The sequence below is a fragment of the Trachymyrmex cornetzi genome, unplaced genomic scaffold (assembly GCF_001594075.2).
Source record: "Trachymyrmex cornetzi isolate Tcor2-1 unplaced genomic scaffold, Tcor1.1 scaffold1051, whole genome shotgun sequence".
NCBI lineage: Eukaryota > Metazoa > Arthropoda > Insecta > Hymenoptera > Formicidae > Trachymyrmex > Trachymyrmex cornetzi.
The window spans coordinates 288,402-360,490 of NW_017295600.1; the positions used below are offsets into that span (position 1 = coordinate 288,402).

Below are 72,089 nucleotides of genomic sequence, written 5' to 3' on the forward strand. Positions count from 1 at the left end.
TATGCGCGGTAATATACCTAATATTGTACTAAAATACTATAGAATACTTCATAATTAGTTTATTATATCACACACAATATTTTTTTTATATGTACATAAACATATATATTTAAACATATATATATAATATAATATAATATAATATATATTTTTTTAAACATATATATTTATGTGTTATTAATAATTATCTTTATTATACAAAAATAAATGTAATTGTAACTATAATAATATTATAACAGTGGCAACATACTTTTTATGATAATTATAACCGAGATACAAAAAATTGAACTGAAATACATAAAAAACAATATTATTGCTTGAAAAACTCAGAAAATGAAAAATAAAGACAATTTAGAGTAATTGTATTTAAAGTAATTGTGTCTAAAATAATAAGATATCTCTGTAATATGTCGAATAACATTTAAGTCTGAGCGTTTCCCAGCAAGGACACAGTGAATCATTATATTTTTGTCAGTGAACGTTAAGGTGATGCTAAAGCCTCCTATGTGGGTTTTACCCACATTTCCATTCGGTGAAAAATCTCTGTATTGGATTGCAAAAGTATTATTACATAAATTAAGGTACACGCAACCAGAACCTCAGCTGCACTGGATTCCACGAGAAAATAAAAAAAAATTTTTAATTCGTTAAAAATTCACTTTTGGCTCGTACAGCTGTTACCTCAGATATATTTGCTTGATATAAGAGTTTTAAAGTCTATATTTTGAAAATAAGCGTGCAGCTGAGGTCACATTATTGAAACGAACGATACCGAGTTTGTAGAACTAAGATTGAAAGTCTAGAAAAAAAGTATTGCCACCGAATAGAAAATACGTGTATACAGGTGCTTTGCGAAGACTGTCAACAGAGCCGAAATTCCGTGTAGCAGTAGTTGCAATAGATATTGCTGGCATATGTTAAATAAGAACAGATGTATGCGTTTGAGTAAGACAGAATGATATATATTATATATAATATAATGTAAAAACTAAATCAAAGATGTCATCACTATTATCGAATTTGGAATTAAAGAAGTCTGTACTATCGACCTTGATTGAGTTCGGTAATCGGTTTAGCATCCCGTTAAACAAGAATTAAATGATTTACTGTGTTATACTGTTCTTGTTGGAAAACATTTTTTGAAAATTTAGAAAAATTTAAGAAAATAGAAAATGACGGAAAGAGAGTAACAGCACTTATGTCTCTAAAATAAAAACAAAATTTTTGTAATATATTGAATAAAATTTAAGCGTAAAAAAACTTTAAGAAAATAAGTGCAATGTGGATTGTATTTATTTATCCAAAATAAAAACAAAATATAATATTTTTTATTTTTATTTCACAATAACTACATGGCTTTATTATTTTGACTCATATTTCATCTCTGACTGTCGACACCACAAGATCTTTATGTCGTGTCGTGAAAAACGCTTACATATAAGTTGATAAAATTAAAATTCAGATAAATGATTTTAATGATTCTCTAATTTTTCGTTTTTTACTTCCTTTTAAATGACTACATAGCAAACCTGACAATCTGATGAGTGATGTGATTCTACTTATTGACGCAATGTATATGACTCCGGTTTTACTTTATGTAAGTTTTTATATTATTATTAAGTAAGTTAGTATTTTTGATAATCATTTGGCTATTTATTACATAGCTAATTCGGCATTTGGATGAAGATGTTAAAATAAAACTTGAATGGCAATCTTATCTTCATGTGTTATGCGTTATGCAAGAATCTGTGCTCTCCGCTATAGGGTATATCCACACAACTTGCATAGCCGCATAAACGTATGCATAAAGAAAATTATCCAATCGCATTTCTTTTATAAAGGCGCACGTAAAATGTGATTGGATAATTTTCTTTATGCATATACGTTTATGTGCGGCTATGTAAGGGCCCAGACACAAGCTTTTGCATAAGTCCGGATCTACAATAGGTGTTTTATGCCTTATGCCGTAAGAAACTGACCAATTACAGTCGAATTCGAGAAGAATAAGCGACTGTGATTCGCCCATTTCTTATGGCTTAAGGCTTAAAACCCTATTGTAGATCCGGGGTAATGCATAAACCCGGATCCTCATACGGGCAACAGCGCTTTGACACCGAACGCTGATTGGTGAAAAACGGGTGATGGGGATAAATTTTACCCCCACAACCGGCTTTTCACCAATCAGAGTTCTGTGTCGAAGCGCTGTTGCCCGTATGAGGATCCGGGCTAATACATAGTGCATAATGGAATCAACCAATCGAAATTCTGCTTTTCCATGGAATGAGAGGAAAGGAAAGCTTCTGATTAGTTGATTCGCTTATGCGTTAGGGTCCGCGCACAAAGATGGTCGCAACTGAGTCGTAGTCATAAGTCGTCGTAGGTCAACGCACAAGGATTTTATGTATGTCGTTTACGTATATCCTATTGCGTCAGTTGACGCAAACAACTGGCGCAATAGGATATACGTAAACGACATACGTAAAATCCTTGTGCGTTGATCTACGACAACGACTTACGACTACGACTCAGTTGCAACCATCTTTGTGCGCGGATCCTTATGCAAAAGCTTGTGTCTGGGCCCTAAGTTTGTGTGGATATACCGGCAGGATCCCGTTTGCCTACAGTTCTGATTGTACACACCACTCATATCAACTGGTGCCTAGTAATTTTTTACTGTTTTGCCAATGAGATTATTGTATTTTTAAATTGGCCAATCAGCGATACGTGTGTGCAATATGCGATGTGTGCAATCGGAGCCCTCCCGATATACCATTAGTGCAAAAGTGCAGAAAGTTCATGCAACGCGAACAAATAAAATTATTAAAACGTACGACAAAGGTTCATGTGGCGGCCGTGATGAGGGCGTTAGATGTCGATCGGGCGCTGTGCAGCGTGGTGCAGCTCCCGGGAAGATAATAAACAAAAGAGACGATGGTTCGTCTCTCTTGAAAGGCATCTTTCCCTTTGTCACGGATGTCTCGCGTCGTGTTCGCGGCCGTTTGAGGTTATTTTCTCGTGAGTGAGACACCGCCATCGGGGGCTGAGTGCCCTCAAAAAGAAACGCGACGCGATCCGCTCGTATCCTTTACCCCTCGCCCTTCCCTTTGCCCGCAATCCGCAATTCAGATTCAGCGGCGCGAACTCCGTTTGATTGCGATTTTGACAGGTTATGTTGACAGGGCGCGTGTAACCTTGGCAGTGCCTCGGGGCGACCTCGATCGCTCGAGAATCTGACTCGCACAATTATCATTCTCCCCTCGTGTAGCGTTACGTAATTAATCTCAGTTTGTTTCACAAAAGCCGCGCAGCGTAGCACCCGCAGGAACCACAGGGTTTCAATTTTCATGCGGCCGCATCTGTCATAACGTGCCGCGATTCCGACCGCTCGCCGCGCCATATTGATAGCGGAGTATTTTCATTTGGTAACTCCTATTTTTTTCGGAACACTTCGCACATGCGGTACGCTTTTATTGTCAAAGCGGTTGCGAAACTAGAATCTTCGATACTCCGGGTCTTCAATAAGGCGAGCTTTGTACATGTAACAAGCTATACTAATTTGGAAATGGTTTCGAAAATTAGTCATTTTTAGACTCTCGCACATTGCTTCAAGACTTAAAAACTCTGACCGATACAATCTGCACATACAATTTTGAAAGGCAAGCAAGATCGCAGTTTCCTTATTCGAACGTTACTAACACCGAAGACATCTGCACGAAAAATAAAACGCACATTTTAATAGCACATTGAATTTTGCGTGTAGGGTTTTCGCTATTGAATTGATTAACTTTCAGTTGCAAAATGACAGAAAGTAGTGTACCCAGAATGAAGTCGCGTAATGGAGCGCGACTCTTTAAGAATCCACCACAGCCGCACATGTGTATACAAGATTTTATACAGGTATTATACCGTTGTGATAACATTGCTATTACTGCAAGAGTTTATTACATAACTTGTACAGAAATCAATGGCGTGAGTATTACGTAAATATCAATTTTCTTGATAGGGTACTACAGCTCCATGTTATGTAAACGTATTGTCTTGGGACAAAATTGCAATGCCTCGCAGACCTTCACTGCCTGTGCCACTCTATGGAGGTATGAGAGTGCCACCCCCTCGCACAAAGACAGAGGCTATAGTGTTTGCTGTAATGGCCAATCCAGAAGTCCTACGAATAAATGGCAAGAATGCTCAGGACGCTAAAGTAAGTAAAACATTTTTAATCTATAGAGATTTCACTAATATTCCTTGTTATATTAACTCTGAAGGAGTATAAAGTCTGTAATATTTTTATCACCTATTGTATCATAACTATTATTTTCTAACAGAAGCGTACAAGTTTTATCGAGTTACTATTAGACTTCATAGAAGCGATGAACGCAGGGATAGTTTTCAATCGTAATTATACGATAATGAAAGATCGAGACATCACGGGTGAGCTGAAGGAGGTTTGGAATGCAGTGCTAGCCATACGCGACAACGAGCAGCGTCCTCCTCAGCAGGAAACTTGGATTGATGTTCAACCTCCCATGTCACAATTCCCACAGTATCCAGAACAACATCAGCAGCAGCAAGAGTATATACCACAACCACCGCAGTATCACTCGAGCGTCACTTATGGTAGGATTATTAACAACGAAAATATGCATTATGAGAACTATGGACATCAGCCTCAGAGTCCGGTAATTTCCAAAAACGAGCCTATCTTCATATCTGGGCATATTGTGGCGCAACACTCCAACAACGTTCGTCAAATTACACTTGATCAACGTACTGACAACTATCGCGAACGCGGCAGAGATAGTCAAGTTGTGCAGAATATTATTGCTGCACAGCATCAATTTCAACCGAGGCAAACGTGGCCACAGTATATGAATACAAAATACATGCATCCAAATTCGAATCTACCATATGGACCACCTGCAAATACCACTCCGGCTATTAATCCTCCGAACCAAATGAAGCCTTTTCAGCCATATAATACTTATCAGCAGCAACAACAGCAGCACCAGCAGCAGCAGCAGCAGCAACAACAACAACAACAACAACAACAACAACAACAACAACAACAACAACAACAGCAACAGCAACAACAACAACAGCAACAACAACAACAACAGCAACAACAACAACAGCCGATACCGCCTCCGCCGCCGCCGCATATGGATAATGCAATGCACGTTAATATTCGCAGGATGCAACCGCAACCACAGCAGCCACAAATACACTTTAATCACGTACAGTCACAATATGTTGAGCAATCTGGATCATTCAATGTACAAAACAATGCGCATAGAGCAAGTAGACCGCATATGGGAGTAGCTCAGAAAAACAACGCTACTAAAAGACAGGCAAATTCACCGACACATATTTCTTGTACAAATTGCCAAAATAGAGAAGACCAATCTTTCACAAAGCCGAAGAGTCCTGTTAAAGTTCTTCAAAGGGAAATGTTGACGGAGCGACAAGATACAATTAATCATGCGGAGAATAAAGCTCTAGCGGAAAAAACAGAGGAACCGAAAACTGTCCCCGTGACAGATTTAGATGAGGATCTAAAAAAGAATGATGAACTTGTGGTTGATACGTATCCAGAAAAACAAGACGTCTGTAATTCAGAACTCGCGCGTGCCGTCGATCAAACGCCGTCATATGAAGAAAAGAATTCTGTAAAACTAGAATCCAATAAAATGCCTTTGATGGAAACGAAAGAGATGGAAGTGCCAGCTATACAATTGACTCTTCAGAAGAATGCCAATAAGTTTGTCAAAGGCAATGCGCGAACGCGAAGAGCGCAAACAACCAAAGATGATAAGCATAACTCTTCGGAGAGTCCAAAACGCTCACAGCCAACGGTGAATAGCATTATCAAGAGTGTATTCAAGATTAACCCAGGCGGGTCCAGTGAGGAATCATCCAGTAAGAAAAAGGCGAATGGCCAAGCAAGGCCGACTAATGGCAAAGCGATGTATGAAAATGAGGAACAGGTACAGCAGGGATATACAATATTGAAAAAGGAGGCTCAGGAGGAGATGGTGAGCGAGATCGCTCAATTATCTATTCAAGACTGCAAGGACGTGACTGAAGTCGCTCCCGTACTCTCGTGATAGCCAGGCCTACAGCTGGTACTCAGCTGTGTTAGCGCGCGACCAAGGGCTTTGTTGTAAATAGATAGAACTTTATTCAATAGAAAGAAGAAACAAAAGACACCGCAGATAGAGGAGAGGAAGAGGGAAATACATCTTTGACAAAATCCAGACCTTTGAATGGAATTGATACGTCCTTGAGACGACTTCGATTATCATTGCGCGAATACCTCACTCAATATCATTTGTAATTTTATGTCTATCACAGTGCTGTCGAATTCTTTGATATTTGAAGCACTGTCATTTATTGAAGACACTTCAATAGTCGATATTTTAATTTTTAATGATCCACAACTGCCCGATATAAAATGTTTTTGTTATTGAAAAGTTTATACTTCTTGACAAATTATGATAAATTCCAAGCCTAAGATAAACAAGATAGCAGTGTAGATCGTTAAGGATTAATCAGCAGCATCAGCAGGCTGTGAGAATTATTGCGAACATCGCAAATGTGATCATACTAAAGTAACGGTACTACGTGTGTGATATCAAGGAACGTATTTATCAGCTTTAGTCGACTATGGAAATGTCAAGAAACTTATTCGCAATCGAAGCTGGGTACAGTTTGAATTCATGTATAGTTTAAGTCATCAATTTTTATGATTATTTTTTAAAAATCGTTTTAAGTAATAGTTTTAGATGTTTCAGTATCTATTATAGTTTTCATATCGCTGTACCTGTAATTACAAAGTTAATTGAGTTTTGAAATATCGAGTTTTTATTGCAGTGGAATTTATAAAATTTTTTTTACCTAGATTAGCCAGATGAATCTAATTCTTTTTATTCTATATTTTGTAAAAAAATAAGCATTTAAATGAAATATTATAACTTGTTAAATGTTAATTCTTATTTTGAATAAGTATATATATAATATGGATATATATCTATATCTACCCTCTAAAAATAAGTATAAATATTATTTGTTTGCTATTTTTTACTGTACCTACTACGGTGACGAATGTGATCACTTGAGAGCATAAATTCACGCTTGCTAATCGAGATCCGTCTATCTAGTAATCAATCTGCTTCCAATATCTCGCAGCAAATGAGGTCAGATAAATAGAGGAGGTAGTATTAAGATATTTTTAAGTGTATGAGATTTTTGAACGCTGCCTCATTGTCTCTACGCACGAAAACAAATTGAAGTTAATTTTAAATTGAACTAAGCTGGGTAAAAATGCCAGCATGTTTCCGAATGTTACTAAACATTGTGTTATCATGCAATGGTTTACATGTCTCTAAATTATCGAAGACTTGTTGAAGCATTATTTAATGTAGTAATAGGTATATACGCGAGATTGGAGATATTCAACATTTTTGTTAGATTAATTGATGGAATGTGCAAATCAGTAATAACCGTGAAATTCACTCCATAATTGAAATGACTGAATCTGTGTTTTGCCCAGCTCCATTAAGTATACAGCGATATTGTCTATAGTTAAGATAAATTCGTAAGTTTAAGCCGGAATAGTATGTCGTTATTAGGCGAACGTTGCTGTAGATTTACGAAGAAAGAAGCATTTCATTATAGAATGTAAAACTGATTATCTCGTACTTATCTTTCCACAAAGCAATCGAAAAATTTCTATTAAAATTTTTCCATGGCAAAACTTTGTTCACATTACATTAAATACGGTAACTGTCCAGTTGCATAGTACTCGAACATTTCGCAAAATTTTAATGGAATTATTTATATTATCGTATAATTAAATAAGTTCATTTAAATTTCAACATAATTTTGCTTAAACAATGATTGCCGCAAAAATATTGGAGCAATATCATACTGTTTTTCAGCATCAATAATGTGAATATCTTATGACTTAATAACGTATTTGAATAGATAGTTTACGATTTATATTTCAAAGATTATGTAATTACAATTTGTTGTAATTACAATTAATAGTTTTACAGTTTAAAATATAGCATTTTATAGTTTAATAAATAATCATTCAAAGATATCAGACAAAATATGAACAAATAATAAATTAAAAAATATATATGAAAAATTTCTTGCGGAAAATACATTGTTTATTAATTAGATAGACAATGCTTGTCCAGATTATGATATTTCGAGGAAAACAAACGCAACTGGATTACTACTGTACCTGAAATATGAATGGAGCGTAAAGCTTCTCTTTTCTCTTTTACAGCCAGTGAGTCATTTTTTATAATAATCTTATCATTATTCTGGATGTTTAAACTTTACAAAAATAATTTAAATTTACATATGTTGTTTTAAATTTATATGTATTACAGAAGCGCTAAAAATACATACATATAATATACATATATTTAATAAGAAAATATATATTAAAAATCGTGATATTTTGTTTAATTCGATGAATTAAACAAACTAAATTAGGAAGAATTAAACGACTCACTGGTGTGTTCGTACAAAATCGCATCTATTTTCTTGATTGCCTGATCTAATTTGTCAATCATATTTTAATTTCTTCAACTATTCATATCATGAATTTTTGTTCCAACGATTGTCCTCCACGCGTTAAATACTCAGAGTCAATTTGCGATTTAGAGGACTAATCTGCCATTACAAACTCGCTGTAATCTCGTAAATAATCGAGAAAACATATAGGGTTATTACATAATAATCGATTTGAGGAAACCTCATTTCTCGGTCGGACATACTTTGTTTAGTCAGCTTAAGAAAGAAGATATGTGCATGATATACAATCTGATCGAGACTAATTGGTCAATTATCGCGCACACAATCGCCCAATTATTTCTTGATTAGTCACGACTAGGTCACACACATTTTCTTATTTAATACGTAATGGAACTGTCTAAACGCACATCATATATCGACGATCTTGTTCCTGAAAACGCTGAACAAAAACAATAGTTTTAGCAAAAAAAATCTAACGTTTAATGCGTTATGTAGTCATCGATGCTCCTAATGCTAACAAACGGTCTTCTAATGTAAGCGTGAAAATAGTGTTTGGCCTCCAACATAAATGATATACTGTCATTGTATTTTAACAGTTTTCAACAATCGCTGCCACAATAAGAGCGGCGGATAAAGCTGCCATTTTTAAATTAAAATAGTTGGAAAGAGTCGATTTTAATCGTGCAGTATCATATGTATGTATGTATGTATGTGTATGTATGTATGTATGTGTGAATGTGTATGTGCGTCCTTGTACAGGTGGTCACAGAAAGGTTGTAACACTTTCAGAATACAGCTTGCTCATTGAGCGATTGGTTCTTATTCATGGATCCATAAATAAGAACCAATCGTTTGATGAGTAAGCTACATTTCGAAACCCATCGAAAAAAAAGTGTTGCAACCTTTCTATGACCGGCTGTATGTATGTATCTAAAATCGATAATTGGCTGTCTTAGACTTCAACGAAGTCGACTTTATCAAAAATATATTTTTGTACTTCGTAATGCAGCTTCTTGGCTGAGAACAGGGCAATTTAGAAATTCGCGAAATTGTCCCTCAAAACTAAGTATTATTTTTTTACAAACAAAAAAGAATATGTTAAATAATCACATCGTTACCATGCTTAGAAATAAATTCTGTATCTTATTTTCATATTTTTTTTTTATTTATATTATAAATATTATATAAGACTGGGACTTGTTTTTTTATTATCTTTAATTAAAAAGCTGGTAAATTATAATATTCGAATGAACAAAATGAACTGCTTATTGCAAATAAAAGGCAAATAAAATGCTTATTGCGTTTTTATAGAAACATAAAAACCTGTATCGTAGGATTTATTTCTTGTAATGGAGTAAAAGTAACTGGAAGAGCGCGCTTTGAATGTTAGCTGCAAAAATTAATATAAGAATGTCTGTAAATGTTCAGAAACGGCATTTTACAGAAAAAAAAAAATCTTCAGTTATGTCGCCATTCTTCTAACATTCTGGATATATATCTATTAATAGTTTTAAGAGACCTTGATTCGGACTACTACAGGGAGACTCTTTGCAACTATTTAAATTTGCGAACCGCACTTTTATCATGATCCCTGTGTCACATGCTTCGACATTTTAGAATGTACTTGCGAGCTTTTCGAAACCGAAGAGAATCGCCTCCTCTCGAATTTTATTCTCGGATATTTAGTCACGTTTGTTCAGTGTATTTGAGGTGCTTCGTTATAATAATGTTACGAGAGAGATCTCATTTCGCGAATAATTACTTGTTTACGTATATTTGCACGGAAAGGACCAATCCGCAAAGAGAGACAGTGCAATTATAAACGCGGAAGAAAAGAAGAGATAAAATAAATGTGCGCCGCATAAAATGTGATGATGCGAAAATACCTCTGTTATTTTTGAAAATCGCGACTTTATGATTTATCGGCTAAATTTTCCTAGAAACAGTATAGGAATAAGGCTGTGTAATCACTATTAGCGACATTATTTTGCAACCTGAGTCCTTTCTACGATGTAGACAATCTATTAAGTACACTAAGCGCCATGACAGCAACGACTCGGTTAAACTGCGTCGTGGCATGTGAATCAATGTATTGTTTATTCGCGTGATTTTTACGTTCGAGAATGAGATGTAGCACGAGCTTGAAGGGAAAACCGCGAATTCAACGATGATACAGCCTCACGAATAATTTATAAGATGCAATGGGCTTTTTATTATTCTGTAGAATCAGCAAACTTTCATGTTTCATGGACACTGAAATTCACGTAAATTATAAATTACTGGATAGATAGTAACTCTGGTAGAAATGTATGCAGTTTTTCTAGACACCTATCCAGTTACTATCTAATATTACTGTATTCTCATTAATTGTGCCAATACTGAGTAGGAAATGGACAAGAATTTAATAGAGTTTTATTCTGTCCATTTCACAAGCAGTTGGCTTGCTTATTAACTAATTTAATTTCCATTATTTCTTGTGTTTCTATTCAGTAAATGGATTCAGATTTTATGCAACTCTTTTGTATGCAGTAACTGCAAAGTGTTACATCCTGATTGGGATCCTAAGTAGTTTTCCTTCTCAGTTACTAGACAGAAGTTGGTGTAACTGTTTAGTAACTGCTCAAAAAATGCATGAAATTTCTACCAGGGAATTTGTCTTTCGCCAGATGCATAAATTTGATAAAAAAGAACAATGTTTTAAACAAATTAGTGTTTAACTTTGCATATGAAATTATTACCGTAGTTATACGATAACAATAATTTCTAATAATTACAAATTCTGATTCTGTCAATACATTTATCTGCGAATAAAGCATACAATTATATATCTTATTTTTTTAATTCTTTTTTTCTTTCAGTTTTCACTCGAATACAGAACATAGCAAATGGCGCTTAGTGCGCATTGACGGACGTTTATTTATAAGTTTATTTAAGGTGAATTAAATTTGTGTATTTTGCAGATCTTTAATAACGATATTGAAATACTGTAATTCTGAGTGCTTCTTTTAAGTCTTCGGAAAACAGCGTATTCGAACGCCGATGAACATTTTGTCAGTTTTATGACTTTATCACGGTGTTTCTCTTTTAATTATAATTTGATAGCGGCTTGGCCCGTTCCTCTGCCAAAATTTTCTCGACGCCGCTCCCTCCTCTCATTATTGTTAATAATATGTATTCAGTATTTGTGTTATTTTAGATTCTTATTATTATTATTATTATTATTATTATTGTCCAAGTATATATATTGCAGTTTATTATATCATTATTACCACGAACATTGTAATCTATTATTCTATAATACATGGTTTTTCCAAAGTCTGCCTAGTATCGTTATATAATCTTGCTTTATCCGTTGAACCGTACGTAGCACTTAAACATTATTAGTTAAATGTCGTACGTAGAATAGTAAGATAAATCAGTAATGTAAGGAAAATGCATAATTGCTTTAAAAAAATATGTAAGCAAAATGGATAATTTTCTGTACACCAATTGATTCATCTCATTATTCCGTTCATGAAAGTATTAAGATACGATTATAAAAAAATTAATAGCTTACAAGATATTTAATTTTTCATGTTAATATATGCCAAAATGAAAATATGTGTTATAATTGGTTTTTTGATATCTCTACTTTAATATTATACAAAATTAAAGAGCATACACCACTTACGCAGGATCTTGGTAGCGAAATTATAGGACTGTTCTTTTTAGCTGAACTATGCTTTTTGCACCAATTCATTTTTCTTCCTTTTCTCTCTAGGACAAAAAAAAGGAAGAAAAATGAACTGGTGCAAAAGTTCAGCTAGAAAGAACAGGGCCTATATTTTATTTTTAACGAATATATAGGTATATAATAAACGTTCCGACCTGAATCAGGCCTTTTTCAGTACACACAATCTAAGATAGAAAATAAAAATAGTTTACTTAAAAAAGAGTCGCGCAGTCGTACATAAAAACGGTTAAATCTAAGTCGAATGTTACATAAAATTTGTTGGTCGCAAAACGCTTATTAATGATAAATTTATTTTGGCGAGAAATTTCCTTTGTTACATCTACGTCAAATTCTTGAACTTCGATTGTTGTTTTATAAAAATTAAAGATTCTTGATTCGTGTTAGACGCAAAATTTCCGGATTCTATTTTATTTAAAAGTCTAATTACTAAATATCATTTTAATCTTTGTTAAAATTATGTAAATTATTCATACCAGCGTCCAGGATCCCATTACCAGAGATGGCCAAATCGTGAGAATGGATATATTCCAAAATTGATTCTATTGAAACTGCCTGTTAATATTCTTTAAGAGATATCACTTATATACACTAGACAAACAAAGAGAATCCAGGAGAGGATGGAAATGACTCTAAGAGAGGTTGTGAATATTTATTATCGACAAATAAGCGTCCGGTAATTTTTCTGTGTCGCTCTGCTTATTAATGCCGTCGATTCGCATCTTTATAAAAATCATTTCCGAAACAGATCTTTTGTAGAAGCGTGATTCTGAATCCACACCCAAAAAAAAATAATGTTAATATTAGCAGAAACCGCTAAATTTTAGAGGATTTTATTCTTATATACGGCCTCAAGAGGAATCTTTTGAAATCGAGAGAAAAATATGCTAAGCCCAATATTCTTACAGTTAGAGTACTTTCGTTTTGCATCTACAGTAAAAATTTTGCTGTTCCTAATATAATTTACTCGTAAGAGGGCACTCCGCTTTCAGTAAATATATTCCTCTTCATACAATAGGAAAATTGTTAGAATAATTTCCAATACATTTTTGATGAATAGTCCAGTGCATTGGAAGAGAAATACTCTTTCTGTAAAAGTTTCTGCTTAGAATATGAGGTTACCGGAAAATTTACTTTACAATTAGATTATCTTTTTTTGAGTGCAGAATCTGGATATTGCTCCAATCCATCTCATGTCCGTGATTCATTCTGTACTGCGGCACTACTGATCAGGAATCAAATGATTTTTTTTTATATCGAACATATTGTAAAATATATCTATTGTAATTTGTAAAGTGTTGTGTCAGGCAAAGCTATAGGGAAATTCGGAAAAGCAATAGTCGTCGTAAATGTCTCGGTTTGAAAGTACTCAGTCAGTTCGTGATAGTTATTAATTATCTTTTATTTGGTACTTGTACATTTTAACAGGTACAACGAGATAGAGCGAGCCGACTACGCGTAAGCGCGATATCCCCGGTGTAGTATACCTCGATTTTAACGTGTTATCCGCGGCTCGGCTGCTCGAAATCTGGAGCTACCGCTTGGTATGCTCGCTTGCTTCGGTGCGGCTTTCTTAATTATCGGCGCTATCACCGAGCGCTATATGCGCACGCAGGATCGAGAGTTCGATCTGTCTGACGTAGCGGTGATTGATCTCGCGTTATGTCGTATTCGCCGAATTAAGGCCGCAGCATACATTCTTGCATAACGCATAATGCATAGTGCATAAAGGAATCAACCAATTAAAATTCTTCTTTTCCATGGAATGGGAGGAAAGGAAAGATTCTGATTAGTTGATTCGCTTATACACTATACGTTATACGTTATGCAAAAGTGTGTGCTGCGGCCTTTACCTTGCTCAAATCTTACAATATGTTTTATTCTCGTTTTTAATTTTCTCTTCGTCTGTTCCACATAAGTGGAATCACACTCTATGTAGACAGCTTATTTTATATATTACATCCTTTCAGTCCATCTTATCTAGATTATCTTTATCTATTTTTATAACACCATTCAGAGAATTCATAGGTTTAAACGACGCTTCAAAACCGATTTTTTTGCAACATTTTTAAATTTGTCTGATATCTCGCTCATGTATGGAATTGTGAAAAATTTTTGATTTTTCTAGAGTTATTATTGTGATCTTTGTCATGTCCATATAAGTTATCCTTCCTTGATAATGTTTTAATTGTATTGTTAACAGTCAAAAAATCAAATCTCGAGGGTAACAATTTTTGAGTAAATCCTTAATCATGAGTTCTATAATTTTTCGATAATGGTCTGAATGTAAGAGAAACAGGATTCTATCTAATTGTCCAATTATGACTCCTCTCTTCCCACACAGCAAATGTATCAAAAATACATCTTAGAGATATCTTAAAGATATGTTTGGGATATGTGATATCTTTAGAATATCTGTCTGATGTATTTCGGAAATTTTTGCTGTGTGTGTGGGTTGTGTTTTAATGAGTTTGATTTATAATTCAGATACATCTTCCTGAATTAGTTTTTTTATAGATATTAAATTTAATGAATATATCCATTCTCCTCAACTTAACATCCAAGAAATTTATTCAACTATTCACATTCTGTTCAGCCGTGAAATTTATTCTATCATAATACTCATTAAGTTTTTCCAAGATAGAACTCATTGATCTTTTGGGAGAGCAAGTAAGATATTATCCACGTATTTATAATAAACCGGAATGTCAATGTGAATGTATGCAAAAATCTCCATCTCTAAGTCCTGAATAACTAAATCTGCAAGAATCGGAGACAAAGGAGAACCCATCGGCATGCCAATGAACCCCTCACAAATTATACGGAAAAGTGCTTTCGGTCGAATTGGTTGAATTTTTGATATGTCATAGTTCTCGTCATTCTGAACAAATGTCTCAATGGGCACAACTTGATCCTATAGTTAGTTTCGAAGATATAAGCGGTTAAAATGTCCTCTGCCGAAAATGCGATGGCGATGTGTACTACGCATTATTATCGACTCCTTAGGGCTTTGTTTCTAATATACATATATGAATTAAATAGCTATAATGATGGTAATTACGATAAATATAATAATTATTATAATATACAGGGTGTCCCGACCTTTTTTGCCAATCACTTTTGTGTAGATAGAGCGGACTAAACTGAGTCAAAAAGTCCTCTACCATTTTGCAATTTTCGCAATAGTTAACAAGATATTAATTACTAAAAATTGCAAAATATTGATCTTGAATAATTTTTTATTCAAATACTATCAACTTTACAGAAAAACTGCAAGAGACAAAAATTATTTATTTTTTTCTCATAAAGTTCTGAGAATTTTTTCAGAATTTTTTATCTACTTTTTAGTACTGCATTTTCTTATTTTTATCAACGAGAAAATACGGTATTAAAAAATTCTGAAAAAATTCTGAAAAAATTCTGAGAACTTTATATAAGAAGAAAATAAAGAATTTTTGTCTCTTGCAGATTGCTATCTGATCTGCTACACGGAATAGATCTCACCGCAAAATTTGCTTAATCTCTAATTACTAATTTGTTTTAAATATGGACTGTAATGATTTTGGACAATACTTTTTTATTTTATGTTACTGCGTACTACTTTATAAGAATCTGGAATTTTGACTTGCGATATATTTGTACAACTGCTTGTTTGTTTGCTTCATTAACCGGACTCTTATAATTTATCTTTCTGCACCATGATATACGAAATACTTTCAGAATATGATTCTCGGTGTGTTGGACACGCAGCTTAAAATTTGGATCTAATATCGGCATTATTGTCAATTATATGCGACTTATGATGTGACCTAGACAGCGAAGTACTATTTATAATTATTATTTTTCGACTTTTATACATTATGTTAATTTTTATTTTCCGCTATTTATATACTTCTATGTGAACTTTGAAAATGACCCGCGATTGCGGTTGAAACGTTAGTTTTTAGTCTTTAATAAATACAATTTGTTTCTCTTTCTAATTTTATGTCTATTTTAAAGCCTTTATTTCACATGTTACTTTTTATTTAATTGGCTCGTAGCTATTCTTAAATTTATTCTACTTTTTAATTCTTTTGAGCCGTTCTTTATTATATATATATATATATATATATATATATATATTGATATTATCTAAAAAAAAATGTGTACCAAGCTAAATTTTTAGGTACTTCAACGAACCCATCTTCTTCGTGTATCAAAAGACTAAATCGAGACGTTATATTTAACGTCCTAATAGCGATGTGAACAAAGAAGTATCGCGGACAGAAAAATGTGTCCATTTAGTCCGTGACAGAATGTAAATAAAAATTTGACTAATAAAATATTTAAAGAATGCTTATGGGAAAAAGAGAAGAACAGAAAATAAGTTTACGTATAGACAGAGACAGAAATATATGTTTTTGTAAGAATCGGAAATGAAGACATTTAGAAAGAAAAAAGTTGAGATCAAGTGTAAGCTAGTTAAGATTTCTGAATAGTCATAGCGTATGTACATTGACGTCATAAGCGAGAAAAGATACGTTAACATTTCTTGCATATTATTTGTAAATAAAGATAAAGCGAATAAAACAAAACAATCAGATTGCTTTAAAACACTTGTAAAAATGGATTTAAAAAAGCTGTTCTTGCCTGTCGTGATAGTTAATAAATAGTAAAATGCACGTGAAGAGAAAATAGGCTATATGCATATGCATTGAATAAATACACTTTACATGCCTTTTATTACGCCTTATGACAATTTATTGACAGTCGGGGTAGGTAAGGATAACTTTCGTCCATTTTTATAAGTAAGGCAATCTCGTTATTTTATTTTATCCACATTTTCTTTATTTACAAATGGCATTCAAGAAATTTTAACATGTCATTTCTTACTTAAAACGTCGGATCGTTTTAATATGTATTATTTCAAATCAGATCTATCAACTTTATTTCAAATTACCGAAGCACTTAAGATTTAGCTTGGCTATCAAATTCTTTATTCCCTTCTTGTTGTGTAATCCACATTTACGTCTTAAGAATTACGGTCTTAAGAAATTTCTCGTTTAATGCTGTCCAATTTCAACTCCAGAGCAAAAATGTAAAGTTATCAACACAAAAAAATTCAGTGAGGATAAGTATAAGATTTTGGAGATTGTGAAGTATTGATACGCGTCAGACGTCTATCAATACTTTACAATTTCCAAAATTTGACCTATATTGAATTTTTTTGTGTCGATAATCTTGCGTTTCGATTCCGGAACTGAAATTGGACAGACCTGTTTTAAATTTAATTAAATAACTGTGATTTGTGCGTCACTTACCGCGCTGTAACTCTTATATTGCTAATCATTACATTTATATGAAAATTATATAATTATTTTAGACTAATTTGCACTATTTGTTTAAATGAATTTTCCTGCAGAATATCTAAATTGGATAGAAAATGTCGACTATTTTGGTTTAATTTAACATGTATTTACAATAAATGTTATGAACATTTATCAAAATGTTATGTTAGAGAAGTACAAAATTCCTTTGAATGATGATTTGAGAATGAATTTATTAATACTTCTCTCTATAATAGAGAGATACATATTTTGTAAGGGAGCTGTTACATTCTGCTTCGAATTGAAGAATCTCCACAAAATATTCCAAAGCGGTTTTCCACTCTCAACAAATAAAAAATTTTGTTTATATAATATATCCGATTTTTATGCTACAATTTCCTTCCAGGAATGATGTCTTGTTCATTATTTAATAAATAAATATTTGGCAATAAATTCTTCATGTAGTGATAGAGTAAGGTCGTACTAATAGAAAAATACGGGATATGTTGAATTGTTTAATTACAGAAGTTAGATTTGATGATCGTAAAACATAAGGCGTGGAGATCGTAATATGAGATATATAAGGTATTCCTAATATGAAATAACCCATGCTCCTATGTTATAGTGAAAATCGTTGCTAAAGTATAAATGTTATTGTACAATAATAAAAAAGACAGCCGGAATGAACGTCGAGTGCCTATATCTGCGATGCTTGATTCCAATTACTTGAAAACGAATTTTGAGTATAATCTATATATATATTGGGTATATTGCTGCAGCAATCAATCTTTCCTTCAGTCTACTTGTGCTTTTATTTTACTTCTTTTTCAGTGCCATTCGCTGTCACCAACGCGTAGACGTCTTTCTCTCATAGACCTGTGCGCGCACCTTAATTGTACACAAGGCATATGGGGATTTAGAGTTTAAACGCCGATTCCAAAAATGTTATGCGGAGAGGTTTCCTGGGCAAGTATACTACTCGGTGGTTTGCCATTGCCTTCCGAGAGGAACTGCGACCGTAGGAAAATTTTCGATTCTGCCGAGGATCAAACCCGAGACCTCTAGTATAGCAGACTAATGTATCTACAGCACGTTTGCGTTTATTTTATTTTACTATTATAGCTATAGCGGAGCACGATATCAATTATAGTACTACTGTATCTATTCTATTTTTATCGTTCATTATATAGACAAATATAAATACGAGGACAGAATGGTGCAATAAAGCTGTGTTTTTTAAATATAATCTATCTCTATAGTGATAGATTATTTTGAAGTTTTGTGCTGCGTAAAAAGATTCCATATGAGAAGAACGAAGTAAAGCAGGACTTTCCCTTTCCAGTCTATGCCAAACGAGGCGTGCAACTCTCACCAGCTAGACGCATCGTACATTCTCATGAAGCAAAGTCAGTTTTGTCGACCATCTGCCACTGATCAATTTGAAACAGTGACGCGGGCTTTTCCGGTGACAAATAGTATAATTTGCGCGAGCGTCGTTAGTACAGTGGACGCAAGTGCGAAGATGCAATCGTCTTTTCTTCGAGGAATTGAAAGTGACGAAAATGTCATGAAATTAGGCACAATTCGCGAGTACATCCGGGTGACTGTTACAGCCGATCAGGAAGATCTTTCGTTTCTCAATGTGAAAGCGACGTGATATCACGTGTCCCTCTTACTTTACGCATTCGAAAATAGATTTGGACACGCATTATATAACGCAAAATAAATAATGTTGCATTTGCACGTCGCGCTATAACGAGTGTGTTAAAATAAATGATTAGAAAGACACTGATGTTGCAGTTCTTGATCATCTTTTCTATTTTACTGTTCCTCATGCAGCACGCCGTAACTTTTACATGTAACTTTCAAGACTTTGATAAACTGAACTTACGTTACAAGTGACTTTTATCATGTAATTTAAAATATATAAATCGCGATAGTTAAAAATATAATTTTTGAAATTAAAGATATTAGAGCGATGATTGTTCAAAGAGTTAAAAAGAGAAAGAGACAAGAAGGAGGAAACAGAAAAAGAAAAAAAGGCGATTAACGAAAGGGAAATCCAATACATCTCTTTTTGGAATAATGAGGATTGCATTCCGGTGTTAGGCTATGACTTGCTCAAGTATCGCCAATGTTCTGGTTTGGAAAAGAAAAGTAAGATGTGGAAGCCGTGGAAGGGGCTCCTTTCTCCAGAAGATGTGCAAACATGTTCCTGCAACAAATCAGAATATAGTCAGTGTAGTTGGAACTTTCGCAGTATGTACGTCTTACACGCAGGACCACGCTATAAAAATCATCTTGACTAGTTTTGTTCGTCAGTGCTGTCATTGCTTTCGAATCAAATTGCTTGCCTTTATAGGTGGACTATCGTTCTTTATTTATAACGCAGTGCTCTGAGGTGGACATAAAATAACCAAAATGATTAACGATTTGTCGGATAATATTGCCCTGACAGGTCAGTATTTTGCACGAAAGAGACGTAGTTCTCTTTCACTCAATTGCAATATAAACTAGTTAATCAGCTCTGTTAATTTAAATTAATATTTTTGGTGTTCTAATTTAGATATCATTATATGTATAAATAAATTTAGTTTTAAATAAATCTTTTTCTATTGTGCAGTGTATCAATTAATATTATAGATCTTAACATTAATAAGTTCACTGGTAGACTTAAAATTAATGGTTTTTTTTACCAAAAAAAAAAACTGATAAAAGCGAATAATTTCGTATTCTCTGGAAGTTTATCTATAAGAGCTTATTCCAATCATTGATGATAAATCCTGAGTCAAAATTTCAAAATTCAAAATATATAGTGGATCCAATAGCTGCAAAAAAATATATAGTTGTAACATTTTATTTTCGCTCATATATGAATCATTATCAGTAAACTGATTAATAAAGTTTTTCTTTACTGAAAACTATTTAAAAAAACTGTTAAATTAAAAGTTTCCTATCAGTAAATAATGATAATTATAACGACTTTTTATTTTGACTGGTAAACATCAACTAAATTTGAAGAAAAAAGTTGCAATGATTTTTAAAATCAAAATTTTTTAATCAAATGGTATTGACATTGAATTAAACACAAGTTTCTAAAATTAAATAAAAATACTGTTTATTAAATTTATATTTCATGATTCAGATAATAATTTTATTATATTAAAATTTGTAAACATAAAATAAAAATATACATTTGACTCTTCGTTTGTATTTATAAATTTAATAAATACAAACATTTATTAATTTGCATCTAATGTATCAAATGTTCTTTTAAATATTTTATTATTTTGCGAAAAATTACTTTTTTAGCATTGTTTATTTATTCTTAGTCTCAATTTTACTTATAATTATTAAAACAATTAAAATAAATATATAAATATAAAATATAAATAAGGTCTCTCAACCTTAACCAATAAAATATAAATAAGAGTTTAGATAAGGCTAATGAAAGTCATACGCTATTGTAAGAGCGGAGAGATAAGATTCGAGAAGTAGACAATTCTTCGCTCTTACAACAGCATGTGACTCTCGTTAGCCTTATCTGAACTATTATTTATATTTTATTGTTTATAATTATTACTTAAAAAAATAACTTTTCATACATATTTATACTTAAAGTATAATACTAAAAATAATATTATGTCTTTTCAACACTATAAGAAACTCTGAAATAATGTATTACACTAAATAAATTTTAACTATGTATATATTGGAATACATTTATATACATATAAGACAGACATTAGAAAACTGCAAGAAATGCAAAATATATATAAATAAATATAATAAAATATAATAAAATATAATTAAATTAAAGGCCGATGTATACATATAAAAATAGTAAAATATGCAGTATGCAATATATTGTGCATACTATCAAATAACAGTATATTTCTTCATGGATACGCTCAGTCAACCATACGAGAATTTCGCAATGCTTAGAAATCATATTTACAGTGTCTGTAGGGCTTTCATATATTCAGGTATACCTTATATAACATTTCTATCTCGAAATAAGTTAAGGAATGACATGCAGCTAGCGGCGACAGCATTACATGTATATATTTAAGTTTCTTATCGATAATAATTAGATTCTCAAAATGTTAATGAAATTTTGAAAACTATTCTTTTATTTAAACGGTGTTAATAATTTGTATAATATATTGAAAGGAATATTATTCTCTACAAACGAGAGTATTTTTTGGATTACGTAAAAACGACTTCCTCTGATAAACATATGACAATCAGGTATATAACATACAGAAAAATATCATTCTATTGCCAAAAAAAGTAATTATTTATTTTATTTTTCTTCTTTTAAGTAACGGTTACTTTCAATAAAGAATATTTTCTTGCTAGTAGTTTTAAAATGTATTTATCCCAAGTTTTAGAAATACTCAATATCATATACTCAAAATAAGAATTTATTCTCTTTTGAAATATATTATAAAATTTTATTGAAGAAAAGTCAGATTCGATTAACTTGAATATTTAATAATATATTGATATAAGAAAATTTATTTGATCAGAAAAATTTGGTATATTTCTTTCAGTTCTATACAACAGATTTAGGAAAAGTGAAACATAGTTTAGAAACAAGAAATTTTTTCTTGTTTGAAGTAATTCATATTTTCAATTTAAATAAATATTTATTTTGGGACCAAATTGTGCACGCAACATGACTTTTATATTGTTCCACAATGGTGTTTTTTCATATAATATTTATCGTAATTATTTTGAATTAATACCAGCGTGTTATTTCGTTTCTATGTAACCTCATCAAATATTAATAATATGAAACTGTCATCATGAAATTAAGAATGGTTACAGTAGGAGGGGTATACTGTTGGCAATGACTCGATCACAAACGTGCGATTAGCTCAGCGTAAATGTATTAGGCTTGTCGTTCTAGGGATCGTAGGTTCAAAAATCTTACCGGGGCCGGCGATGCGTTTTTCAATAATTAATTGTAGTTAATAAGACGGCGGAATATAAGTATGCGAAACAGTAAAAATATAAATTAAACTGGAAAAATAATAACAAAAGAATAATTTTTTTCATTAAGATATAACCATAATTTTCTTATTACAAGTAAATATGATATTTAATTTAAGCAAAGAGATTCTTCTATTATTAAGAGGATTGCAATCTTAAAGCCAACCTGTCATGGGTAAACAAAATTCCTCTACTTTGGAGAGTATTTTCTCGAGGTCATATATAAGTAGAAAATTCTGTGACATTAATATGGAACAGGCTAAACGGCAGAATATTTTTTTTGGGGTGATTATTAACTGTAATTAAAGAAATAATAAGAAGGATGATATAATTTTTTACGATTTGTGATAAGAAGTTAATTAAACAACATAATCGGAAGATTTCAAAAAATACATATCTTTAATATAATTATTTATAAAATTTTCAAATATATATATATATAATAATTTTGTTAAATCAGAGATAAGAGTCGTTTTATATGTAAAAATAAAGTATCAGAAAGCATCATCTCACAAAAAAGATGAGATATAAGCGGTAATGTTGTTTACAAGCCTGAATCCTTTTACAATTAATATAAACTAAGTAATAATAATAGTGTGGAAATAATGTCTACTAAGGGAGGCCTGACTCGAAGCTTTGTGGTCGGCCGCAGAGTTTCATCCTGGTCCCACACTACTAGACTCATCAGTAAGGCGATGTAGTGTGGGACTTGCCTTAGACGCCTAGAATGAATCTAGAATGATATTCTATTTAAAGAATTCGCGCGGTGCGGAAACGAGTGAGTTCCGTGGATTCACCTCTAGTGGCGAGTCGCCACAATAGTAGTAACAAAACATATGCACAAATACAGAAATTATAAGTAAATATTGTATAAAAAGATTATGGATACAATTATTGTAAATAATAATGTTAATCGTAAAAATATAATAATAAAATATATGCAAATACAAAACTTTACATAAACAATGTAGAAAGTGATAATATTAAATTTAATTATACAAGTTATATAAAAGAAATAATAATAATAAAACTATGCTAATAATAAAGCAGAGATAGTGAAAAAAGAGTTTAAATTTCCTTTTTTATTATTATTCAGTACTAATAAAAAAAGAAGTGATACATCTAAAGAAAACGTGAAGAGAATGTTGTGTCCTCGACTTAGATAGGCCATTACTTCTTGCTGCGGTATTTGCCGTATTACACAACATTAGAAGAAATTGCATTAATGTAAGAACTGATCGGTTAAACAACTTCGTATCATCAAATTTTCATTTCTTTAAACTTCATAATGACATCTATTAATTTGTCTAATTAATTTCTCTAATTTGTCTAATTATCTATAAAAGTCTGCATGATAAAAAATATAATGTAAAAAAGTCTGCATAATAAATTCTTGTTTGAAATTGGAATTAGTCCCTCCACATTTATATAAACTTACTAAATCCAATAATTTTTCACTTTACAATAACACTTCGTACAAAAGACTTGAAAGGATTCAACTGAACCATGTAAAAGCAATTATGCGATTAGAGTTGAAAGATGCTTACTGTCATTTACATTTAACAGAACTAATACTTTCAATCTTTCTAATTCAATCTCTGATATTTTGCCAGCCTCTGTAGAATGTAATTTCTTCAAATATTTGGACTATATTAACAATCATACTGTTTTGGACAAATGTATAGAATAAATAAAAAAAGAGATTGGTTACAAAAAATTTATCATCCAGGTCTAAAATTAGACTCATCTCGTATGATTGTTCTATTTCCAATATCGACATCTAGAATGGACCGCTGATGGCAATGGTGGGGGTAGAAAGACGATTAGAGTGAGAGGCAGGAATAATAAAATCGTTCTTTCTCTGTTTACTGAAGTCTGATTGGTTGTTGTTAATCCAACAGTAGTTAGAAACAACAGTAAACAGAAAAAGAACGATCTTATTATTCCTGCCTCTCACTCTAATCGTCTTTCTACCCCCACCATTGCCATCAGCGGTCCATTCTAGATGTCGATGATTTCCAATGATAATTCTAATAATAATTAACTCACGGTTTCCAATGACTCACAAAACATTCATGTTAACTCTGAAAAAATTGATATTAATCCGGATAAATTCAGTGAGGCGCCTCCCCTTGATACACTACATGACAAATGGTTTGTAAATTTGAGCAGCATTGACATTCCTTTAGAAGTTCGGTATTTATTACAACTTGGTGAAAAATTTGGCTTCCTAATTAATAGAGACAACAAAGAAACAACCTTAATTAAATTCATTAAACACATTGAAAATAATATAAGTGGTCGACCTAAAAACATCATTAACTTTGTCAGAAATAATTCTATTTCAACACTTAACAGATTCCATAATAATTTTCCTTCTCCGAATTTTACTGACAAACAGATTTTAGAGTGGCTATGCGTAACAAATAAATTTATAAATGACCATCCAAATATATTCATTACAAACGCTGATAAGAGAAATGTTACTGTTGTTCTTGATAAAGACGCCTACGTATCAAAAATGGAGGAGATTCTTTCAGATACTAATATTTATTGAAATTATTAATAAGGATCCAATTAAAAAATTGACTCAGGACTTACGTACATTACTTATGAGATGGAAGCGCGATCGGTTTATTGAATCAACATATCGAAGATTGCTTACAACGGATGACGTTATACCTATTGACGGTTTAACTAAAATACATAAAGACGGCAACCCATTGAGAGTGATTGTATCCTCTAATAACAATCCGCTATATTATCTTTCTCTCTTCTTACACAATATAATTAATGACAGCATACCACAAGCTCTAACCACATAAAAGACAGTTTCCATTTGGCTGATAAATTAAATGGCACACGTTTTGATGGATTCAATAGATAGCTTTTATTAGTTTAGCAGAAACGCCGCTATCTCATATTAGGCGCCTATCTCATAATAGGGGGCTTTTCTCTATAAACAAGTATTTGGTACTCCAATGGGTTCACCGTTAATCACCGATCACCAACATTGTAATGCAAGATCTAGAATAATATTGTTCAAGAAGTTTGCTGATGAAGATTCAAAAGAGAATCGAACCGTACAAATTTTCAAGATTTTGAATAAAGATGAGGTCATCACACCGGATGGATTAAAAAATTACTTGTGTAAGATTTATTGCGCGCTTCTGTTCGCGCTAACTCTCATTCTCATTAGCCTTGAGTTTGGTTGGTTTTTTTGTTTAGCATTTCTCTTGTATGCGCATTATTATCCAATTAGTTTTAATTCTTTTGAAAACCTGTTTCTTAGCAAACAGTAACTAAACCAATATACACTACACCCTAATGAACCTTGATTCTGCTATCTATTTATAATCCTCAATCCATGATTTATTTATTCTTTTTTAAGTAAGATTCTTTCCTAGATTTTTGATCTACAATTAGTTATTATCCAGACTATCATTATCTACAACCATATCCAAACAGATCATTATATCATATACCAATCTTCAACTATCATTATCTAAATATTATTATCTCAGTTATTATCCAAACATCATTGTACTCTATTATATGTATCGGTTCTCATACTTTTTCTTTCTTTCTAAAAACTTCATTAATTAGTTTTTATATATCAGAACATGCAGAGTCGGCTTAAGGTATTTGTGGCCCAGGGGCTGATGTTAAAACGGGGCCCCCTTCATTCATAAAAATTGTTTTATAATAGTATAGATAATAAATACCTATTTTTATTGATATATTTATTATAATAATAGAAATTATTTATTGAATAATAGATATTGAATAACAATAAATTAAATGCAAAATACATATATACTTTGCAATTTCTATTTAAGAAACGTGGTTGTTCGTATAATGACTTTTGTTTGTAGTTCCAGTCGTTTTAATTCTGCTTAAAAGATACAAATAAGTTCTGGATGTTGAAGAATAAACACATGAAGATAATTCACATTTTATTTAAAGTTGTAGCATTTACAAAATTTTTTTTCTCGATTTAGTGTGCGCAAATTCATTTATTAGATCACAAAAATCAATATTATTTAGCAGTTCGCTTTCTATGGATAATAATGCTAGTGACGATAATCTAGCATTGGCCATTGTGGATCGATATTTATTTTTTATTAATGTTAATTTAGAATTCGATCGCTCAGCATCGCAATTTGCGATCGGTATCGTTAAAAATAGTCTAAATACATATATATTTGGAAAGACTTCATAAAGTTTTCGAACGCACATCCATTTTAAAATGTCAAGTGGAAAGAATGCGACATTTTTGAAACTAGTTTTTATAAACGGAATAAATTGTTCCAGCTCGCAACCTAAATTTCTTTCCAAATCATGAGAATAAATGCTAACAAGACGGTCAGCGCACTCTCGCATTTCATCGATTTCGATGGTCGTTAATTTAGTTAGGAAACCAAATAACTCTGTTATGTGATTATATGCCGAACTTCGTTTTTCTAATTCAACTTGAAGTTTGTCAACGATCACATTAAATGATTCAATACGGAATTTTTCGCAGCCATCTAAATTTTGAATCTCTGTTACATTATCTGCATATTTGCGCGTAATTTTTCGTTTCTTTGTATCAGAATATTCTTGTTGTACAAAAGAGCCTAAATTTTTAGAATCGTTTTCTATTGCTGTAAAATTATTTCGTAAATCACTAATAAAATTAACTAACGAGTGTAACATATTATTAGCTGTAATCAAGTCGAGTTCGACTTTTTTCTGTTTAATATTAGGTCTGTTCGCTTTGTTTACATTCAGCTCTTTGCTTCTCTCTCTTTCCAATGTCCCAAATATATAGTTATCTCGTTTTAAGTGCACAAGTTTTTGGGAATATCACGCAATGCGAATAGGCCTTTTGACAATTTATACAATTTTAAGCTAAGGGGCCCCCTAAAAAGACGGGGCCCGGGGCTATAACCCTCTTAGCCCCCCCCTTAACCCAGCCCTGAGAACATGACGTGTTATTGGCTATTATTTAAAAAATTTCACCTCTTTTATTTATACAAAGATCCCTCTCAATTCAATCTCTTTAAAGTCCAGTTCTCATCAGCTGCTCATAGAAAATAAACTTTTAACTTAATTTACTCGCACTTTATCGAATAAAATATGATTAAATAGATAGTTTTCTATTTCAATATTCTAAAACATTAAGATGAATCTTGCTTCTAACAGCACATTGTTTCTCATTATGTATAAACATAATATTGAAAATATAATATTGAAAACAGTTCGCGAACTATATTAGCAAAATATTTGCAAATGTTCGATCTGTTCGTCGTTTATAGAATATCTTTCTAATTTCAAGTTTTTATATTAGAAAGTATTTTTTTTAATTTCAGGTCTTTTTTTAATCCTTGCTTTATCAACATGTACATATATTGTTTTAATAAAGCCGACAAAACAAATAAAAAGTGCGTTTTAGCTATGTTAATCATTATGATCCAAATACGTAAATAAAAATTATTTATTATATATATCTGCAGACACAATTCTACTATTTTTTATGAAAATGGGATCGCCAAACGTCCAATAAATAATAAAAAAAAATTCTCGTTTATATTTGATCTACCCTCGTATATAAAATATTTTGAAAATAAATATTGGTCATCTCGAGAATATTATGACCAAGTAAAGTCGATCATAATTGAAAATAATATACAGCGAAATAATCATTGCAACAATACGATATCCTTCATTTAATTCTTCTCACGTATTCTCATGTACGTAATGTGCATCAATAGTGTCTTGTTTATTTGATTGAATATACTGTGCGATCTCAGTGTTTTATAGAATTCGAAAATTTTTGTAACCTATTTATTTAAATTATCCTACTTTATACTCTACATATACGTATAAATAGCAATGTTATTAATTTAATTATTTTTTAATTATTAGTAAAATATAAAAAATACAATTACGATTATAAATTCGTTAATTATTTTTGTCACATCAATAGGTCAACTCGCTCATATTATTTTCAATTATTATGTGAACGTCTTGTCAATATAAATTACATAGGATAAGTATATATTATGTGAAATTGTTAAAACTCACGAAATTTTCCAAATTCCATTCACGTTTACACGCACAGATGTTAACGTTGATTTGGGCATTTATACATGCAAAACATGTACAATCAGTTCTTACGATCGCTCGCACGACAGCATTACATGTGTCCTCTTGTTCTGTGAAGCATGGTTTTGGAAATTCCCAATTGTGCTGCACAATGGGTGACTTGAACAAAGATTCCTTTTAGAGCATCACCTTAGTCGAAACAATATGGAGTTGATGATAAAAAGAAAAATTAATATAAGAATTCGAAGCAACAAAATGTCATTTTAATCTTTAAAAAGAATTCTTTAAAGATATACTTTTTAAATAATTCATCAAGATATCCTTTTCAAACATTCTTTAAGAGAGAAAAAGTAAATATTCTAAATAAATAAACAATATTAATGTAAATAATTTCTATTTACAAAAAGTACGTATTAAATAAAAAAAAATAAATAAATATTAAGGGTGTAATATGTAAAATAAATAATTTGAGCTTATCAGGTAAAGACATTAGGTATATTATTACATTTTATTGTATAAATAAAATTCTGAAAAGCGATTTTTCTAAATTGTTTGCAATTTTATTTAAAAATTCGAATTTTCAGATAAAGTGGAGAAACGACTGCGAATTATTCTCAACGAAGGTCCTAAAAGTACAATGGACTTCAACAATACGAAACCAGAAATACCGCCCTTTTATGACGAGAAGAAATTTCGGTTGGGACAGCAAGCCTTTAGTAATAATGTATTCTCCATGATGATTGCAAAACTTTGCGGTCTTGTGTCCCTTCTAGCGATATCAACTATATTGGATGTAGTTATGTTTACCAAAAAAAGCGGTACTCCTTGTTTGGCGTATCGTAGATATGTAGAGACGGTGCTTCATACATGTATATGGCATGAAAAGGATCCCAACGGCAAACCAAATGAGTAAGATTCAAATAAAAGAAAACAAAAGCATTATTATATTTAAAAAAATACTGCGAAAGAAACAATACCTAAAATCTTAAAAATGAAAGTAGCATTAAAAAATATTTCATATCTATATTAAAATATACTATATTTAATAAATATATATATTTAATATATGTATATCTTTATAATTATTAATATAAAATGTACGTGACAATACAAAATTATAGTTAAATATCCGAAATTTAGTAAAAATTAGGACTAACATTGCACGGTAAATTTATAAAAATGTATACATTTACTATTAAAGGATTATTTTGTTAAATAAAAAGTTTAATGTAAAAAATAAATACTAAAAGCTATAGTCAAAACGTCTTGAGAAATTATAAATTATAAAAATTTATGAAAAAGATAGAGTACTTACATATTCATACTATAAAATTTTTGACTATATAAATATAAATATAAATTAAATAAGAAAAATATATGTTTGATTTGATAAATTTATTACAGATATTTTTATGTTTTCGCATTTATTGAATAATATTAATTTCTTTATAACATTTATATTATATCTTATATGATTTCAGTGGAAACAAATTTTTATATAATAAGAGAAATTTACAAGCACGGTAATTAGTGCGTTAACATACACTGAAAAAAAGTTTCTAAATCTAAATAATATTTTCTTGAATAGTACTAAGTAAATATTTTTTTATTGTAAATAAATATTTACTTGCAGTAAAGAAAGGTTTACCTATTAATACTATTCAAGAAAATATTATTTAAAAAAAATAAAAATAATAAGTTTAAAAAAATTTTTTTTCAGTATATGAAACAACAATGTAAAATGTAAATAAGAAATTGTATAACAGGACTCTCTGAGTTTAACAAAATTATAGAGAAACGTAGGGCTATGGGAGTTAGGCGCGATAATTCGTGAATAAAATAAATATATTTTTTACAAAAATAAATGAAATATAAAATTTTATCCTCTAGTCGATCATTAAAAATCTTACAATATTCTACTCGTACGTTTTAATTTTAATATTTGAGTCTGTAACAAAAACTGAAGATTAAAGCGTCGAAAATTGCGTATCGCCTAGAATTCCATTGGACGACAAGACGAGAGATCAAGTAGATAAAATAAAATTATGTTGTCCAATCAGTTGGAAGATTAGATGGAAACAAATATATGTCACAATGCTGATACGAGATACGTGACTTTTAGAAAAATTAATGAAATCGTGAGATATTTTTAAAAACAACCTTAAATGGTTTTAAAACAAAAATAACCATTCTTAAACATTTTATAAACATTGTTACTCTACATGGGATATATGAATAAGAGGACTCAAATATGTCGCTGCCCAGCGCTGTCTTCAAACACGGAGATGAAGTTGGCAGTCTACTTATGTAGAAGTCTGTGGTTTTTACATGTACTTATAGTATTAGTATCCACAGAAATTTTTCGATATGCAGTATGTAAAACTTTTTCTAATTAGTATGATTGAGAAGTGTAAAACTAATTTGAAAATTAGAACTTGCTTGACATTTTACACTTCTCAATTATGGTAATTAGAGAAGACCTTAACCCATTATATACCGAAAAAATTCTGTGGATACTGAACACATGTAAATTAAAAAATGTCACTGATATTGCTAAAGATGATATAAAGGAAGTCGAAACGTCCAATCGTTTTGTAATGATATAAGGAAGCTAAAAATTATTGTATATTGTTTTATTTCGCACTAATTACTATGCTGTTTATTACTCTTTTTTGCTTTTATAAATTTCTCTGTTAAAAAATCATAAATATTAATAGTTAAATATTAAATATTAATTTTTAAGTGACTTTATTTGACAAATATTGCTATAGACTCAAATATTTAGAATATTTAGCATAAGAAAAGATATGAACAAATTTATGCAATTTTATATTTATAGTACATGATCATTGTCAACATCGGAATAAGCAAATTAATATACATTGTAAATAATTGTGTTAAATAATTCTCAACATTAATTAATAAACATAATAATGTATGTAAAATAATATATACATTAATTACATATAGTTATCTTTAAAAAATTTTGTTATGCATTAGAACATAATATAAAAAATTTAATTTTTATTTCCACAGTGTACATCATGTAAAGTTGCTACATATATAATAATTGTAGATTTTTAGAATCCCTAAAAATCGTACGTCGAAAACACTGTGTTGCGTTCAGGAGAAGCACCGAGGCTGGAGTTCATAAGCCAACGCAATTGGACATGGCACTTGCCCAGTTTGGATTTATTGGATACATTATTGTGTGCCAGAAATATGTAGGAATAAATGCCACTCCTGAGGAAATGGAAGGTGTAGTGCATCTCTGGAGGGTTATTGGTAGTATGCTTGGGATGGACGACAAGTTTGTATCCACATTTATCTTCTGTTGCAGTAGTGTTTATTATTATTTGTTTGATTTGTTCTCTGAGTCTAATTTTATTTCAGTTCTGTTAAAATATTTCAGTGAAACAGTTTATCAAAGACATGATATTTAAATTCTTGATCAAATATGCACTCAAATCTATTTACATAATTTAAGAAAACTTGTTTTAGATTCAATATCTGCACGGGTACTGTCGAAGAAACTCACGCTCTTTGTCAAAGATTACTAGAAGAAGTTTTCGTTCCTTGCTTAGCAAATAGAAATAAGAACGAGCATTTCGATCAGATGGGCAATGTGCTACTGCAGAGTCTCTGGCCTATCAACTTTGGTATTGAGCCGCTAGCGTACACTGCCTTCACACTTCATATGGTTTCTTCGACTGCGCGCAATAATAATCATTCCATCGAAATAGGTAATTTAATAAGAATAAACTTTACGAAACTGATAAAAATTAAAAACTACAATATGTGACTAGCGAAAACGCAATTTTTAAATATGTTAAAATATTGTTTAACATATTTAAATAGGTTCTTTTTGGCCGGTTTAATTTAAGCAAACTGTATTAATTTTGAACATAAGAGACTATATATATACACAGAGAGAATTTTTTCTTAGAGTTTATCCTGAAAGTATGATAATCGTGGGACAACATTGTATTTCAAAGAATTTTAATGTAAATCTCTCTCATTCATAAGAAAATTACAATAAAATAAGTTTCATTAATTTTACTGAAGTGCATGATAAAAATCTTTAAAATATAGTATTGTACAACAACTACCATATTTTCAGGTTAAATTTAAAAAAAAATTCTCTCCGTGTACGTATGCACATATCATTTACATGCGATAAATAATATATATATATAGAGATAAGAATATGATAATATAGACCTTGTAGGCATAATGACGTTATTCACAATGGCCCTAATATGTCTATACACAAGCCTTGTTATAATGACATTTGTCACAAATATTTCTATTTTCGAGCATTCTGAAACATTTGGAAAGAACCGCGTTAAGCATTTAATTATATCTACTTCTTGATTTCTTTAAACTTGAGCGTATTATTACACGAAGATTATATGTACATTTGAGTGTTTTGTTCATTGTTTGATATTTTAATTGACTATACATATTTTGAGTTATGCAGAGTTAAATGTACAAATACATGACATTTTATTAATGCAGCTCCTTAAGCGTGCTGATATTGATAATATGGTCTTTTATTCGAGATTTTCATATCAAAGTTTAGATGTACAAATAATCCATTATTTTTTATGAAATTTAATATTCAATGTCAAAACATATCAACATAGTTTAGTCATGAAAATAATCATTATTATTTTGACTACTTTTCTCCACTTTTTAGACAAGTTATAGACTCCGGGACAATAGAAAGATTGGTCTTTATTTGCAATAAGTTCATCAAATTATTTTCTTATTTCTTCGATACTTCTAAATTTTTTTGTCAGACAAAGCATGTTATGTCGATCGGTATAGATGTTGCTTGCCCGTTAAACCGAGATTAAAGTTAATCTACATTGATAGAAAAACAGGTCGAACAGATTTAAATCATTTATGTATATATTAGGTGTTAAACTTAATTCCTGCCGTTTTTCGTCTCCAAAATTGATTTGTTTCGAAGGGAAGATAATTTTGGAGACGAAAAACGGCAGGAATTAAGTTTAACACCTAATATAATAATATATTTTCAGATATTTCATCTATGCCGTTTTACAGCTGGTACCTGTTCAACACGTATAACTTTGTGTTGAAATACTTAATGCGACCTGATGCTTGGTGGTCTCCATTCTTTCGTGCATTTTTTAATAGTTTAATGCGTTTATCACTTTATAGTGTAGCAAATTTTTCCATTCTTCTTTACTGGAAATTCGGGAAAGAGTACACAAAAGTCAATATATTTAATTATCATTTCGATTGAGAATTTAATCGAAGAACACAAGATATCAGATTAAGATGTGTTTTAATAAAAGAAAAATCTAAAAGTAATTATGCATGCATATTAACTCATCATTACATGTGTCAATCAACCCAAACAACACAAGATCTAAAATTGTGACGTCTTTAAATTGTCTTTTAGACGCAAAAAACGTCTTATGACTTATGATGCGATGTCAGACTCTTTTTGTTATCTGGAAAATATTAATTTGTAGCGAAGTGATAAATGATTTTACAAAGAAAGAGAATCTTACCAAAGAATACGAAATAATATGCATGCAGTCATGTTAGGCAAAAATTATTGATTTTGAAAAAATAAACAATATTTCATTTCGCAATTTTATAAAATACGCATAGATGTAGCGTTCATCAACATGTATAATAAAATATATATTGTAATAAAACTAGTGTAATTATAGTAATTATAATAATTATAGTCACTATAATGTAATTATAGTAATTAGACATTATTTTGCAGCTTTTAATCTATAATCTGAAAGTGAAAGAAATATTCGAAGTAATACTTAACTGTTAATTAGTACTGTTAAAATGATTTCTAGATAATAAAAATATATTATAAAGTATATTTTTTAATTTTTATGTTACTTGCGCTTTCTTACGCTATAAATCATATTGTTTTTAGATTGAAAAAGTTCGCTTGAGCTTCCGAACTTGTAAGATAAAAACTTAAATGGAATATATGTATGCAGTTAATAGAATAGATACAAAATAAATAATATTGCATTTATACGTCACGTAATATACGCCTTCTAGACATATTTTGGCGTTATTCATAATGATATTAATATGCCAATACACAATAGCCTTATTATTATATGCAGCATTTATTATAACGCATTTTTATTCTTAAACATTTTGAAATATTTCTAACAATAAGATACATTTTAGCATTTAATTATATAAACATACTTTTTAATTTTTCTTAAACTTAAGCGGATTATTACACGAATATATTTTATATGTATATACATGTATATTTAAATATATAGAGGAAAGTCGCTGATATTGACATAGGTCTCCTAAAGTGACAGTAGTGACACCCCCTAATTTCTAAAAACTAACTATTGCACTTTATTAATACTAATAAAATCATGACCTGTTTAGCTAATTAAAGAAGTACAAACTCATAATTCGTATATTTGTGGCTTGTTTCTATAAATCGGCTAACAATGAATTCTACGAATGCAAAAATAAAATTTTTACGATTTTCTTTTGCAAATTGCGTGGTTTAAATAATAATGACTATATTATTGATAATATTACGTCATTTTAAATACTTATAGTTTCCTAAATTAGTTTTATTTATATTATTTTTTTTCTTAGTCTTTTCATAATACAATTTTAAATTTAAAATTGAGGTGCAGCGTAAACCGCCATACCAGTCTGTAAAATAGACCATAAGCTAATTTAATCTTTATAATGTTGCTTTATACTTTATATAAATTTAGCTCTATTGGAGCTAAAGACAATTGTGCATATATGGAAAAACTCTTGAAAAACTATCGCGTTATATATTTGTATCTTGCAGAACAGCATAAAATAAATATGCATATAATTCAATAAAAATGTTTTATAAGGAAATGAAAAAATTCTGGAAAATCTTATATATATTCACTTATCACTGAAAAACCCATTTAGTTGAATTCATTAATTTCTTGTTTGGATATGGGCAAACAAATCCTTGGTTGATGCAATAAAGTAATTTAGTTGAAGCCAAACATTTGATTATTGTAAATAACTTTATCAGATGTCAATGTTTATCAGAAACAAGTAAAATGTTACAATAACCAAATGCTTTGCTTCAACTAAATTATTTTATTGCATCAATTAATTTCTTGATATGGGCAAACAAATTCTTGGTTGATTTAACTAAATGGGTTTCTCAAGGTACAGATAATTCCTGTAAAATAAAAAAAATAGGAATACGCGTAGCATTACTGCCTACTGTGTCAGTTTTGGAGCCCATTTTGCCAGACGCTCATTTTTGCTTACCTTATGAAAAAATTAATTATTGCAAAATTGTAAACAGTATTATAAAAACTGTGTATACTATCTGATAAAAGACACTTTTCAGTTTGTACTTAAGTTTTTAAAGTTTTATTTTTACCTTTTGTTGAAGAAATATTGTCTAAAAACAAAGTGATATATCGGTATCGGCGACTTTCCTTTATAAGTGCGTCTTTTTGTTATTTAATATTTTTTTAACAGTGTATATTTCGAGCATAGTATTTTGCTAATGCAGCGTTCTAAGCGTATTGATCTTTAACTATATATATAATAAGTATAAATAAGTGTATGGACTGATAGTTGCTGTATTCACATTATTGGTTATGAAAAAGTGACGACTGAAGTAAAAAGATATCACTAATCAAGAACTAAAAATTATAAAGGTGATTACTGTAAAAGAAAACTTTAAAAAATCAATCAATCTATGTATTGCTTTAGAAAATTAATATGTTTGATTTTGTTATAGATATAAAAAGTTGTAATAGCACGCGTTACATAAATAAAAAAAATGATCAATGGATAATTTTTTTATAAATGTGTTAATGTGAGAAATAAGTTTAAAGATTAAGTTATTCTATTTAGAAATATATTAATAATAATATTAAGAGAAGAGAGAATGGAGAAACTACGAACATCTAACGAAAAAAATTAAATAACGATGATTATTTATCAAGTAGTAGATATCGTCGTCAAAATTTGCATACCACGTCAGGATTTTTATTAAACTGAGATATAACGTACACTGGAGTAATTTTTGGCATATTTTATTTTAATTTACTAAAAATTCAGATGCGAATTTTGATAATATATTTAAATTATATACAAAATGTAAATTATACATAATATTTTTACTTACAAAACATATTGTTAAATTTACATTTGTTTAATTTACATTCTGTATAATTTGGAAATTATGCATATTCAGTTAAGTAAATTGTAAAATCATGTAAAACTATTGTAAAATATACAGGGTGTCCCGACCTTTTTTGCAAATCACTTTTGTGTAGATAGAGCGGACTAAACTGAGTCGAAAAGTCCTGTATAATTTTGCAATTTTCGCAATAGTTAACAAGATATTAATTACTAAAAATTGCAAAATATTGGTTTTGAATAATTTTTTACTTAAATACTATCAACTTTACAGAAAAACTGCAAGAGACAAAAATTATTTATTTTCTTCTAATAAAGTTCTGAGAATTTTTTCAGAATTTTTTAATATCGTATTTTCTCATGTTGATAAAAATAAGAAAATGTAGTACTAAAAAGTTGATAAAAAATTCTGAAAAAATTCTCAGAACTTTATGAGAATAAAATAAATAATTTTTGTCTCTTGCAGTTTTTCTGTAAAGTTGATAGTATTTAAGTAAAAAATTATTCAAAACCCATATTTTGCAATTTTTAGTAATTAATATCTTGTTAACTATTGCAAAAATTGCAAAATGGTAGAGGACTCTTCGACTCAGTTTAGTCCGCTCTATCTACACAAAAGTGATTGTCAAAAAAGGTCGGCATATCCTGTATATTATCTAACAAATACACGACGTCACTTAAAATTCGCCTAGCATGCATGAAACGTGTTAATATATTTTACGTTCTCATCATTATTATAAGTTTGTTTAAACTTCCAAAATTGTATTATAAGTAGAGAAAAGTCACGGATATCGATATATCACTTTGTTTTTAGACAATATTTCTTAAACAAATGGTAAAAATAAAAACATAAGTACAAACTAAAAAGTCTCTTCCATCAGATAGTATAAGCAGTTTTTATAATACATGTTTGCAATTTTGCAATAATTAATTTTTTCATAAGGTAAGCAAAAATGAGCGTCTGGCAAAATGGGCTCCAAAACTGACACAGTAGGCAGTAATGCTACGCGTATTCCTATTTTTTTTATTTTACAGGAATTATCTGTACCTTGAGAAACCCATTTAGTTAAATCAACCAAGAATTTGTTTGCCCATATCAAGAAATTAATTGATGCAATAAAATAATTTAGTTGAAGCAAAGCATTTGGTTATTGTAACATTTTACTTGTTTCTGATAAACATTGACATCTGATAAAGTTATTTACAATAATCAAATGTTTGGCTTCAACTAAATTACTTTATTGCATCAACCAAGGATTTGTTTGCCCATATCCAAACAAGAAATTAATGAATTCAACTAAATGGGTTTTTCAGTGATAAGTGAATATATTATATATAAGATTTTCCAGAATTTTTTCATTTCCTTATAAAACATTTTTATTGAATTATATGCATATTTATTTTATGCTGTTCTGCAAGATACAAATATATAACGCGATAGTTTTTCAAGAGTTTTTCCATATATGCACAATTGTCTTTAGCTCCAATAGAGCTAAATTTATATAAAGTATAAAGCAACATTATAAAGATTAAATTAGCTTATGGTCTATTTTACAGACTGGTATGGCGGTTTACGCTGCACCTCAATTTTAAATTTAAAATTGTATTATGAAAAGACTAAGAAAAAAAATAATATAAATAAAACTAATTTAGGAAACTATAAGTATTTAAAATGACGTAATATTATCAATAATATAGTCATTATTATTTAAACCACGCAATTTGCAAAAGAAAATCGTAAAAATTTTATTTTTGCATTCGTAGAATTCATTGTTAGCCGATTTATAGAAACAAGCCACAAATATACGAATTATGAGTTTGTACTTCTTTAATTAGCTAAACAGGTCATGATTTTATTAGTATTAATAAAGTGCAATAGTTAGTTTTTAGAAATTAGGGGGTGTCACTACTGTCACTTTAGGAGACCTATGTCAATATCAGCGACTTTCCTCTATATATTTAAATATACATGTATATACATATAAAATATATTCGTGTAATAATCCGCTTAAGTTTAAGAAAAATTAAAAAGTATGTTTATATAATTAAATGCTAAAATGTATCTTATTGTTAGAAATATTTCAAAATGTTTAAGAATAAAAATGCGTTATAATAAATGCTGCATATAATAATAAGGCTATTGTGTATTGGCATATTAATATCATTATGAATAACGCCAAAATATGTCTAGAAGGCGTATATTACGTGACGTAGTAGTAAACTGACACAGTAGGCAATAATGCTATGTATTCCTATTCTTTTTCTTTTACAGGAATTATCTGCATAGAGTACTTACAAGTGAATGTATACGATATTCTATAGAATCTTTTCACTTCATTATAAAATATTTTTATTGAATTATATGCATATTTACTTTATGCTGTTCTGCAAGATGCAAATATGTATCGCAATAGTTTTCAACAGTTATTCTATATATGCATGATTGTCTTCAGCTCCAATAGAGCTATTTAACACTATAAAGCAACATTATAAAGAATAAGTTAGCTCATGATCTGATATAGATAGATGTGGCGATTTACGCTGCATCCCAATTTTATATTTAAAATCATATTATGAAAAAATTAAGAGAAAAAATAATATAAATTAAACTGATTTAGGAAACTACAAGCATTTTTAGAATAATGTAATATTATCAATAGTCATATTATTTAAACTACGCAGTTTACAAAAAAAAATCGTAAGAATTTTATTTTCACAATCCTAGAATTCGTTTTTATTTGATTTGGTATAGAAATAAGCCACAAATATACGAATTATGAGTTTGTACTTCTTTAATTAGCTAAACAGATCATGATTTTATTAATATTAATAAAGTGCAATAGTTAGTTTCTGAGAAATAAGAGGGTGTCGCTTTAGGAGACTTATGTCAGTATCGGCGACTTTCCTCTACTTTAATAGATTCAAAATATTCTACTTATTGCATAGATATATATTTTAGTATCGAACAATACTAAAATACAATACAAACTATAAATCGAACAATAATTATTAATTAATACTTTATTGTAATATTTATATTTTACATCTTTTTGCGTATTTAATACTTTAAATATCAAAATCTCGAGATATCGACCTAGTGACAATGTAGTGCGCATGTCATCACCTTAATATAGAAGTGATCTTCACGTTATACATTTTATTATATTTTATACGAATATAATCATAACCAAAACCACATACAAATTCGGCTTGAAGATTCAAGAAATTATCCCATTTTAATGCACGATGCTTATTGGTAAGTTTTATTTGAATGTTCTTAAAGACCGAAAGATCAATTGTCTTGAATAATCTCATAATTTATCTTAATTTTCAATCACTACTGATTATTCAATTGATGTTATTCAAAACATTAAACATTAATAAAGTATTAAAATGTGATATTGAGAGAGAGCGAGATATTATAATTAAGTTTAAATCTGTATACAGAAGTTTATAGATATATTATATTTCGATATATTATTTTTTGTAGTAAGTAAAAAACAGATTTCTTTTTTAAAATTGTATAATCCTTGTATAATAATTGATATAATAAAAGGATAATTATATTATTAGATATTAATATTAAAAGGATAATGATATTATGAGATATTAATATTAAAAAGGAGGATACTTTTCGCAATTGTTTTATTTATACTGGGAATCGTTTTATTTTTCTATTTTTAAATATTTTTTCTCCTCCTTTGTATTATAATAAATCATTTTTTAATTATTGATAAATATTTATTAATTGACAAAATCATGATTAAATATACAAGAGAGGCTTATTGAAAATGGAAATTTCTCGCTATCAATAAGCAATATTTCTATAGATATTTTGAGATGTATGTACAGTATATATAATTTGTGCAATTGTTGTGGTAATGACTTTAGGACACATGTAATATATATACATGCAAACGCGACCTATTTACACGCCACGTCAATTATAGCCCCGTCGCGTGTAATTGTATCTCGTCAAAACAACTTTTTTCTTTACATACCTCTTCCGGTATGTGTAACAATGATGAGTAATAAACGATGTACTTGTGGCAGTTGCAGTGCGTCCGTGACAATTCGACATTGCGAAATAATGTCATGTACAATGGTATCAAGTAGTGACAAGCAGTGGAATAAAAGAATATCATTGTACAATTGTTAATTTTAAACAATTACTATTTATTTACACAGAAGTCTTGTTTTTTCAGTTAAATACACATAAAAAATGTTACACGTACTAGTTGTAGACAAATTTTACAATATGTAGGAACAATATACATAAAATTATATTAAATGCCATAAATTTTACAGAATGTTTTCAATTAACTTAATTTAATAATTAACTTAAAAATTATTTCGTCGATAGAGTGATAATTTACTCTGTCTGAACGTATATCTAATTATGTTTGAACTTTTTAGGTACGTTTCGTAGCTATTATTTTACACGCGAGACACTTAGAGGGAGAAAAAATAATACAATAAAACGGAATTATTCATAAAATAAAAATAGGTGCGGCGTCGTGCAACCATTGAATGACAGAAAACGGTCAAAGCCTGGTTTACCGCAAAAGAGTACGTTGCACCTGCGAATGGGAGGTAAAGTTCGGTTATGGCGTAGCTTTCACGCTGGCCGTCTTCGAGGCGAAGCGTCTCCTCGTGATCGCCTTGGAGATATTTGCGGAATGGCAGGTGATCCGTATCGCAGGTGGTTTCCAGCCGGTCGCCCTTACCTTGGTAGACGTGGCTCTAGGATTGCCGTGCGCCCTTATCATTGTACGCGCTATACGCAGGTAATGCTCGCAAGGATGAATGAGTAAGTGAGTACGTGCACTTGAAGATATAACATTTATTAATAAAATTATTAATTAAAAAATCTTTACGATAATATATAATTATTTTTCCTATGATAAAATATATCTCTACAATAATATATAATTGATTTTTTTTTTTATTAGTAAGTCAAAGATAATACATAAAAAGAGAGAGAGAGAGAGAAGAGAGAGAAGAGAACAGGTTATAATTAAAATATAAATATCTTCGATTTATATTGAAGATGAATCAATCAAAAAAACAATTATATATCCTAATAATGGTTTATTAATTATTACATTATTGATTACATAAGATATAAAATAAGTTACTATGTTATTTTATATATATATATATATTTGTTATTTATTATATTAGGGGTTATAAGTTTAGTATTTTATTATTTAGATTTAATGATTATTTTAGAATGAATAATTTTTGAATTTAATATTCTTGCAGGCGCAAATCGAATCTTTATTCAAAGACTAGATGGGTGCTAAAGTGTCTTTTGATAATGATAACTACATGTATTGCTATGAATACAACGACATTAGCTTTGATAGGATATCACATTAGTGTAAGACAAGAAACTTTAATCGATATTTTCAACGCTTCCATGCATCTGTATACCACTGCTGCGTCACATAAATACGCGATCGACGAGATCCAATTTGTGTTGCAATGTTGCGGTCATTCCTCTTATACTGATTGGTTTCTCTTCGACTGGCAGGTAATTTTCCAATATTACACGTCGGCCTCGTTTGCAGATACCGAAAACATTCGAGAAGATTCATCGAATGGTGACGAATAAACAGACTGTTTTTATTAATTCGTCGAACAATGATGAATAAACAGTCTGTTTTGTTATTGATTTACTGTCTGTATCGCGAACTGCTCCAAAATAATATTTTTCTCGTTATTTAATTTTTTCTTAAAAGTTAAAAATTTTCCTAGATAAATATATATATATTTATAGTGATACGCGTATTTTATAATTTATTGTTTTATTTTTATTATATATATATTTTTGGGAATAAATTTTTTAAAGATATTATACATATATAAAGAGTTTTTCTTTTTACTAGAGGGATAAGAGAAAAAAAGAGAGTAATAGAAAAAATATATTTATATAGTATAATATTTATATAGTATATATTTTTGACAAGAAAGTAGATTACGCATCTCGAGAGGAAATGGCGCAACAAAACAGAATTTCTGACGAAGACTACAGAGGTCTTGGAGTGCCTTTTAGCTGCTGTAATTTGCGTGCTGCTGCACCTTGTATGCATTTAGAAATGACAGATGACAAAACAATAAATGTGAACGGCTGTGTAGAAATCATTAGTCCCATTCTTCTTAGAATCGTCATAGTCGCTTACGTTATGACTATTACTTTGATCATTATACAAGTGCTATTGGCCTTTTTAATTACTAGAGTATGTTTATCTTGCATAATCTGACTTATGCTAAGTGTTTAAATAAGATAAAAGTTACATCACAATGTTATTATTATAGTAGCATATTTTTTTCAATAATAAAAATTTAATTTATATTTTATAGTTTAAAAATACTCTATTGAAAATTTGCTACTAGCGTCAAATATTTATCGCAATTATTGCAATGAAATATTCATGATTGAAAGATTTATCGTTTAAAATTCAGTTTCAAATTATACAATTAAAAATTATTCAGTTATTCAAATTATACAAGGTGAGTCATTTATCCTAACCACCTACAATATCTCATTTGTTTTTAATGATACAAAATAATTTAAATAATATCAAAGGAAAACGTTATTTATTTGGAAAAGACATATATTATAATAAGCAAAAAGTTTTTTTAAGGTTACATTTTTGGAATTTCAAAATTGCTATTTATTTTTTTAAATGAATTTATATGACTTTTTTACACATTCTTCCAATTATGTATACCATTGGTATATAAAAAGTAGATACTTAATCTACTTTTTAATTCTAGATAATAATATTTATAATAGTATTATCTAGAAATCAATCACATAAAATTTAAAGGATATACCATATTATGGATATTCATACTTTATTTTAACATAAAGTATAAATTTCTCAAATCATTATTTTTTTATGACCATATCTTAAAACTTTCAAAATAATAAGAATCAATTAGTGTAAAGAATATGTAGTGGCTTTTCAAAAAAGATATGTAATTGCGTATTGCAAATTGTACAATTTTTTTTTAATCACTACGTATTTTCTTTAGATTAATTACATTTTTACATTAATGCTAACTTACATATTCCATTTCTTTACATTCTATTTTAATATTTTTATGTGCAGAATAGCTCGAAAGATTATATTAAGAAAAGAAATTACATAATCCTATTTTTTTAAATGGTGATAACTTTGAAATCTCAAAAATATGCTCTTGAGAATATTGTTTTTTTTTATTATAATATTCGAAACCTCTTAAACAAATAATATTTTTTGTATTATCAAAAACAGATGAGACATTCTAGGTCAAATTAAGTGACTTACTTTATATATAATACGTACACCCAAAAAAAAAATTTTAATATTAGCAGAAACCGCTAAATTTTAGAGGATTTTATTCTTATATACGGCCTCAAGAGGAATCTTCTGAAATCGAGAGAAAAATATGCTAAGCACAATATTCTTACAATTAGAGTACTTTCGTTTTGCATCTACAGTAAAAATCTTGCTGTCCCTAATATAATTTACTCGTAAGAGGGCACTCCGCTTTCAGTAAATATATTCCTCTTCATACAATAGGAAAATTATTAGATTTCCAATACATTTTTGATGAATAGTCCAGTGCATTGGAAGAGGAATACTCTTTCTGTAAAAGTTTCTGCTTAGAATATGAGGTTACCGGAAATTTCACTTTACAATTAGATTATCTTTTTTTAAGTGTACGTCACAAACTAAATTACCCTTGTAAAACATCTCAAATTACCATAATAACGAACATTTAACGAACTTATATTGTTTGTTTATTGCTCTGACATTTCATATTGTCACAGATGATCTGTAGATGTGTCTCTCTGCGAACGTCCTTTCCTCAGGTAAGACGTCCCACTGCGCCATTCACTATTATAAACGCATCGTCAAGGACCTACGTGCCACGACTTTTTTCACTTAAGAAATCCGTTCGGCGCAAAAAACCGAGTATGCACTATTGTCCATTGATGACTAAAGACGTTTTTATCAAGGAGAACCGGAAAAGTACATCGTCTAAGTCTAAGGTCAGATGCAGATTTCCCATTTTGAATCACGGAAATCAGTAAGTGGTAGAGATATAAATAAATAAATAAAAAAAAATAGAGAGAGAAAGAGAGAGAAAATAGGTTATTATATCATAGGTTAAATTTTTTCAATTAAATAATTTTTTTTAATTTGTTGTTGTTTTGTATGTATTTGCATTTTATAATTATTTTTTAGTATTTTAACATTTAATCACAATTAAGTCAAATGTTGAATTAAGTATCTACAAATTTTTAAAAGATTTAAGAATATCTTTCAATATAAAATTTTATAATAAAAATATATATGTGTGTAATGATGATAAAATAACTAGATTCTGTAAGACTTAGTACCAAATATGCCTTACCCGCTGCGTTTGTGGGTAATTACGTGGGCTGTATTCCGTTATTCACTGAGAATACTGAAAATCTATAATTTGTATTATGTACATACTAAGTAGGTAATTTCAGTACTCGCAGTGAATAATGGAATGCAGCTATAGTAAATTCAACAGATAGCACTATAAATCCTGAAGATTGTCCGTCTGATTCGATTGCATCGATTTATTGGTTAGTTTGTTCATTCCGTTATTGTCAATAAAGGAAAATGCAAAACATGGTGATCATGATGTAATATTTCGTAAATAAGTAATTACTTTCTATAACTATCAAAAGATGGGTTATTAACTTTTGTAATTCATTTTATTGTAGCTCTGTATTTATATTTTACAACACTGTATTTAATGTATATTTTTGTCATAACGTTTAGTTTATTATTAAAAAGAGAAAGTTTTGTAAAATAGAAAACCAATTTAGGCATACTGACAATGAATATATACGCATAGATTGTACCGTTATGTTGATATATATCATTCTAGACCATGGATTCTAATTCGCCTGTTATAAATATTCCCCAGTAACACATATTAGTTTTATATACGTTTCTTAAACGTTTGTGGAACATTAGATACGTTTAGAAAACGTATATAAAACGTATAAAAATTAAATTAAATTAAAATATGAACCAATAGGTGTTACCCGGGTTGTCATTATGGAAATAATTAAATAAGTAAATAAGTAGATATAAATCAATTTAAAAAATAGTTCAGCAGTTTGTGTATTTTCACATGTCAATAAACATGTCAATATGTCAATAAATTTATAATCTCAAAAGTTTTATAAAAAGTCTTAAAAATCTTATAAAACATGAGATCACTTTATTTTCTATTTTTTTAAACATTTTTTTACGAAAAGGAGAGGAATATATATATTTAGGTCATACTCATATAAATACTACTTTTTCTTGAACTTTTCACTACACCCATGTCAATATTTGAAAATGTTTTTTTAATATTTAGAAATGGTTCTTTTTTTTAATCTGATCATCAGTTTTCAATTTTGGACTTAGCAAAAAATGAGAAAAAATTCACAAATTTAAATAGACAATATAGAGCCCGGTTACTTTACAAAATGTTATAAAATCTCATAGTAAAAATGACTTTTTGTGTAAGTAAATATCGCAAATTTTAGTTCCTTGACTGATAAAATTATCGTTTGAGTAAGCAAAAATGAAAGTAACAGTATATGATGCTTTGCTTAATAGTACTTGGGACGTAGCAAAGATTAAACCGAGCGTTCACGAAGAGCATAAAATATCCGTGGAATGTCGTCGTAACGAATGTGCGCGTTGAAGCCACTTTGCACTAATGAACCATAGATCTTCAGAGCGATTAAAATGGCGGCTGTCTTTCGAACAAACTACGTATTAACGATTACAAAATGCTAATTACTACGATTAGAGGTAACGTATCACTGGTTGGATGATGAGTAATCTAGTGGAAGATCAGTAAATTTCTTATCTGAATTATCGATGTTTGAAAGTCGAGACATCAGAAATTCAGTGTAGTTGAAAAAATCGAATCGATAACGTAGAGCGCTGTCGTTGACGTTATTCAAGTACTTATAATTTTGATGTAGCTTCGATTTTATCATGCAGTTTTATTATATACACTTTAGTTAATGATAAATTTGTGATATAATATTTAAGCTCGTTACAATTGTGATTCATGACTTCTTTCTTTCTTATGATATTTAATGATCATGATTATTCTAACTGTTATCTCATGTCGAATGTATTGAATTTTAGAGATGCATTAAAAATGTTCCAGACTACTGTGTGCAAGCGACTTCAAAGTGGTTCGTGGAATTTGATACACGTTAATCCGGCGTGCTCCTTTCTGTGCTTCTTCTGTAGACCAACAACTGTAATAGAACTGGTGACGTCTCATGAGCGAACTCATGTTCCTCTTATTGCATTTCATCGGCACTTTCGCAAGCTGAAAATACGTACGGTCCTGGAGGAACCCGAAAGGTCTCCCGAACGAGGTTTATAGTTCACGACGAGAACGCTATTAGCTCGACGTTTGATTATTCGAGAAAAGAATATCTATTTCGGTCTATTTAAGATTTAGATCATACGTATATTATCATTGCGTGCGTGTATGAAATAAATTAAATGCAAAGTATGCAATACGGACATTATAAAAATAATCTTTTTTTTTTTTTTTGAAGACATGAAAATAATAACAAAACGTTATCGTTTCGCAACACTTTTGTACCCAATATGTTTTAAAGAGACAAATACTGATAGATTAGCTATACATGTTGATCTCACGTAGAATTTTCTTTTTTCTTTATCGGTTAAGGAGGTTCTCACATTTGATAAAAATAAGACAAGTTTATGATACATATATGATATAAAGTAGTTTATATCAATAATATCTAGTAAAAATTCCATTGATTTTTATTGCATTGTTTTGAAGATATACAGGGTGTTTGATAATTAATGAAAAATCTTTTGCATAGGGGCAAAATGGACTAAACTGAAAAGAAAAGTCCTTTGCCATTTTACAGTTTTCGTAATAGTTAACAAGATATTAATTACTAAAAATTGTCGAAAATTAGTCTTCAATAATTTTTTACTCAAACACTACCAGCTTTACAAAAAACCTGTAAGAGACAAAAATTGTTTACTATTATATATTCTCATAGAGCTCTAAGAATTTTTTCAGAATTTTTTATCAATTTTTTAGTATTGCATTTTCTTATTTTTACCAAAATGAGAAAATACGGTATTAAAAAATTTAAAAAAAATTTTCGAAACTTTATGAGAAGAAAATAAACAATTTTTGTCTCTTACAGTTTTTCTGTAAAGTTGATAGTTTTTGAGTAAAAAATTATTGAAAATCAATTTTCGGCAATTTTTAGCAATTAATATCTTGTTAACTATTGTAAAAATTGTAAAATTGTAGAGGACTTTTCTTCTCAGTTTAGTCCATTTTGCACCTATGCAAAAGATTTTTGATTAATTATCAAACACCCTGTATATGGAATTTTACATTACAATATGCAAAACTTTATTCTTTTTATTTCTTGATTTGAGAGATTTGCATATAAGAACAAAAATTTCAAAAACGTTATAATTACAAAGTGAACGCTTAAGTTCAGTCTAGTAAAGTTTTATCAAAATTGATTATATAATTTGATAGAAATTTCTATTTTTCGAAAAAAGCCAGAATATTTGTTGAATGGACGACGCATGTGTATAATATAATTACGCGTATTATTATACTAAAAATATTAATATTAAACCTGTTAGGTTTTAAATTTATGTTGTATAATTACGATACATCATCTACATTATTTTGTCGTGTGCATACCTATGTATTACAATATTCTGAAAGCAAATACATAATCTCAAACATTTTGACCAAGTCTATCGTCAAATGAACATTTTACAACTTTTATTTTGTTAATTTTTTTTATATATCTAATAACATAAAATTAACAATGATTACGTGTAATAACATTAGCGAATTAGATGCAAAATTGAGTCTATTCTTATTTAAAAATATATAACAATTTAAATATTTTAGTACCTCTGCGGAACAGAGAATTACTTTCAATGAAAATATATAAATACAAAACTGAAGATGGATTAAAGAGAAATCAAAACGTGTAAATTATTAATTAAATAATTATATTTAAATTTTACGTCGTGCTAACTTACTGACTCTCATTCGTTTTTTAAACATTTTTTGCTTGATTTTGAATTTCGAAAGTCTTTAGAACTTTAGATCAATATACTCTTTTAAAATAAAAAAAACTTATAATTTAGTCATCAAACCAATAATTAATAAACATTTGTTTATACAAATAAAACAGAATATCGTAAATTATAAAATAGATAGAATATAATAAAACAATATAATAAAATAATATTATAAAATAAATAGAATATAAAATGCTTATAAAGTAATTTGCTAAAAAACAATATTAAAAGTAATTTACAAAATAAAATAAAAGTCACATAAAAACATACAAAAATTTGAAATATATATAACACAAAAAATATTATAACAAGTTGCATTGAGATACGAAATCGAATAATCGTTTTCGAGCAGAGGTAATTCAAACTTCAACGATAATCTCACGCAAATCAAAATCCGTCAATGTAAATGCAATAAAACAGATTTCATTATCTCGAAGCGATATTAATAATCCTTTCTTATTTTAAGACCGTCTTAAGTAATATGTTAAGAAGCAAATACAGCCTTTTAATTGGTTTATGACATCTTAAGGCTGTACTTAAGACAGTCTCAAATGTAAGAATATTGACCTCGATGTTGCGGAATCGGCTTTGGTCCAGATCCGCTCTAAGCAAATAAACGCCAGCGGCCAGATCGCAAAAACGATCCGCCTATAGCAGATTTTCCGCGGCACCCGTCTTCGACGACGCTCGGGACGTGGCTCGGGAGCGCACGGAAGGGTTCGGGAACCCTCGGTTGCGATCGGGCGCCTTCGTGAGCGCGCGGAATGCTCGATCGTCGACGCTCGCGGCTCGCGGCTCGCGGCTCGGAAACGACGGTTCGTACTTCGTACGTTCGAGTCAGTTCGAACAGTTTGCGAGCGGCCGCGCGACGGTACGGTCGATTGGAGAGCGATAGTGCGTAGCGCATCAACAGTTAACCGAGTGATCGCTACTTCAAACCACCATCACGCCGTCGTAGCATGTACTCAATAGTCCGGAGCCACGTACACCGCTTACCGCATCGCGAGCCGTGCAACAAACTCGTCTCATACGGCTACCGTTAGGGCAGCCATATTCCTCCGCGGCTCTTTCGCTTTCACACATGTGACACGGGGATAACGGAGTTTCACGCCCTTTTGAATCTACGCGCGCGGAACTTGTGTGTGTGTGTGCGCGCACGGTGGTAGTATGATTTTCTCTTGGATATTCCAGTGAGTCCGTGTGGTGAGCGCCTTATACCGGGTGGGCCGAGTCGATCGCGCGTAAAGTGTGAAGCGGCGTAATTTTTTTTTGTTTGCTATCGCTCTTGTAGCGTGCGGAAAGAGAGAGAGAGAGAGAGAGAAAGAGAGAGAGAAAGTTGAGAGCAGCCGGTCTACGACGAGAGCACCGGCAGAGAGATAGAGTGAAAGAGGAGAAGAGCGAGAGACGGGTGGGAGGGAACGATCCGGTGTAAAAGGAATCTCAACCCATTTTCAAGGAGAATCCAGTTGTCAGGATGAGTTACTGCACCAACGCGCCCATGGTCACGCACACTTGCGAAACTCTTCTTAGCAAGTGCGAAATCCCGATCATCGACCTCGCTCACATGGGTGAGTAGCTTTTTCGGATCTATACGTCTGCACGTCGCGTCTCGCATCCGACCACGCGCGCGCGCGCGCGCTCGCTTCGCGGAAATACTGTGAAGCACGGGCGTTGACGGCCGTGATTTTGCGAGAATGGCAATTTCGAAATTGTTTATAAACGCGTGAGGCCGCAGCAGACGTTTTCGCGTTCCCCCGATAAAAGAACGCCAGACGAGCTCGGACTGGCCTCATCCGACGTGTGAAAGATCTTGCTGGTGTCGCAAGCCGGTCAGAGGTCGGCTCGATGACGAAATTTAACGGTCTGACAAAACTAGATTGACATAGAGACCCTATGATTCATACGAACGATTTTATTAAAATTCTACGAGAGAGAAAGATATATATATAATTTCTCTTTGTAAATATCTTTATATATACATATATATAAACCAATTACAGTCGATTGTTAAGACTCACATTTGACTGTGCTTGGTCAATTTCCTACGGCTTAAAGCTGAAGTTTTATACCTTAAAATCTCATTACAGACGCCGCTTAACTTTAAGATTATAGAGTGAGGTAATATAAATTAGAGTGAGAGTATATATAATACAGAGAGAGAAATTATATATATCTTTCTCTCTCTAGGATATCTTAATAAAATTGTTCTTGGCCAGACTCATAGAATATCTGACTGATTGATGATTGAAGTTTCAAACGACGCGCAAAAACGTCTTCGGTTCTTCAGACGAACAGCAATTCGAAAGTCTATACAGGAATCGTACTGTCTTAAAAAGTTACAAAAGTTGTCTTTCAAAACTTTCAATTATTATACGCAAATATAAAATTTATTTACTTCAGCTTGCTTGTCAAGAAGGGACTTGGTTTACAATTTAAATTTTAATCGAATACATGTATTCGTTCCTTGACGTTAACTGCTAACTAACACACCAACATTGCCTCAAGTAACGTCTACAATGAGATTTTAACGTAAAACTTAAGCTTTAAGCCGTAAGAAATTGATCAATCACAGTTGAATGTGAGGGATATGAAAAAATGTGAGGAATAATCGACTATGATTGGTCAATTTCTTACGGCTTAAAATTTAAATTTTATGCCTTGAAATCTCATTGTAGACGCCGCTTAACATACTATAAACTTTTCTTTATTTATCCTTATTTTTTTAATCCTAACTAACATAGCCTTTAGTTCTTTAAATTTATTTACATTAATATGATATTTACACATTTAATTATTGGAAAAAATTTGTACAAAAAAACTTTCTATCTACACAAGTATTCCTTTCCCTCTATTTTTAGCTTTATTTTTTTTATATTTATCTTAAACCTTTATTCTTATTCCTAGCACAGTTGATTAGTCCAGCAATTATATTGCAGCAATATTACAATGAATTGCAGCAATGTTGCTGCAAGTTTCTGTGCTGTATGAGTCTCTATCCTTCTTCCTCTTCTTTAACTCCTTAAGGTCCGCTTCCAGCAATATAAAATTAACTTTAATCTTGATTGAATTTAACTGTTTATCTTTTTCTAATTCTAAGAATTAGAAAAAGATAAAGAGTAAATTAAACTGAGATTAAAGTTAATCTTACACTGATAGAATCGGATCTTACTTTTTCTTTCCACAATTTCTCCAGTATTATTATATACACAAATGTAAATTATATATTTTAATTTGATTAATAATTTATGAATTTTACTGATTCTCATTAATATTACAGGATAACGTTGAAGATTTTAGATTTTACTTATAACAAAACGTTAAGAAGTTAACGGCTATTATAAATTGGAATTGAGATTAGTAAATGGCAGCTGATAATCTTAATTAATATCGTTTGATCTTGAGATATATATTCTGCAATAATTTTATTCTTTTCTTCCTCGCTGATAAATTTTATTACAAACTGCAATCGAAGAAACATTCCGCAAACATGAAAAATGTGTTTTATCTTGCTATTGAAAAGATATTTTCGTTATCGAACTTTAATTTACCTTCATTTTTTTATCATTGCCGTCATCTGTTGACAAGCTTTAACGACTCATTTCATCGAAATGTCGCACTTCTTGTAGCTCATTTAAATAATATTAGAATCTTATTGTAGTAATAAAAACTATTATAATAAAATAAAATCTTAATCTTTCCTCACGCGGAATTCTAGACTTTCCAGTTTAAATTATGTCCGTTTAGCGCAGCGTAAAAGTCAGGTTATTTTTTAAAATAAAAACATCAGTAGCCATTGTATCAAAACGTAGGCGACACATAATACGAGTGTGTATATAAAGTGTGATAAAAATAAATGACATTTATTTATTGCTATGTTTGACAGACGTTCCAGCCAATACGTTTTTCTCTTTGAGCACTTCATCCACCTCGAACGGTTCCATCATTTATGATATTATTTGCATTTTACAATTATTTTTGAAATGTTTTAATATTTTTATTAAAACAAAGTTTTGTTATATTTTGTGATTTGGTTTTGAAAAGAAAAAACTATAATTAGACAGTATCGTAACGATATATGTATATAGTTAAATATTTTTGATTTAAATAAATTTTCACGAATAAGTGTTTTGCTCAATTAGTGTCTTTATATACACCATTACGTGAAAACACTAGAGATAGATAAAGCAAAATATCGTTATTTGTTTTTCTTAAAATTTATTTAATCCTTACGATCTCTATTTGTTTATGATATTCGTGATTTTTTTATTTCTGACAATGTACATTAATCTTAGTTTAACTTATTCTATATTTTTCTCGAATTTTTAGCATTAGAAAAAGATAAAAAAAGTATGTTAAATCGAAATTAAACAGGATGTTTGAAATCTTGTAAAAAAAATCTTTGAAAATTCCTAGATTTTCTGAATATTTTTGTTAAGAATTTTCAAAAATATTTTAATGCACCTTTGAAATAAAGGCATGAAATTAGAGTGCAACGCAAATAATCTCTGATATCTTTTTCAAGATAAAAGAGAAATCCTCTGAAAATTCTATTCCGAGGATTTCCCAGATAATAAATACTTTGTTAATTTACATTAGTGGGTATATCTGTTCAACTGTGATTAAAAGGACCAAATAAAGTAGTACGTATCTTGATTTGTTCCTCTTATCTCGGTTTGTCATAATGTTCTAGTTTCTATTTCTTCTTTTAATGCGTTTCTCTTCCTGTTGGGACAGAAATAAGATAACAAAAGCCTCAAGATAAATTTGGAGTAATGTGATAAACAGTTGTTCTCTTGTGCGAATCACATGACGCTCGACGGAAAGGTATCAGCAGGAGTAGAACACCCTATATAAACGTTCGAGGGCGCCAAGGGAGGGGCCCTTCTTTGTGAGAGGGGCTCTGACCTCAACGGATCGTCGGACCCGTGATAGGCGCCTCCGGTTGCCGCTGGCTGGCTTGTCTGGCTAGGTGCCTGGCCTGGCCTCGTTGCCAAGCAGCCGTAAAACCGTTGTCTCTCACTCTCGAATCCTCGAAATTCCTCGCGAATCCGAGCATCCGGTCCTACGAACATAAAGCATCTTTCGCCTATCGGAGTCAGGCGGATTCGGCTCGATCTCTTCGTTTCTCAGGTTTCTCTGGATTTGTCACCGGGATCAATTCGTGAAGATTAAAATTATCTGGGTCCATGAGTTTCATATTTTCGCAGAATATCGAAGCGAAATGAATAAAATACGTTTAATCAGTCAGTTCCTTCCTTCGTCATAATTACTATTTATCTGTCCTTATTAGTGATTTTAATTGCTATGGAAATTGATTGTAACGAATAAATTGACGTAATAAGCATATATCTTGTGGGTTGACCTCAGAGTCCATTTATAATCTGGGAAAACAAGATTAATCGATTAATTTGCACAAATATTATGACAAGCTGTTAAAATACCACCATTGGTTATTCCTGTGACATCTGTGTAACTTGAATAATTGTCTTTCATGATGCATTAAGAATTTAATATAATGCAACATTATTTTCTAACGATCGCATATTCTTTTCTTCTATCTGTATGCTATATGTATCGTAACATACTTTTTCGAGACGTATTTGTAACAGGAAAAACTTCTATTTAGTGGTGAGAGAGTCCTTGAGCGCGAAAAATAGTTTCCTTTCTTTCCTTGTCATGATTTGCCATTAATTGTCAGTGTGGTGAGTGAATGCATATGTAAGTAACGTGTAAAGTGGTGTACATAGTGAGCAAACATACGATGAGTCAATTTAGGGCCTTATGAAACGATAACAAGAGAATAGAGCGATCTGTTCAGAAATTTTTCGAATGTTTCAAGAACTTTTGATTATTTTATCAATTTTATCGAAGTAAAACATTTATTTTTCGATAATAATTTAGAAAATGGCTTCCAAACAGTCTATGAAAAGACGATGGCATGAGCCGACAAAACTTCTGATAAATGTCATTCTATGGCATTGTTCTTATGACACTAATCAGAGTTCTAAGTCGGTCACCGTGATAGGTTTTAATCGGATATTATCTGACCTAAAAAGAACAACCTACTCTCTTTCAGTTAAACTGAGCCAAATTTCGTGACATTGTGCATCACGATTAGCTGTCTATACACTCTATAGTCTCTATATGATTATTAAATTACATAAGGACAAAGCTAACATTCATCTGTTGCAATGTCCGTTCGCCATTTAAAGATCGTGTGTGCTCTTCAACCAGGGCTTGCATGCCATTGATCACCTATACTCTAACGGTTTTAAGCTATAGATGTACCTGCGTATGTATATCCAAGCTATGATTCCTCCCCTCTCATATCTCTAAAAATATTTCTTTATGTCAATTTCTACGTGGCACGAAAAATATTTGCACTTCGAATTTTGGCTTCAAGAGCGAATATTTTGCTCTTAAATGATTTTGTAATGACTGTTTAGTCATTGTCAGAATGAGAGACACATATCTTTCTTTTCTTCTTTCAACTATGTTTGCAAAGTCCGATTAGCTCACCGTCGTGCGTGCTCTATCGTTTGCAACTTATTGGCAAGTCTTGCTAATGTCGCAAAGTAGAACAGCGTGTGTACTTATGTCGGCTTAACATGCTTGAATTTACACGTGGCTTAAATGGCATATAACACGTCGTACGCGGCCAATGAAATATCTCATGTCTGACGAGACTGGATCGTAATTTAAGTATTTGCTGAATGTAGAAAATGATTCATGAGAGAAAAGTGTCTTGATGCGTCTCAGTTCAATCTCGTCTTCGCATGCTTTCCACATGATCAACTGCTGTCTTTTATGCATTATTTCGTGAGATTTTTTGTGTTTCCAGAGGCCTTATTCTCGAAAAATATCATAGATATATGAAAATCCTGAGGAAGCCTAAGATAATAAACTTAATGTATCCTATGTTATATATTTTTGTATACTTTTTACGATATTTTTTGAAAAAATGGCTTCAAGATATTATCTTTTCTAACCCTTGTAACCCAGAAGAACAATATGTCCAAAATGGACATAAGGCGTCCTAAAGATGTCATCAAGATGTCTTTTAGACATGTTATAAAGATATCCTCAAAACATCTGTTAAAGATGTCTTGTATCCTCTTTTTGAATACGCGTGTTGTCTGAGAAGAAAAATGTGCCCATCAAAATTTATAGTGTTAAACTATACGTTTTTAAAGAATCAAAAGGATTAATTCTGGTCATTTTATTTTGCATTATTTTGTATGTACGATTTACTTTAATTTTACATTATTTGTCAATAAATTTATAATATATCTTGATATAATTTGATATCAAATTTAATTTACAAAACTTACTAAATCAATTGAGAAAAATAATTCTATTTTTGATCAAAGTGAATATTAGCGCTTAAATATTTCGATGTGAATTTATATACATATCCAATTCTGCAAACCGCGCGCTAAAATCTTTTAGTTTTGAAACGCAATGATAAACAGAATTAGAGTAGTAACATCACATATTAAATTAACGAGAAATTTAATATGTTATATTGATGCTAAGCATTTTAGAATTACGGTTTTGCAGAATTAGATACGTATATAAATTTACAGCGAAATATTTAAGTACTAAGATCCGCTTTAACCGAAAATAAAATTATTTCTTTTAATTGATTTATTCTCGTCGATCTGTTCCAAAGATAATTGTTTAATATAATTGGTTTCCCTTATCTCACTTAATGCTTCTAGAGAATTTAATATTAAAATGTCTCATACACGATTTTTGCTTTATTTTATCTCCTTTTTTATCTGTTTATACGCTATTAATTCAGACGTACATGCGTGTGAAAGACTAACGACCGTACTCGTTGGATTGCGAAATTTTGATGCGACAAACACTTTAGGGACTTCCCAGTCCGCGGAATTTGCGACAGCCGGGAGCAATGATGTGACAAGTAGAAACATGAGACAACAGAGTGTATATGATGAAAGTTACGGATTATAATGGATTAAAACTACATAAGCCACTAAAGCTCCGTGTAAGATTACGACGGTTTGTTGGTATCTAGATGTCACGTAAATGTGCATATGTGCATATAAACATGAGACTGATTCGAGATATCTGTGAGAACGGGAATTTATTTTTACGATTCGGAATGTCAATGAAGCGAAATCAGTCTCTCCGTTGTAAATGTAAGAATTTGTCCCTTCGCAGTCTATTTTGGTATTCTGAAAAGATGTATAATAATAAAAGATATACAAATCAAAGGCAACTTGAACGCTCTGCTATTTTAAATCTCTTTTTCTTATATTAATTCTAAATTTAGCGCTTTTATGATAAATATTAATCTTGAAAGAAAATCGATAAAAAAATACGCAAAAATTGCAAAACATCCTGTTATGGAATGACGTAGCTGGAAGTTTGACGATGCATTGTCGCATTGATAACGAATACATTGAGATACAGCGATTGCGCTTTGTGTTGCAACTAACTTTGTACACGTGTAGGGAATTGCAAATATAATTAATGAAAATTCGCGGAAGTTTTACCGTAGAGATACGTATCGTAAATAAAAATTATCTCTTTCACTTGGTACGTTCAGATAGGTGAGTACAGTTCGTTTGAATTTATCGCTGTAAAGAAATTGTTTTCCTTTTGTCTATGTAGATAAGTTTATGCATGTTTCCTACGTTTATACGCAGAAAGCATGAAATGCATATTTTCACGTAAGGCGGATTAGGATTTAATGGATCGTTAAAATACATTTAAGATTTATGTATTTTTTATGAATTTATTTATTCTCTTCACAAACATAATTTACGAAATTCAAATAAGAGGCAATTAACCACTACGCCGGTCAGAGGCGAAAATAATATATTATGAAAAGAATACAAAAAAGACGTTTTGGTCTTAAATTAGACCATCTTCAGTTCAAGTGAGACGAGATACACACGCAAATTAAATTAAATAATAAAAATTATAAAGCCGCTATTAAATACAATTCATTCTAATTATTTCGAACCAACACTAATTTAGATCGTGCTGTTAACAGTTTCATCTATGTACAAAATTAATTCTTCGGTAACTAATATTCCACGTCTATATCAGTCATAATTTACGAATTTACATGACTATAGGAATTATGCTGTTAAATTAGAAACAAGATTATTCTACTAACTTATCTTAATATAAAAATACTGATATAAGGGAAGTGAAAAAGAAAGGAAAGAGATAAATTAATTTGGAGATATCAATAATTGGGTAATAATTCTACTTTCTATTTGACTACAAAAAAGTCAACGTGTCTTAAGTTTTCTATTCTATAGTAATAACAAAATAAGATAGGAAATTTTAAGAATTATTTTAAAAATAAAAAGAGGTAATATACGTATACATCAGTTACGTTCTCTCTAAAGCAAAATTTGTACTATGGGTTCATTGATCAGTAATAATAAATAGTCTGGATATGATTTTTCTCATATCTTCAGAAAGTCAATCTAAATGTCATTTTATTTAAACATACTACTATACTGTTAATTGCGTTTATTTTAAAGACTGTAAACACATTAATATAAATTGAATTTATAAATTTATTAGTGGCTCGTAAATTACGAATATAAATTATAAAGAGCATTCAGCCACATGCAAGGTGTTTTTTGCGAATGTTTTATATTTAAAATTCTTACGTTACAGAAACAAATTATAGACGTTTCGGCATATATCAGACCATCTTCAGTATACAATATAAATTATATAAATAGTTCGCAGTCATAAGATTAAAAAAAAGAATTAAAATAAATCAATATAAAAGTCTCTCATTAAGAAATAGAAGCAATAATTTTCAATATAAAAGTCTCATTAGGATGAATAGAAGCAAAGATTTTTCGGCAACATACACAAGTGTAGATTGTAATTCGAACAAAAATTTATTGTTAATTTATTCTTTTAATCTTACGACTAAGAATTATTGATCGTTTATTTATTTCAATTTTTTTAATTTTATGACTGCGAATTATTTTTATATTATTTATATCGTATACTGAAGATGACTTAATATAGGCCGAAACGTCTATAATTTGTTTCTGTAACGTAAGAATTTTAAATATTTAACATTCGCAAAAAACACCTTGCGCGTGGCTGAATGCTCTTTATAATTTATGTTTGTAATATAATTGAGTTCTTCAATATTAGTTGTTTGATGAATTATTTGATAATAGACAGTTTGCACAATATATGTACATATGTATTATCGATAACACATGTAAAATATGAACGTACTCTCTAGATGTCAAGATATCGCGAGAACAAACATTTTATCTGCATTCCGGTCGAGCTTATTTTTTAAATTCTTCCTGTATTGAATAGGACAGTGTATTCAATACACCGTTCTATTCAATACAGAAAGAACTTTAAAAATAGGTTTGATCGGTATGTAGATAAAATATTTGTTCTCGCGATATCTCGATATCTACATAGAGTATAAGTTTATATTCTATATGTATGTATTGTCGATAGTAAGTATTCAATACACCGTCCTATTAAAGTTACTTTTGAGAATTTTTCGATAAAATCTGGAACACATGCTGTAACATATAGGTTGATGTTACAATTTCAGAAAAATAAATTAATTTTTTTATAGAAAGAAACAGAAAGAGAGAGCTTTTAAGGAAGATCTGGAAATTTAATATCATATTAAATAAATCATTTTATATAAGGCTTGTGTGAAATCAAATAGTAAATTCAGAAATGCAAAGTAGTAACTGTCAATATAGATAAGAATTTTTATTATTTACTAATATACATATATTACGAAATTCACGAATTCGGAATACAGGACATGATACTTTATGCTAAAAGAAACAATCTTTTTCTTTTACAAAATTGTGTCCAACAATTAAGTAGTTTTTGCAGGAGAGCAGGTTGAAGTTATACGAGTAAACGCAAAAATTATTTACCGAATAATTTTATTACAGGAAAGAGTTTTTCGTTTTAGCTAAAATAATTTTTGCGCTTATTTATTAACTTCAATCTGCTCTCTTGCAAATACTACTTATCGAACACAATTTTGCTAAAAAAAAAAATTGTTTGTTTTAGCATAAAGTATCATATTCTGTACTCCGAATTCGTGAATTTCGGATTATCCAGTATAGATAGCAAATATTCAGTAATACTTACGACAATGATACAATTTATAATAATTATGAGTCCAGTGTCGCACTTGCCAGTAAACTACATATCGTGCACCTTCGGAGTCGATGTCCGGTAACGGTATACCCGATCGTTATACTCTAGGCGAAAGTATCGGGGAGTCTGTCGCTACCAGGAGAAACTCAGACGAATATTTTCTCTCTGCGATTATATACACCCTAGAAACGGCTCCCTGTCTTTAGGTACATCTGCATGTATATATATCTCTTCTATATCTGCTACGTAGGAGAATATGCGATTACTGTGGGAAAAGTTCATTTGTACGGAAATTAAACTTGTATTTTATGTTAAACATCGGGTTTGTATTTTCGTGTTATTAACCCTTAGCCCATCTTCAATGAGACGTTTTCGAATTTTAACTATCTTATGGATGCCAACCTTGAAGTTGAATCAAATTTTTATTACAATTTTATTGTGACACTGTTACAAAAAGTTGAATCCTACATAATTAACGTAATTATCGACATAATTGTGATTTTTATTCTATTTCTTCCCCAGGCACTTTCAAATAAAATTTTACTCTTCAAAGTTATTAATACTGAAAATAGAGAGACAAGTGATATTTGATCAGAGAAAAATTTGATTATTTAAAATCAAGAGCTAAATTAAAATGAATATCAAATTATTGTTTATATTAAACCAGAGAAACGTTTTAAAATAAAGTAGTTTGCCTATATTGAATTGATATATTACTACTTTTTTCGTCCGATAGATTAAAACAATTTTGATAAACTCATTTCTTGTTACTGTAATACGTCGACTGTATACATTTCCACCACGTGGTGAGATGGATTCCATCACGTTAGATGTTTTGAAACATTTCTTTCTGAACGTGATAGAAAAAAACTTGGACGTTATAGATCGATCAAGATTAAACATCACCAGCTGGCCATTGCAGTTCGATCGAGATTAGATATCCGGAATCTATTATTATTAAAAGCCAACATTTTTTTTATAGTTTTGCGATATTAATACGGCTTTTTCGGCAGTGGCTCTTTGAATCTTCTGCACGAGGTGAATTTGGCATTGTGCCCGTGGCCGATGTATGTCGCGAGGAACGGTGAAACGAAAGCAGTCCTTCTGCTGACTTTGTCGTCATCATTACGTCGCGACACACTGCCAAAATAGCGAACAAAGTAGGGAGAGTACTACGTCCTGTTGACGTCAACTGCACGTCGAAGAATTTTTTGAAGTATACAATCGCGTATCGAATTAATGTTTTTTTTAATGATGACTGTATTGAAGTCAATTTTAACATGTTTGGCCAATTCGGCACATGCTATAAAATAGTATTTTTTCTTTTGCTAATATCATATTTAATTTCTTACATTCTTAGCTAGCAAAGAAACGAGATAGCAACTACGTCTTTAATGGCATTTTAATGTCAAAATGACGATAAATAACGTTATTAGCTTGCTACCTGAGTTTATGTATAAGAAAATTATGTGTGTTATATAGTCACTTAAAAAAATTACATAAAATATTATACGTTATAACTCGGCATTAATGCCAAGGTCTATATTTGTAGAAGAATATCTCTATGTATATTTATATAATTAAAAAGTAAGGTTTAAAATACAAAGAAATGTATTTTAGATACTGAGAAAAAAGTTGCTATTTCAAAAAGATATTATAGTTTATTATAGATTCAACTAAATACAGCCGTCAGATTGTCAAAGAAATAATATATGACTCACGCATATTTAATTTAAATATATATACTTGAATTATAAATAATTTGAATTAAATTAAAGCAATTTGGCATCGCATTTTCAGCATTCAAAAATTTGTGAGAGGCACCTTGTCTGGTTCGAAATAATTTTTTTGCCGTAAATTAGTGTCATTTTTAGCATTAAACGCATAACCAAAAATAAAATTTAATTGCCAAATATATAACGGAGAATAAGTGTTAAGTGAACACCAACCGAACAAACGTAATAATCGCGAATGCGATACGCATACATATCTATACGGTTTGTTTCTCCTCTCATCTCTCATGGACGGATCTTGTTACGACACGAACCTCGGGGACGATGGCTTTCTCGAGAATCATGACCTCGCGTCAGCTTCCAAGGCTTGATGCTAACCGTTTTTGATTTTCACTACTTAACTCTGCGATGCAAAATTGACGTCAATAAATAAACACCGTTAACGTCACCTTTCGCGACGTCTTCACTGACGCATAAAAGAATCGACATTAATTTGAATAAACGTCAAATTAGTCATACTTTATATTTTGATACGCAAAATCAAATTATGTAATTATTTTATTAACATTTCACTTCATTTATCTTATTCTGTTTTATGAATTGAAATGGAACAGATATTTTTTATATAGCATATCTTTAAATTAGATGCATCATGACAATCATAACGAAATAGTTGCGACAAACGGAAATGCGTTAATTATTTTTTTATATTTTAAATAATATTTTTATTTTATTGTTTGGTCAAGTAAAAGAAGTTATGATAAATAAAAAGTTTTAAATGCGACGTGATATTGTAAAATATTTCATAAACTATAATTGTGACCGTGTGTAAGAGCAACAAAGAGATGAACCTGTCTGCCGGTTTCATTTTTTTTTACTCCGCTATCACGATATCGGTCTCAGTGTCAATAAACGCTCATTGAGCGAAAGACTTAATCAATCATCAATTCAGCTGGCATCGGTATCGCATATCGCTTAGAAGCTACAGTCGAGAAATTTAATACTGAATACCCCTACGCTTCTTTAATCTGTAATCAGCGTTCAGCGTAATCATCCGGGAAATCTAAGCCTTTCAACATTTATATACTGTAATATTAAACTGGTGTATATGTATATACATATTATATTCTATATATATAAGTTCAGAAATTTGCGAGTCAATTAATACTACGCGAAGAAAATTTTCGAAAAATTAAGTAAAAAGATCATTTGTAAATTTCTACTTTAAGCAGCAGTTGTTGAGATAATAAGGGTGCAAGTGTGGCTAATTATGGACTATATTTAGACGATTACCTGTCCATAAGTGGCACGTGCGGTAGTGTAGTGAACGCTGGTAAGTGTGCACTTCAGCACTTATTAATACTCACAGATAAATGTAATTGGCCATACTTAAACTCTAAAAAACTACTACTTAAGATAAAAATTTAAAAATAATTTTTTTTACTTAATTTTGCTTATAAGAATTTTCTTATTATAATATTTTGATTTGTGAATTTCCGGACACCCTGCATATATTTTATATTTACACATATGAAATATACTTTGCGAAATATTCAGCAATGTATAATATATATATTAAGCTGAATATTACGTGTCATAATATATCGGATTGTTCGGAAAGTCCATACGAATTTTCAAACAAAAATTAAATAAAAATTTTTTTTAGTTAAAAATAATTTTAATCTGTAATATATGCATCATTTTGTTCCATAATATTTTTTTATCTTTCGAGTAATTTCATAATTCTTCTTCCATAGAAGTTCTATATTTCTAAATGTCATCTACTAAAAAAATCCACAATAATAATTGATAATTAGTTTGCATTCTTCAATATGTTACTTGTATTTTGCACTCAATACAAAATTGGTACAGTTAATCGCATATAAAATTCCCAAAAATGAATAAAGATGAGTAATTATTTTAGAAGGAATAAGCGCAGTACTTCTTTCCGTACAAATTTATTTCTCGTCTCTATACTCGAGCATTCTCTTATGATTTCAGGCACGGAGAGATGCCCTCAGAAGGGAGTCGTCAAGCTGGTGGCCTCGAAACTGCTAAGGGCGCTGTCCGAGAAAGGATTGGCCTTGCTCGTCAACCATGGCATTCCAGAGTGGAAGGTATAATGAGAAAAAGAGGGAGAGATGCGTTTGCAAAACGATTAGCGATCGCGAGGCTTCCTTTGATTGATCAGGCGCCGGTGTCAGTCTTACCGATTTCCGTCGCTTGCAAATGTGGTCAATATCATGCGTTGTCGCAACTTACCGTCGTGACCAAATAATTTAAAGCACCAATTGAAAGTTAAATAATTGATGACCTTGTTACAGTGTTGAAATATTCCAAATTACCTGAAAAGAAACAACATTAATTATCGAGTCATTTTGTACAGATATTCAAGAAAATATATTATATTAAGAAATTTTTTAGAATCGACGACTTTGACAATTACATAAAAATGCATTTTATTGTCAACCTTAATTGTAATTCACAAGGCTAAATAATATAGCCATAATTAGTTAATTAAAGCGTAATTATAAATAAGCTTTGATGCTAAATATTATTTGTAAATACAATATTATTTTTATTGATATTAATTCGTGGTACATAAGATTGTTGGCGTTATAATTAGTTAACAATAGTAGTTAATAATCTTCTTCTCAACTAGGAGAGAGAACTTTTATAGAGGGATGTCCGAGTTTCATAATTTACATAAATTAAAGATTGTTTTTTCTTCGTTATCGAACGCTTATCTCGGAATTCGATATCTTGGAGCAGTGAGTAAGTCAAGTAGCAGTTGCGTTTTCAAGGGCCCACGATAAATACAATACTTGTGGCGGCGATGGCCTTGCCAGCATTCATGCCTGCTATCGGAAACTTAACTGCGGGTGATACGACGACGGCCGTATTGCAGTATTTCGTGCGATAATCCGCACTACGACTTGTGTACTTGCAATCGCGAACGTTCGTCGATGAGTAACGCGGCTGCAAGAATATTATTCGTGCGTGTGCATGCGCAAGAAAACACACTGAAAAAACCGTGCAGACGTGCCGCTAATACATCACCGCAGGAAGATAAGACGTTTTCTCAAGGATACTTTTGTAAAGTATCGCCTGAACGAAGTTCGTGAGATTTCGATTCGATCCCGAGCACTACAGTCAATGTGCAGTAGTCAGAAGGTTCATTAAAACGCCAAGTAATCGCTTATCGTTTAAGATAAACATACCGAATGAGTCTGACACAAGTCATTAAATTCAACAGGCGTGGTCTTTGTTCAACACACACATGGACTTGATTTTTTAATTTGTCCGTGTTATCGATCGGTATAAATTGTCGGAATTACTGTTAGAGTAGCCCACGGATCCTCTTGTCTCTTCCTTGATACTTTTTCCAGATACGTGTAGAAAAGAAATGTTTGTTGAGATTAACCATCGGCTTGTATCTTGATAGAGTTGATTTACTGTTTTTGCCCCACCAATTCCGATGATCGCATCGTAGCACTTCAAAAATTTCAAAGTTTATGAGAAAAAACCGCCATGTGTCTTCGATCGTTGAATATTTATTGATTTGTCTCAAATCTTTGTACACAGTTTGTGTAAAAAGAAATCTTTGTATCTTTAAAATCTTTTTATTGACCGTCACAGATCTCGTGATTGAATTATAATTTATGAAAAAAAAACCTTCGCGCGTCTTCGATTATTTTTAAAGATCTGTTTTTTATTCCTGCACTATAATTCTCTTTCTCGCTTTCGCCAAATATCAAACGTATACCTGTTTCATTTTAAGTTCCAAAAGTTCAGCCACAGAGAACAGACTTTTACTGACTGTTTCAGATCTCGCAATCAAATCACAATTTGCGAAAAAGAATCGTTACGCGTTTTCAATCATTCTTAAGTGGACTGCTACAGATTTCGCGAATCACAAACCGTGAAGCGACGGCAATGGACAATACGCGGTAGAATATGGCTGGAACAAAGCCGCACTCGTCGTAATCGACGATGCACTTTGTTCCACGTATTGGTTTCCATTTCGCAGTTATTGAAATAGCACGCGGATAAGCGCGCGTCGACATGCAACGATTATTCCGCGACGGAATTAGGAGCGATAATTCTCGGGTTTTTTCCTCCATCACGCCGATCTTTTCTGGCATTACGTAACGAGCACATGTGATATTACGCCACCGATAATATCAGAATAAACATCGTGCTCGATCATCTTCCGTAGAGGTACTGCCCGTGGCTAAGAGAACCGTGTCGCGTGACATATGACCCACGCGTCAGCACGTGAATCACTGCTTGGTCTTCGATACCTCGTGACATTACCTTCCCGATATTACTTGTCATTCGAGGAATCGCGCGAATGCCGCGAACGCGGCGTGTTATGACACCTTGCGCAATGGCTGCGTTCAATAGAAAAAGCAACTTTGCAACTGCTATAAAATTCTTTGATATGATCTTACCCTTAGTTCCTCACTGGATTTAAATGTATAAACCAATCATATAAAGAATTGAAACAACAGTTGCTATTTTTTCTGCTGAACGCAGCCAGTTATACGGCGTTGGACATGTCGCGTGTATTTAAAACCGCAAAGGAAAAACTATAAAAATGCGCAATTTCTTGAAAAGAAATCTTCGTCGAAGATCGACGCGATTACCTGAGCAATTTGAATAATTAAATTTGAATTTAAAATGCGATTATTCGCGAGGAAAATTGAAACGAAAATCGTGTAAATCGGGTGTCAGTATATATAATTTCTCAACGATTTATTTAAGAGCGATGTCGCAAACTGCAATGTGGCTCGTATCTTTTTTGCGAAAATATCTTCCATGCGCTCTGCTGCTCTTGTCTTTCTCTTTTTTCGCGTTGGAATTCTTTTCTAATTAAGTGAAACTTATCGGTCAAAAATGTCCAATTCGCCATTTGCGAAACTGCTTATTGTTGAACGTTATCGAAATGATCTAAATATCATCGCAATGTCTACCTCCGCGTTACGCATGTTGCCCCTTAACAAGGTAACGCGAAATTTGAAAGATGCGATTATAGTTGTCGAGATACAAGAGATACGCGAATCTCCATTCGGAGCAATAATTTTCATCGAAAGCGGATCTTCTTATCATTACGTAAATATTCGTTTTTTTCTTTCTATTGTGTCTCGTTCACACCTAATGGCGACGTCGAAGCGAAAAATCTTACAATCGTTCCACCTTGCAAGCTTCATTATAAATTTATTTTCCATATTTTGCAGATGAAGGCAGCTTACAGAGTTCTAGACACATTTTGCGAATTGCCGGACGAAACGCGAGCAAAATACGAACGCGTTTCGCCGGATAATCACGGTTACGTTAAACCAGGCACAGAGAAGTAAGTTGGAAAATTGCGTTCTCAAATTGTTCCCGTAATTGAATTTGCTGCAATTCGATTTAATGAACGTTCTCTTCTATTAACCGACCGCGATTTGTAGTTTGATAACGAAAAGCAACATGTATTGTTCGGTCTATATTCTGAAAATATTTCTGTTTCTAATAAAGTTGATCATTACATAATTATATCGCTCATTTGCTACGATAACAGAACTAAAAAATTGTTAGTTTTTAGTTGCTTACAGAAAAAAGGGAATCAAGAAAAGAAAAATACTTTAAAAGAACATACTTTTATTTTTATACAATCAGTTATTCAAAATTGCATTTAAAAATATAAGATTTTTATAATTCAAAGTATTTAAATTCATTTTCTGGAAAACTTTGTTTTTTGATCTATATCGTTGTAACAATCGTTATTGTAATAAATGAGCGATATGTTTTGTTCACACATAAATTTGGCTGTGTTCCAAAATTTACTGCCAGTACTGAAAATCTATGGTTTACGTTACGTGCACTATAGATTTTCAGTACTGGCAGTAAATTTTGGAACACAACTCATATATGTATCTAAATTATATTTAATTTGTGAATATTGAAACTTCAAATAATTATTTTTCAGTGAATGTGGGGTATTCTGTAAAATTTATGAAATTTGCGTATATATTGCGATAGTCTCATATATGTTTCTGTCAGTGTTTTATTTCAATTGAATTTATTTTCTCATGTGATAAGATTTTCGGACGAGATGGAGCTTCGTCATGCGTTTAACGTAACCGGATGTGGACGAATTCTGCCGGAAGACGAGGTTCCTGGATATAGATCAGCAGTGGACGAACTGACACGTGATTTCAAGCAACTAGCCACCATGCTTCTTACCGTAATAATCCCTGTTTTATTTAATAATTACGTTTTGTTTGCATATATGAATTTAATTTCTAGATTCTGTTTATTATTTTATCTCTTTCTGCGAACATCTTTGCTCTATTGTTATCATTTTATCTATTCTTTCGCGGTAAGAGTGAAGAATCTTGCTGTGTTTGATCTTTGAATTGTAACTCTCAGTGAGAGTTGTCTAGCCGTCATATAGAATGAAAAACCCGGTTTGCCGCAGGCTCTATCTGTGGGTTTGGAACAGTCCCACGACTTCCTGTTGTCGAAGCACGCGCACATATTCGGCCCTGGTAACGCATCCACCCTGCGTCTCCTCTACTATCCGCCACTCGGTACACCGGTACAAGGACTGACCCGATGCGGCGCCCATTGCGACTATGGCACTTTCACTTTGTTGGCGCAGGTATGCAGATTGCAGGATTACATTACACGCTTGAAACTTACTGCCTGTTATAGTCCTTCCACTACAAGGCTACAAGATTATAAATAATTTTCTGAAAAATCCTTTTCACGACATGCTCTGCATGTAACGCATCATAAATTCTACGTATCTTTACAATTTTGTCGAAACTGACAGAGATACGGCACGTTCATTCGCGCAATATAACGCACAATTGTTTCACGATAAGCGGCTCTAACCATTATCAAATAAAACGTGAAGATATTTAGATGCGTCGAGAAGGCATTAGGCAAGAATTAAAAGATAATGAATTATTAAACATTAAGCAGAAGTGATTTAAATATAGTATATCGCAAACTGCGATTGAAGAATATCAAGTCGATATAAAAGTAACATTGTATTATGTACAGTATACATTTATATGTACAGATCGCTACTAATTACAAATTATTATTAATTATATCCTATAATTTATGCAAAATGATAAAATATTTTTAGGACTGCGAAGGTGGCCTTGAAATTCAAATTGGGGAAAGATGGGCTAGAGTAGGTCATCTTCCAGGCGCCATATTAGTGAACACTGGAGAGTTATTGGGGCACTGGACCAACGAGCAGCTTCCAGCACTCAGACATCGTGTTGTTATGCCAGAACACTGTGGTCGCGGCCGTCATTCCATCGCTTTCTTTGTACATCCAGATGACAATATTCCTATCGAGCCGTTAGATACAAAGATCACCATAGCCAACCAAGAAACAACTCTTTGCCGCCTCCAGAAAAAGAAACGTAGTGTCCTCACGGCGTATCAGCATCTTCAACGTCGTTTTCGCGAGACTTACGCATCTTAATATGCTGTATGCGAACCTGAATATTCTGTCAGACTGACCTAATGGACCTAAAAACCGGAAGCTATAAGTCTTAGAAAACTATAAGTCTTAACGCTCGTCGAGTTGAAGCAAAAATAAAATTTCGCGGAAATTTGAAAGAGGTCGATTTTATGGGCAGTGAAATTAAGATCACCATAAGCTACGTTTTAAAGTATGACCAACATATCTTGCTGTATATTGCTTGATATATACTATAAAAAAAATGTTAAGTATTATGCATAATATCCATTCCATTTAGGGTGAACAAAGGACCAGGTCGCTGATAATTCTAATTCTGACGATTAATGGCATAGCTTGGCAGTCTTAATTTCACGATTTACGTTCAAGAGTCAGATACCCTCACAAAGCGAAATTACAAAACTGAATGTCAAAGAAAGATGTAAAAAGAATGTAAAAGAAAATTGCGATTCTCAGTCAGTAATAAATAAATTTGTACTTAATTCGGAAATATTTCCATCATTCCTGTACCTAATAACTAACTCGAATGAAGAGATTGTATATTGTTTTGCTTCATTTAATCTTGCAATCTTTGAAATTGTTTAGAATCCGGGATCCCAGTCGGTTTCTTGTGGTTTCTGATACGTTTGGTAACAAATTAAAATATCCCCAGCTTTGAAAGACAATGTCAGACCTTCGAATCTCAAACCGCATTCTACGTCAGTCTTGACTGTTTCAATTTCATTTTTTAAATGTTTCATCGATACCAATTTTCCTAAAAAGATAAAAATAAATGTCATTTTATTTCTCTTTTAGGATTTTCTCTCATTTAAGTATTATTTTTACCGGTAAAGAGAACTTCCTGTTCACGCATCAATCGATACATTGCATTTTTCTTGAGATTGCCTTTGGTGCACCGACAACCCGCAACCTTTACTTTCTTTTTTTTATCTGTGATTTCAAACTCTTGCAATACATTTGCTTCACCTGTAAGGAAATCAATGGTCAAGATCAATATACGATTACTACTGTGACTCATATTCTCTCATACCTATCACTTCTTCGGTGTCAATCGGTGGAAGTCTCGAATTTATCTCCTTTTTGACATCGTCAATGAGTTTATATATCACATTGTATGGACGGATCGATATCTTTTTTTCATTAGCTTCCTGTTGTAAGTTTTTCATTACGCCAATGTTAAAAGGATATATGATGGCTATAAATATTTCATGATATTAAGATTTATAGAGGATAATACTAAAATCGATATCGTGTATGTCTTACCATTAAATATGTCTGCCATTTGTAAATCTGTCTCTGTAATAGGTCCAACGCCATAATGGATGACACTTAATTCACATTTGTCGTCACTCCCGTAGGTATTAAAAACGTCTAATATAGCTTCTACAGAGCCAGCGACATCACCTTTTATGATAATGTTAAGTTTAGGTTTCTCATCATCATCAGGCATCTTATTTTTAACAGGTGTTGATAGTTTCGCATATCTGCCGAGTGCTCTTCTCTTTGCCAGATGTTCTTTATATTCCTATAATTATCGAATAATAAAGTGAGACAGGATAAACACATGGAAATAAACATGGTCACACAATAGTGCGTATCTTTGCTATATTTTATATTATATTATAAAGAAACTAACTTTCAAATATTCTTCATGCTTTTTGTCCGCTGCAATTTTATGTTCCTGCGCCAGTTGTGTAGCTTTCTCCGCTTCTCTGTATCGCATTACTGTGCGTGTTTTCTTCTCATTCTCAACTTCTAATATTTCATCTCCAGCAGTAGGTAAATCTTTCCATCCAATAATCTGCACAGCATCGGATAATTTGGCTTCCGTAACTGGATTTCCAGAATGGTCGAACATAGCTCTTACTTTAGCCCACGCTAACCCGCTCACTATCATCAAACGAAAACATTAGATTAACATTTCAAAATTACTAAACTGTCTTACAATATATTAGAAGCAAGAGAAAAAAACAGAGTTATGCAAAACTTTTCAAGGGGACATGTTTTGTGGAATTAAATTAATTATTTTTCTGAAGAAATCGCTTATATCTTTTTCTTTACCTTTCATATTTGAGACAAAATATTTTGCTCTTACCAAGGTATGCACCCTTTCTTAGAGTACCACGTTGAATCAAAGCTGTCGCTAATTTGCCACGTTGACGGTCGGTAAAACATTCAATTACGACAGCCTCGACTAATCCCGTTGGATCACCCTTTAATCCCACGAGTTCGGCTTGTAATGCTATAGCCTCTATCAAAGAATCTAAATTGGTTCCGTGTAAAGCTGATATATTAACGCTCTGAATGTCCCCGCCCATTGCCTCCACTTGAATCCCTTGTTGCGCAAGCATATTTTGCGTTCTTATCTAAAATACATACATTATAAACTATGTTGCTCTATTATTAATGATCCTATTGATCATTAAAATGAATGTTAAAATCGCATACAATATCAGCTTCTGGTTTATCGATTTTGTTGATAGCCACGATAATCGGAACATTTGCTGCTTTTGCCATATTTATACTTTCTATAGTTTGTTCCATCACGCCATCATCTGCTGCAACCACTAGTACTATAATGTCAGTTACTTGTGCGCCTCTCATTCGCATAATATTAAAAGCGGCGTGTCCAGGAGTATCCAAAAATGTAATCGTTTCTCCCGTTTCCAACGTTACTATCAATTGGGATATTAGAGA

The 72,089-nt window shown here is 31.2% G+C and overlaps 6 protein-coding genes across 7 annotated transcripts in view; 5 read left to right on the plus strand and 1 right to left on the minus strand.

Moving 5' to 3' along the window:
• LOC108759737 (putative nuclease HARBI1) overlaps positions 1–67 on the plus strand; it is a 1,855-nt gene extending 1,788 nt beyond the window's left edge. The window contains exon 4 of the mRNA XM_018505328.1: positions 1–67. This exon is cut by the window's left edge and continues 401 nt beyond it. Within this exon, the coding sequence (XP_018360830.1) occupies positions 1–12 (12 nt within the window). The 3' untranslated portion in view covers positions 13–67.
• A 3,361-nt stretch (positions 68–3,428) lies between these two features.
• LOC108759730 (probable basic-leucine zipper transcription factor I) lies at positions 3,429–6,692 on the plus strand. Its single transcript, XM_018505314.1, has 4 exons — positions 3,429–3,897; positions 4,004–4,201; positions 4,326–5,011; positions 5,129–6,692. The coding sequence occupies exons 1-4, from the start codon at positions 3,799–3,801 to the stop codon at positions 6,102–6,104; spliced, it is 1,959 nt and encodes a 652-aa protein (XP_018360816.1). The 5' UTR covers positions 3,429–3,798; the 3' UTR covers positions 6,105–6,692.
• Positions 6,693–18,984: 12,292 nt separating this feature from the next.
• On the plus strand, positions 18,985–34,275 carry LOC108759535 (uncharacterized). Its single transcript, XM_018505021.1, has 5 exons — positions 18,985–20,041; positions 29,256–29,580; positions 31,748–31,981; positions 32,173–32,414; positions 33,717–34,275. The coding sequence occupies exons 1-5, from the start codon at positions 20,005–20,007 to the stop codon at positions 33,941–33,943; spliced, it is 1,065 nt and encodes a 354-aa protein (XP_018360523.1). The 5' UTR covers positions 18,985–20,004; the 3' UTR covers positions 33,944–34,275.
• A 5,697-nt stretch (positions 34,276–39,972) lies between these two features.
• Positions 39,973–47,433, plus strand: LOC108759557 (RDS/peripherin-like protein xRDS36). Its single transcript, XM_018505053.1, has 7 exons — positions 39,973–40,114; positions 41,275–41,645; positions 42,124–42,394; positions 42,831–43,100; positions 44,684–44,943; positions 46,506–46,703; positions 47,071–47,433. Exons 2-6 carry the CDS (start codon positions 41,389–41,391, stop codon positions 46,591–46,593), a joined length of 1,146 nt encoding a protein of 381 aa, XP_018360555.1. The 5' UTR covers positions 39,973–40,114; positions 41,275–41,388; the 3' UTR covers positions 46,594–46,703; positions 47,071–47,433.
• Positions 47,434–49,832: 2,399 nt separating this feature from the next.
• On the plus strand, positions 49,833–69,845 carry LOC108759657 (UPF0676 protein C1494.01). Its single transcript, XM_018505190.1, has 6 exons — positions 49,833–50,581; positions 63,905–64,020; positions 67,144–67,259; positions 67,991–68,135; positions 68,370–68,552; positions 69,048–69,845. Exons 1-6 carry the CDS (start codon positions 50,488–50,490, stop codon positions 69,393–69,395), a joined length of 1,002 nt encoding a protein of 333 aa, XP_018360692.1. The 5' UTR covers positions 49,833–50,487; the 3' UTR covers positions 69,396–69,845.
• Positions 69,846–69,943: 98 nt separating this feature from the next.
• The window catches only part of mIF2 (mitochondrial translation initiation factor 2), a 3,481-nt gene continuing 1,335 nt past the window's right edge, over positions 69,944–72,089 (minus strand). For both annotated transcript variants that reach the window (XM_018505121.1, XM_018505123.1), the window contains exons 5-11: positions 71,841–72,067; positions 71,488–71,758; positions 71,029–71,282; positions 70,656–70,917; positions 70,423–70,587; positions 70,218–70,358; positions 69,944–70,146 (exon numbers count right to left, since the gene is read on the minus strand). In XM_018505121.1, coding sequence (XP_018360623.1) covers positions 69,974–70,146; positions 70,218–70,358; positions 70,423–70,587; positions 70,656–70,917; positions 71,029–71,282; positions 71,488–71,758; positions 71,841–72,067 — 1,493 coding nt within the window. In that variant the 3' untranslated portion in view covers positions 69,944–69,973. The remainder of the gene's footprint in view (positions 70,147–70,217; positions 70,359–70,422; positions 70,588–70,655; positions 70,918–71,028; positions 71,283–71,487; positions 71,759–71,840; positions 72,068–72,089) is intronic.

Excerpts from the sequence above, each read along its gene's own strand:
- LOC108759535 (XM_018505021.1), top strand. The coding sequence starts at position 20,005 with ATGATTAACGATTTGTCGGATAATATTGCCCTGACAG. Across the intron at positions 20,042-29,255 it reads GGATAATATTGCCCTGACAG|ATAAAGTGGAGAAACGACTG; the intron begins GTCAGTATTTTG and ends TCGAATTTTCAG. Across the intron at positions 31,982-32,172 it reads ATGCTTGGGATGGACGACAA|ATTCAATATCTGCACGGGTA; the intron begins GTTTGTATCCAC and ends AACTTGTTTTAG.
- LOC108759730 (XM_018505314.1), top strand. The coding sequence starts at position 3,799 with ATGACAGAAAGTAGTGTACCCAGAATGAAGTCGCGTAATGGAGCGCGA. Across the intron at positions 3,898-4,003 it reads GTATACAAGATTTTATACAG|GGTACTACAGCTCCATGTTA; the intron begins GTATTATACCGT and ends TTTTCTTGATAG. Across the intron at positions 4,202-4,325 it reads AGAATGCTCAGGACGCTAAA|AAGCGTACAAGTTTTATCGA; the intron begins GTAAGTAAAACA and ends ATTTTCTAACAG.
- LOC108759657 (XM_018505190.1), top strand. The coding sequence starts at position 50,488 with ATGAGTTACTGCACCAACGCGCCCATGGTCACGCACACTTGCGAAACT. Across the intron at positions 50,582-63,904 it reads CATCGACCTCGCTCACATGG|GCACGGAGAGATGCCCTCAG; the intron begins GTGAGTAGCTTT and ends TTATGATTTCAG. Across the intron at positions 68,136-68,369 it reads TAGCCACCATGCTTCTTACC|GCTCTATCTGTGGGTTTGGA; the intron begins GTAATAATCCCT and ends GGTTTGCCGCAG.
- LOC108759557 (XM_018505053.1), top strand. The coding sequence starts at position 41,389 with ATGACAGAAAACGGTCAAAGCCTGGTTTACCGCAAAAGAGTACGTTGC. Across the intron at positions 43,101-44,683 it reads TGGCCTTTTTAATTACTAGA|ATGATCTGTAGATGTGTCTC; the intron begins GTATGTTTATCT and ends ATATTGTCACAG. Across the intron at positions 44,944-46,505 it reads ATTTTGAATCACGGAAATCA|TACTTGGGACGTAGCAAAGA; the intron begins GTAAGTGGTAGA and ends TTTGCTTAATAG.